The 72,089-nt window shown below is 30.8% G+C and overlaps 5 protein-coding genes across 6 annotated transcripts; 3 read left to right on the forward strand and 2 right to left on the reverse strand.

The window, feature by feature from the left end:
* Positions 1-11,654: 11,654 nt before the first annotated feature.
* LOC126655643 (formin-like protein 6) lies at positions 11,655-18,583 on the forward strand. The gene is made up of 4 exons (XM_050349885.2): positions 11,655-13,417; positions 13,527-13,729; positions 17,096-17,337; positions 17,426-18,583. The coding sequence occupies exons 1-4, from the start codon at positions 11,922-11,924 to the stop codon at positions 18,218-18,220; spliced, it is 2,736 nt and encodes a 911-aa protein (XP_050205842.1). The 5' UTR covers positions 11,655-11,921; the 3' UTR covers positions 18,221-18,583.
* Positions 18,584-24,152: 5,569 nt separating this feature from the next.
* On the reverse strand, positions 24,153-32,846 carry LOC126655648 (BTB/POZ and TAZ domain-containing protein 4). The gene is made up of 7 exons (XM_050349890.2): positions 32,569-32,846; positions 32,035-32,291; positions 29,679-29,809; positions 29,187-29,250; positions 25,452-25,694; positions 24,792-25,105; positions 24,153-24,451 (listed from the first exon to the last, which is right to left on the reverse strand). The coding sequence occupies exons 1-7, from the start codon at positions 32,579-32,581 to the stop codon at positions 24,316-24,318; spliced, it is 1,158 nt and encodes a 385-aa protein (XP_050205847.1). The 5' UTR covers positions 32,582-32,846; the 3' UTR covers positions 24,153-24,315.
* A 16,228-nt stretch (positions 32,847-49,074) lies between these two features.
* Positions 49,075-51,164, forward strand: LOC126655650 (cyclin-D5-1-like). Of its 2 annotated transcripts, none has more exons than XM_050349895.2 (5): positions 49,075-49,608; positions 49,699-49,785; positions 49,912-50,203; positions 50,301-50,434; positions 50,820-51,164. In XM_050349895.2, exons 1-5 carry the CDS (start codon positions 49,342-49,344, stop codon positions 51,012-51,014), a joined length of 975 nt encoding a protein of 324 aa, XP_050205852.1. In that variant the 5' UTR covers positions 49,075-49,341; the 3' UTR covers positions 51,015-51,164. The 2 variants fall into 2 exon arrangements, with proteins under 2 accessions (XP_050205852.1, XP_050205853.1); XM_050349896.2 differs by having other exon boundaries at positions 49,076-49,608; positions 50,823-51,164.
* A 3,745-nt stretch (positions 51,165-54,909) lies between these two features.
* Positions 54,910-60,072, forward strand: LOC126655640 (uncharacterized). The gene is made up of 5 exons (XM_050349883.2): positions 54,910-56,075; positions 56,398-56,862; positions 56,963-58,024; positions 58,414-58,591; positions 58,814-60,072. The coding sequence occupies exons 1-5, from the start codon at positions 55,014-55,016 to the stop codon at positions 59,797-59,799; spliced, it is 3,753 nt and encodes a 1,250-aa protein (XP_050205840.1). The 5' UTR covers positions 54,910-55,013; the 3' UTR covers positions 59,800-60,072.
* Positions 60,073-60,488: 416 nt separating this feature from the next.
* On the reverse strand, positions 60,489-65,577 carry LOC126655641 (calcium-transporting ATPase 2, plasma membrane-type). Its single transcript, XM_050349884.2, has 7 exons — positions 65,033-65,577; positions 64,893-64,947; positions 62,495-64,443; positions 62,230-62,388; positions 61,627-61,798; positions 61,226-61,524; positions 60,489-61,135 (listed from the first exon to the last, which is right to left on the reverse strand). Exons 1-7 carry the CDS (start codon positions 65,204-65,206, stop codon positions 60,896-60,898), a joined length of 3,048 nt encoding a protein of 1,015 aa, XP_050205841.1. The 5' UTR covers positions 65,207-65,577; the 3' UTR covers positions 60,489-60,895.
* Positions 65,578-72,089: the final 6,512 nt, after the last annotated feature.

Consider the following 72,089-nt stretch of genomic DNA (forward strand, 5'->3'; position numbering starts at 1 on the left):
TTAAAATATGATAGATTAGTCTACGGATGACGTGGTAGACTGAGTCTACCTAATAATCTCTCTACCTACACAATGACTATCCCCATTATTTACGAATGATTAATTAATAATATAGCACTATATTTTTTAGATTGGGATTTTTTTAAGTTTATTTGAATTTGAGAGGGTTGTGTTCATGATATATACTGTTTAATATTGAAAAACAGTGGATCAGAAAATTACAATTTTAATCAAATTAATTTATACCGTTAGATAAATGGTGTAAATCGTGAACATGACCCCGAAAATTCCAACCCATTTTTTTATATAAACAAACTCTAACTTCGTATAGTTTTTTTTATTTCTTTTCTGACAGATGTCAATTGTTTGATTTTTCTGTTGACGTTAGCCATCATTTTTATTTATATTATTTTAATTTCATAGAATATAATAAGCATGTAATTCTTTTTTATTTTTTCTTAATGAGTTAAAATTTATCAAACAATTTCAATTAACAAGAAGCGAAGATAGATTGAAGATTTTTCAACAACAAAATTGAATCGTTTATGAGTTACATTAGTTTTATTAATTTTTTATTGATTGAAAATTATTCTTAATTAGCGAAACAATTAATAATTTGTTTTTATTTTCGTAAATAAAATCTGCGAATCAGAAAGCATGGTGTCTGTTCCATGTCAGGTCATCAAATTTAATATTAAAATTATCCTGAATATCTTAAATATATAACTGTTTTATATTCGATTTAACGAGATTTGATAAATCCAACAAAAAAATAGCACCATATTATTAAAATGAAGGTAATAATATGATTTATTTTTTCGATATTTCTTCAATTATTGCTATTTCTATACACGGATAACATAATGAATTAAATTATATAAGATTTTTTCATGCAAATATTAATATCTCTAAAAAAACTTATTGAACTTATAGAACCTGGTACTTTAATTATGGCAAAATAGCTTAAAAATTACCGATCTTTTAAATTTTTTTCAATTTCAATTTGACTTTATAAAATTTTATCCTGTTTAGCATTTTTCACTTTAAATTGTACCTAAAACATTACATATACATCTATCTTATTTAAAAAAATCAAAAAATAAATAATAGTACGAATAGTACAAAAATATTTCTTCTCTAAAATTCAAATAATAATAATAATAATTTTTTATTTAATATAATTTAATGTTACTAGTTTTTTATGAGCAATTCTGACACTAAAGTCGCCTCAGGCCGCGCCGCCGCCATCCTCTGATCTAAAATTAGATCTGATTCCAGATCTGATTCGTCTTCTCCATAGGAAAGCACGGTGGGTCGAACCATAGCAGTTGGTTGTAGGATCGGAGAAGGACTGTTGTTGGTCGAAGGAGGACGGTGTCGTGGTCAGAGGCGGTTTTAACAGGATGAATATGACGGTTTTTAAGTTTTTAATAAAAATTAAAAATTAATTTACATGTAATGAAATTATTTAAATTTAGCTAAATTAATTAAGATATTAAATTAGATTTAAACATAAGAGACTCTTTTGATTTTTTAAATGTTAAAGAATATAATTTCCTATAAAACTAGGAGAAAGGTTGTTTGCTTTTGGTCATCTGCCAGACTTTGGGTTATTGATTCTAGAAGTCATTGTACTTTTTCAAAGTTGTAAAATGGTCACCGAACAATATTTTGTTCCAAATTGGTCACTGTACTTTGTGATTAGTAACTTCCGGCGATCACCAAATGAAATCCGGTGACTTTAGCTTACTCACACCTTCCTCTTTGCCATGTTATTGTTGATATCACTCTTATTTTTTTACATCATCATCTTCTTCCCAAATTTTTTAAACACTTTCCGGCAAAAATAAAGGTGTAAGTCAGATTCCGGCAAGCCACATAGGACAAAAGTCACCGGATTTCATTTAGTGATCGCCGGAAGTTACTAATCACAAAGTACAGTGACAATTTTGGAACAAAAAATTGTTCGGTGACCATTTTGCAACTTTGGGAAAGTATAGTGACTCCCAGAATCAATAACCCGCCAAACTTTAGTTTACTCTCAAATTTTTATTTTTATTTTAAGTGATTTTATCTTTGAATTAAATTAATTGTCCGAATTGATGATTCAGAGTACAATTAAAAGTAAAAAAATACTAAATAGTGTAAAATTTATAAAATCAGAATATAATCAATAATAGATTATAGGTCAAGAGATATTTTACCTTAAATTATTGTTACATCCAAGAATTATACTTCGAGAAATCTATAATCAGTAAAACATTTTTGAATATAATAACTTTTGATTTAGTAATTAATTACATTTTGGAATAAATTACGCCATTCATATTAAAATAATAACAAAAAGGAAAAAAGAGCCAAAAGAAAAAGTTGAATGTAGGACCTCATGAATTTCAACTTGACAACAAAATTTCTTGTTCTTTTTTTTTTTACTTATTTTGGTCCGTTTATATAATAATTTACCACCAAATAATATATTTTTTTATGATACCACCAAATAATTAATTTAATGAAAACATACATTCTCTAGATTATGCTCTAGCGATGACAACAACTGCAATAATTATAATCCTTAATTTTAATCATTGCATGGGATTCCATACATTTTCCAAATAAAAATTATGTATTTTTGGCCATTACTTAATATATCAATATCTATTTGTACATGACAGCAAAGTATAACACATTTTCTTCAAGATTTGGATTTTACCACATTGATTGCCCACCAGAATGTATGTCTTCCATGTAGCTACTTGATTTATCTAATTTTTAATCATTTTCAACACTAAATAGCATTTTGCTTTAAAACTAAATATTAAAATCGTCTAAATTCAATAAATTTGCTTCAATACAAGACCTCTCTTTTTTAAAATAAAAGTTAGTAGTTCACTTACATTTACAGTATTTTAAATAAAAGTTAGTAGTTCACTTACATTTATATTATTCTTACATCCAAGAGTATTTTTTTTTGGAAGACACAATATTTAATGTTACTACAGTAGTATAACATCAAATATAATGTGACAACATAGTTATTTTTATTTTTTCCCCGGCAAATGAGAATTGATTTTTTTTAACAGAAATGAGAATTGGTGGATATAATCTAAAGGTACACATCCTTAAATAAGTGATGCTAATTAACTTTTAATACAATAAATTTTCAGTATCCCGTATAATGGTAAACTAGATTCTAATCCAAATTAAAAAAAAAAACTCAAATTCGAATAATTTGTTTTGAATTATATTGCCGAGAAAAAAAATTATTTGTGAGTTTTAAGGAAATAATTGTCTTTATTATTTATTTGTTCTTTTGAAATTTAATGCATTTGTCCTACATAGGTATAATAGTTTATGACTCATTAAATTATTCCATATGAGGAAGTATACATTTTTTTTATGATTTGAGGAGTATATATATATATATATATTATTTTTATGAATTGAGGAAGTATACATATTAAGTAATACTTTTATATGATTGGAACTGTATCATAAATATTATGGAGCTCAGTCATAAGAAATTTCTTCTTAGACAATATCGAACTCCGAACTCCCGTCCAAAATACTAAATCAGATGAAATTAACAACCGAATCCATGAGATTCGCCTTAACTGGAATAATATTTCAACCCACAGAAAAGATTTTCGCGGATTTGATCGTTTGGTCGAATTCCTAGGTTGACGCGCTTTGTCCGAGTTCTCAGAGAAGAAGATGAACTCCAACTTAAAATATTCCTAAATAGAACTCTTATTTGAATAAGAAACTATACTCCTAATCAGGTTCAAACTCTACTAATTAGGAATCATTTTCATATTCCAAGACTACAAGCTATACATTCAACTACTATATAAAGAGTTTGAGTTATGCCTAAACACACAATTACATTTATATACTCAAAACGCTGTTCAAAACTTAATACTGACTTTAGCATCAGAGAGTTAATCAGACAACCACCGTCCGATTAGCTTCTACCCTGTTTTGCAGGTTAATCCACCGAATCAGAAGGCAGAATCTATCAATTAACGCTGAAAGTGTGATTTTTATCAGTTTAAACGTTTCACATTTGTTATTTAGTTGGGTTTGATTCAGTTTTTCATTGCAATTCTTAGCTAACATCTTTCTAAAATAACATTACTTATATATATGTATATTTGATAAAGGGTCTATAAGTGTTAAAAAATAAATTCACTCCAAAACATTATAATATTTATATTCTCTTTATGTGGTAATAAAAAAATAAAAATATACTATAAAAGTATAAAAAAAATTATTCGGTATGTATAGTCTCTCCTTATAACAGTAGTTGTTAGTTATTTTGAACCTCAAACAACTAATGATATTAAAAGTTTTATTCTATTTTTTTAGAGTTCAAGGTTGTTTCATCTTCTTTTTTTGATGAATAGTTGTTTCATCTTAGTTGCTTATTTAAGAAAAATTGTCCATGCAAAAAATCTATAATTTTTATAATTTATAATGTTACTTTTTTTTAATTATTTATTTAAAATATAAAATTAAATTATATATATTACATATATTGTAAATAATTTTTTTAAATCAATTAAATATTCTCCAATTTTTTACACTAAATAATTTTCAAATTGATTTTCTTTTCTTATAAATAATAAATTAAAAATATTTTTTTTATTAAATATACTTTAAAATAATTTTATTAAAATTATTAAAAAATTAAGTTCATTTTATATATCGACAACAACTAGTCAGATCTCAACAAATTAATATTATCTATCAACAATAGTTAATTAACAACTATAATCATTTTTAAAATTTAATAAAATAAATATAAAATATAAAATATAAAATTTACTAAACTCTTTAATGTTAGAATTATAGTATATTTTGATAAACTTTATGACAACTATGACAAAGAACGAAGTTATATATAGGATTAAATATAAATTAAATTATAAATTTTACTCTAATTTACAATTACAACACAAATTTTAAAACTTGACAATGTCAATAACCAATTTTCATTTTTTGGCAAATTGGCATACCGAATTAAAAAAATACTACTGTTGACATTGTAATATATATAGCCACGTGTTATTGTATAATTGGTCGGTGTACCAATTTGCCAAAAGATGAAATTTGGTTACTGAACTTGTCAAATTTTAAAATTCGCATTTAATTGCAAATTAGAATAAAATTTGTGATTTAATTTACAATTAACTCTTATATATACTTTATCTTTTTTTATACCAATGGTCTCTGGCAAATGGTACGAAGCGAGGTCTAAGTTTTTAAAAAAATTGGATTCAAATTACATGATAAGTAAAATAAATAAATTATGTAAGATAGAAAGCTATATAAATACATATTAAAAACGAAAGACTATAAAAGTGAGAGTTACAGATTGTGTTGCAACACCATGGCGTCAAAATAATAAAAGCTATAAGCGATGTAATTATAAGACAACATAATTTTTAAAATTAATTGAAAATTTATACATGAACGTTATTTTAATTTACAATTACAATACGAACTTTAAAATTTGACAATTACCACACCTATTTTTATTTTTTTGGCAAATTGGTACACCGACCAATCATGCAACAACACGTGGTTGTATATTACAATGTCCACATTAGTGTTTTTCTAGTTCGATGAACCAATTTACTAAAAAGTAAAAAATTGATGTGATAATTGTCAAGTTTTAAAGTTCATGTTGTAATTACAAAATAAGATAAAGTTCGTGTATTAATTTAAATTTAATCCTATATTTTATAGCGTGTTGTAATTATAAATTAGGATAAAATTTATATATTAATTTGCATTTAATCCTATATTTTATAACTTGTAATTCATAACTATTTTAAATGGTATATGTTATATTATTAAATGTATACTTTAACAATAACATGTTTCTAATTATTATAAAAACATATAAAATTTGTCCATTTAATAAAAATTATAAAGTTAAAATCAACACATGTTATATTAGAACTTTAACATTTAATAAAAAATAACATTGAATAAAATATATCTTAATTCATGATTTAGTTGATGTTAAATTCTTCGGTGTATTCTTTTTTTATCTAATTTTTTACTTTTATTAAATTTCTTTTGATGATATAAAAAATTAAATCCTTCATTGCTTTTATTTTAAGCTTCTAACATTGAATTCGACTTTTTTACCAAAAAAAGAGCATATAATACATTGATATTTTTTCCGGGATATTTTTGCTGAATTGGAAGCCGGAATTTCCACGTACAAATACTGATACAATGAATTTCAGTATTTGCTATGTAATTTGACACGTTGCAAATTAAATCACAAACTTTAGCATAATTTGCAACTAGAACACTAACTTTGAAATTTTGACAAAAACATGCATCAACTTTTATTTTTTGGCGAATAAAAACATCGTTTATTTTCTAACGTGACAATACCGATTTCTAACTGAGCAGATATGTATCGGAAAATGAAAGTTGTTTTCATTTGGCAAAAATAAAAATTGGTATCTGATAACGTAGCACATCTAATAGGGGCGAAGCAATCTCGCCAGGAACGAACATCGCTAAGTCAAGCATTTCGCCGACCTGATAACAACGTCCGACCTTCTTAAAATCATAGATCACACGACTTAAGGGGTCACCGGATCGATGGGCATTCGAACATCATCCGAGACATTCATGGCTGATAAGGTCGGACCCAAGATTCTACCCGGGCTCCGGGTTATATTCGCCTCTAACCCGATCCGAGCTCCGAGTTCATAGACCCGAAAGACCGGACCATGTGACCCGAACTTCGAGATATTCTCAAATACCAGAACCATGATAACTTGGTCCCCAAGTTATCCGGGCTTCAAGGTTTGACCGGGCTCCGAGGTCCTGCCCATGAGCACACGCTCGTGTACCAGATCCTGGGACCACAGAAGATCTTCTGACAGGTACGTGAGGAATGTTCCCTCTGACACACCTAACAAACCGCGCCTCCCGCAGGGATATTCTGCCACGTCGGCATAACTGATTTCTGGGACTGCATGGCTTACAGCCTGCCAGCAAGGCAGGTTTGTCCTTAAACCCTAACTATAAATAGAGGGTTTAAGGACAAACCCTAGATAACTTCTTTTCTCTATTCTCAGAATTACTCTTTCTCTTCTTCTTCTTCCCCTACTTGAAATATTTACTTGAGCGTCGGAGTGAACGTCCGGTGATCCCCACCGGAGTTCCTTCTGACCTCTGTTCTGTTTGTGGTGTGCAGGCTGATAGAAGCTCGGATTCCAGTTAGTGATTTATCAGTATCCAACATCACTAAATTATAAAATTTATATTATAATTATAAATTATATTAAAATTCGTGATTTAATTTGTAATTAATTTAAATAAATGCATTTTCTAGAAAAAACTGTAAGGTTTTTAAACGAAGAGTTAGTCCAATAAAGATTGTCTTATCAGGGTTGATAGTCTAACTTAGCGGGGTGGACCATCGCATAATAAATATTATTCCCAGTCGGCAAGATTCAACCACGGCTACGGCCACAATTCATGTGTTAGGTCATAATTAGATGGCTAATCAAATCATAACATTTCATCAAATAGGTTTAGTTAATCAGAAGGTCTCTAATTCTCCATATTAGAGTAATAATTTATCCAATTATTTTAAGTCGCAAACTCCTGTTACTTTTTATTTTATTTTATAAATGCTTGTTTATTATGCTCAATCATAATAAGAGGAAGGTAAAAGAGAATCAAACAAAAATAATCATTTTACAAAGCAATCCAAATAATGAAACACATCGCTACTCGAAAAAGAAAACCGAGGATGAAATGAAGAATAATACGCAACTGCCCTATTAATAGCAAGTAATGCTAAAGCGTCAATATGAGTATCCTCTTCCAAAAAGACTCTTTTATTTATGGCTTTCTAAAACTCCCAAATGCAGAAAAACCAAATCAACCTCCATAAATCCTTATACTTTGATAAACCAAAATCCATATAGAAAAGAAATAGCTGATAAACTGAGAAAGGAGTAATCCAAAAAATCCCTCACTTTGCCAATAAAGAATTCCAGAAAAGCCAAGCAAATCCACAATGCACAAAAATATGGTTGACAGTTTTCACTCCACTACACCAAGAACAAGAGATATGAGATGGATCAAAAATCTTGCGACGAATCAAGGAAGCGTTACATGAAATGCGATTCTTATCCAATAACTAGATGAAAAATTGAATGCGAGGAGGGAGATTTAACTTCCAAACAAATGGAATAAAACCACTCGTCTGCTGGCTCATGAACTGACGCTGCTGCCCAAAAAAAGATTGCAGTCTGCCTGTTACTTAATCCATTCATTTTAATTAGTTCATCATTAAAAAGTTTTTTTATAGTTCAATACAAATAAAATTATATATTTATAATATATTTTAAAGTTTCAAAGTCAATTTTTTATTTTTATAAATTGAATTATAATTTTTATATTTCATAATACGAATCAATGATTAAGTTTATTTGCTTGTGAACGTTAAAATCCTTTACTTTTTAGGGGAAGGTAGATAAAGGATATTTTACTTTTTGAAAAGTATCAAGATTTTCTTATTTAATTCGATTTATATGTTTTACTTTTTGAAAAGTCATAATTACTTAAAAAAACCCCACCTTATAAATTTTTTTCGTTTATATACTCACGTAGGAAAAAGTTCATTTGTATCCTTTTTTTGATTTTTTATTTTCATCTCTACCCTAAAATCTAAATTTTTGACAATTAAATTAATTAAAAGATGAAAACATTATAAATGATTGATAATATTAATATTTAATTAGAATATAAGCTAAATATAAAGGATCATTTTGAATATTTTTCCAAATGAAAAGATGTCAAATTAGCTTTTTAGAGTAGAGACGAAAAAAAAAATCAAAAAAGGGTACAAATGAACTTTTTCCTAAATCAGGGTATAAGCGAATAAATGTTATAAGGTGGTTTTTTTTAAGTAATTAGGCCTTTAAAAATTAGAAATTTGACTTCCCTCCAACTAAAAAAGTGACTTCCCTAACTAAATATAAATAAATAGGACTTCTCTAATTAACTCAATATTATATTCCTATTTTTTATTAGTCTAATTAGTTATTGAGGATAATATAGTCTTTACATTTTAATTAATTAATCAATTTTTGGGAAAGTTGCTAAGTAAATTAAATAAAAAATATTCATTTTTTTTCACACTAATTTTTTCAGCAATTAATTTTTCGAAAATTATACATATAAACCAAGTGAGGCATTAGTGTTTTGATTGTTTGATTAGTTGATTTAAATCTTCAAAAAAGAAATCTCACAATAAAACTATGTAAACTATTCTTGATTTTTTTTTTTATCAATGATGATTAAAATTACTGTATGAAAAAAAGAGAGAATTATTGTTACTACCACAGTGATCCAAAAAAACACTTGTAACCAGACAAATGGCTAAGAGTTTAGAATCAGTGGTCACGGCTGTAGAAGATGGCTCAAAAAGAAATTGTGAAAGCATAAATTATTTTGGGTGGCGATTTTTGCACTCCACTAATCAATATTTGCACTCCAAAATTGTATATATAGACTATAATATCCCTAAATACTATTTCCTTTTTCTCTTTTATCTATTTTTATTGTATCACCTATCAACTTAGACATCTAGTGAGTTTTTTTAGGAATGGAAATATTTGGTCAAATATATATTTGGCCCATATACTATTACCAATCTTAATTTTAAACCTTGTATGTTTGTTTCTAAAATACAATATGTATTTTTATTTTAAAAAAAATTAGTGCTTTTATAGTAGAAAAATAACGTATACACTGCACACAATTTTAACGCAAATGGACTTTATTTTTTATACTCTTGATACTCTTATAATGTAAATTAAGTGTTTGCACTTCTATTTTATCAAAATTAAGTCTATTATTTTATTTTATTAAAATTAAATTCATCAAATAGATTTATAAATTTATAATATCATTTATAAAATTGTTTTATTAAAATAAACACAAATATCACTCATTGAGTAGTCACATTAAAAAATTTGTTTTTTTTTAAATTGAAAAATTTAATTTTAGTATTATTATTTTTATACTTTTGTTTAAAAATAATTTTTAAAAAAATATATGTATATGTATAATGTATATTTTTTTATTTTTTTATTGATATATATATATATATATATATATATATAATAGTTATGAAAATATAATATATTATAGTTTTACAATTATACTTGGAACAATTTTTTGCAATTTAAAAGAAAGTAATAAAAAAATTAAATCTATTTCCTTTAATTATAATTAAAAAAATATAATATAAGTAATGAAAAAATAATAATTTTATCCATAATTTATAAAAAAAAATAAGGTGATTAATGAATTAAATATATTAAAATGTAAATTTGTTAAATCATTTTAATTGTAATATTTTAAAATTTTTGAGATTCTTATCTAATTTATCAAAAGTGAAATTTAAGAATTAAATGTATATAAAATTATATTATTAAGATTAATTTTTTTGGAAAAGAATTACATATTTTTTAATATAACTGACAAACTTAATAGTTTTCATAGTAAAATGTCATCGCTAAAGTAAAAGTATAAGATTGTAATTTTAAAATAGTACATGATTTAACAATCCACACTGAAAGCTTATACAGGATGTCAAATTTATATTTTTGCCAAAATGATACCAATTTCAACAAAAAGAGGAAATTATGAGGTGGAGTGCAATAAGGGTAGTCTGGCCAATTTTAAAAAAATATGGAGCGCAAAAATCAATAGTGGAGTGCGATAATCGGTACCCATTATTTTAACGGCTCTAAGTAAAAGAAAAAGCGAATTAGATTGGGAATGTGCCTCGATCCCAACATAAAGAAGAGGCATTAACTATCCTAATTCTTATTGGACAAAAGAGCTCATTTTAATACTACCACTACGTTGCCATTTATTTATTTCCACGTTTCATTCAATGTGTTTTATTTAGCTTAATGCGATAAATGTTTTTAACTGTATTAATCATATTTTTTAATTATTAGTATTAGTAACATTGATCCAAATGTTGTCCAATTTTTTATATTCACTCCGATCTATAATATTTATCGCATTTAAATTTTTTTTAGTCTATAATTTTACAATTTTAAAAAAGCATTAAATTATATTTACCTTTAATATTCAATAATTTAATAAGATTAAAAAAATTATTCAAATATAAAAACAATGGTAATTAATATAAATAATTTAGTAAAAATATATACAAATTAATATATATTTATTAATTTTTTAATTCATATAAAATGGCCAAATGCGATAAATATTATAAATTCGAAAGGAGTAGTTAATTTTTCAAAACTCGTGTCCATTTATTATAAATAACTAATTTTAAAATTAATTTTTCGATATCACTCTTATTTAAAATTCATTATTGAGATAATAAATGTTATTCTCTATATTTTTTTATTTGATATTTAGTCAAATTTGTACTACATATTAAAAAGTAGATTTTTTGTCTTAAATTATATGAGTAGATAATATAATACTATTAGGATAAATTAATTTTTTTTTATATCACAATTTATTTTATTGAATATAACCCTTCAAATGTAAATCCAAAAAAAGAAGATTATGATAATACTCCAAGAAATCATATGATTAAAGAATTAAATGAAATGTTAAAAGAGAGCGACGGGGGAAGAAAAAACGCAGCTTTAGCCTTTAACGCTAACGTCAGCAGCAGGAGCATCCAGATCTTGCACCCAAAAGAACCTTCCCTTCATACACTCATACACGCACACTCTGCATTCTTTTTCTCTTCACCTTTTCTTTTCTTTTCTCTCCAACCAAACAAAACCCGAGAAAAAAAGAATCACAGAAATGAATTTAGGCCAAGAAAACAAGAAGAAGAACAGCAACAAATTTAGAACCACCATTCCAAATTTATCACCATGAAACCTTGTGGTCACCATCACCCTCATCATTTCATTTTCTTTTTATTAATTCTCTCATCACTGTCACTATCATCATCATTTCAACGAAGAATTCTTCACCAGCCATTGTTCCCCGTCGCTTCAGTTCCACCGCCCGACACTTCTCCTCCGCCTCCGCCGACAATTCTACCACCTCCTGACCAGCCTTTCTTCCCCGAAGTCCCAAATGGACAAAACCCAGATCAAACTCAACAACAACCGTCACCTTCATCACCATCCACGTCATCCTCACCGGCTAATGGAACTAATGCACCTATTCCGACAGCAACACAGCCGGCTAAACCAGCTAAAAAAGTTGCGATTGCAATCTCAGTTGGGATTGTTACTCTCGGCATGTTGTCCGGTCTCGCATTTTTTTTATACCGTCACCGTGTTAAACACTCAACCGACACTCAGAAACTCGTCGTCGCCGGTAATGCTAACGATAACGGTAATTCCGGAAGATTCAATGATGAGTCAGTAGTACCGTCTTCTAGTCTTCTTTATATGGGTACTGTACAACCGGGAAGAACATCCGGTGAAATTCACGTACCAACTGCGACAACAAATGAATCTGCTGCGAATCATTCACCTTATCGGAAACTTAATTCCGTCAAGAGATCCGATCGGTATCGACCTAGTCCTGACTTGCAACCGCTTCCGCCGTTACAAAGGCCGCCGTCATCTCGACACGAGAATGAGAATGTGAATGAGAATGAAAATTCTTCTTCTGATGAAGAGAGCCACGGGACTGCTTTTTATACGCCGCAAGGCTCGTTAATCAGCAACGATGATAACTATTACGCCGCCGCGGTTGTGCCGCTGTCGCGGACTATTAGTAACACCAGTTCCGGTAAGGCTGTTAATGGTAATGGTAATTCTGTTCCTCATTCTAAAAGGACTTCTCCTAAGTCGAGATTGTCTTCAGTTTCTTCGCCGGAAATGAAACATGTTATCATTCCATCAATTAAGCAACCACCGCCGCCGCCTCCTCTACCACCACACGAAAGAGCTTTGAATATTGAGCCAATCAGTTCATATTTGCCGAAACGAACAAAATTCTCAGCTCCTCCACCGCCACCGCCAAATATGGCAATTCTCCGATCAATAAGCAGTCCACAACAACAACCAAGTAAAATTCCAGCTCCACCTCCTCCTCCTCCGCCTCCACCACCACCGATGACAATCCTGTCAACACAGAGCAAAACAGGGTCCTCTGAAACAGCAACAGCTAGTGTATTCTCTCAACCTAGCACCGTGTCGTCCAAGCAACAGTTAACCGGCGCCGTTTCCAAGACTGAAACGACACCGTTGAGTGCAGAGAGTGTAAATAAAAGGGTCAGTTCATCCGAGAAAACTGATACAGAGGAACAAGACGGAGGAAAACCAAAATTAAAACCATTACATTGGGACAAAGTGAGAGCAACTTCAGACAGAGAAACAGTCTGGGACCAGCTTAAATCCAGTTCTTTCCAGTACGTGAACTCATAATTATTGCTGACAATTTCTGAAATCTATTAAATTACCCATTTATATTCATTTTTATAAGTTTTTTTTATTATTGTTTTGATTCATTTTTGGTAGATTAAATGAGGATATGATGGAGAGTCTATTTGGGTGCAATTCAACAAATTCAGTTCAAAAAGAGCCCACAACGAGAAGATCTGGTCTATCTGTTGTTGAGCAAGAAAACAGAGTTTTGGATCCCAAGAAATCACAGAACATAGCCATTCTGTTAAGAGCACTAAATGTTACCAGAGATGAAGTTTCTGAAGCACTTTTAGATGGTAAGTAATTATTTTCTTTTCCTTTTACTATTAATTATTTATATATCTTTAATTTTCTAAAGTATTTAATTTTATCTTATAGCTAGATTTTAAGTATATGTAATGTAGAGGGTGTAAACGGGTCGAGCCGAGCCAAATTATGTCAAGACCGAGTCTGAGTGTGTTATATAAGTTTGAATAAACTTAAAAGATCGAGCTTGAGCTCGGATAATATCCGAGATACTAGAGCTCAAGCTCGACTTAAATTAAATCAAAATAAAATTAAATATTAAAAAATTAGCATATTTAATGTACTTTAAAGTTGTTTTATTATCAAATATACTCCCTCCGTCACACTCTAATTGACAAAATAACTAAATTACAATAATCAATACAAACTAATAAATGACACAGAGAGTTGCTTGTATACTCTTCTATTGATAATAGAGCTAATTAATACTATTAGTATATTAGTCAAATTTTCATTAAATATTCACTATTTTTCCATAAAAGACATGACTTTAAATGAGGGTAAAGATAGAAAATTAAAGGAAAATTATAGTTATTTTAGTTTTGCCAATTAGAATGGGACACCAAAAATTTCATATTTTGTCAATTAGAGTGGGACGGAGGGAGTATAATTTAACCAGTTAATTTGATATACGTCTAAGTTTAAAGGTATAAAAGGCTAATATAATAATAATAAAAAATATTATTTTAAATGTGTAATAGTCTCGTTTTGACTCGCGAGTCTCACAAGGCTCTTTAATTGAAATTTTTGATCTCGGCTCGAGATGAAACTCGAGCTCGACTCTAGTTTTTTCGAGTCGATATCAAGTAACTTGCGAGTGTTCTAACTCGTTTACAATCCTAAATATATGTATATTAAAAATATTGAAGAATTAACTGCCTTTTGAGAGAATAATTAAATTAACAATCAAATGTGCAATTTTTTTATTATTCTTTATTAAAAATTAAAGTCACAGTAAACAAAAGTATGGAGGGGGCCTAGCCTAAACTTCACCAGGAAGAAAAGAGGGTGAATAGAATAAAGAGAGTTTGGAATTAGACAGAAGCAACATAGGACTAACAGCAGATGCTGATTCTTGCCCAAATATAGGGTAATTAATTTGCTTACTCATCAATCTTTTGAGTTTGAGACCAAAAATGATCTCTTATTTATTGTCACCAAGGATTAAATATAAATACTCTTCATATTTTTATAGAAATATATAGTTCTATGTCCTTTTCAGGCAATTCATGCCAAAAGTTCGGGTTAAAAACATCGAGATTACTCAACTTTGGCCTAATTTTAAAAAGGTATTCAAAATTGATTTTTTTCTTTAAACTTACTGAACTTCAATTTGATGATCACAAAATGGTACTCCCTCCGTCCCGTTTAAGAAGTCCCATATTCCATTTTGGGATGTCCCATTTAAAAAGTCTCATTACTATTTTTAGAATATTTTTCCATTGAATACCCTATTTTACCCTTATTTTAGTCATTTTAAAAGAGTTCTATGGAAAATTCCACTATCATTAATAGGGCAAAACATGAAAAAACATGAAAAACAAGAATAATTAATATTTTCTTAATTTGTGTGTAAAGTCAAATGAGACTTCTAAAGTGGGACGGAAGGAGTATTTCAAAAAAAAGTTGACCAAAAAAGTTGATGTGGAACCGGAATACGGACTGCATCACCTCTTAATAAACAAAATGTCCACGTCACTCTTGGCATGTCACTCATGTATTCCAGTTCCACATCAGTTTTTGGTTAAATTTTATTAAATTACCAACCGGTGATTAACAGATTAAAGTTCAATAACCTTAAAGAAAAAAATCAATCTCGAGTACTCCTTTTGATATTAGCCTAGAGTTTAGTAACTCCTAATTTTTTTTACCCTTCATGATGCAATTAGGTATTTTGTAGTACAATGTGATAAATTGTTTCTTAAATTATGCCTAGAAATTGAAAACGAAGAACAAAGTTTGGAAACATAAATTATAGTTAAGGACCTTAATTTTGAAGTCATCATCATTCCTCATGGAAGATGTAAATTAAAGATTTAAGCAGTATTATACCATATGCATCATTGTGTTAAGTTTTCCCTAAAGATGACTGCTAAAATAAGATAGTTCTAGTGAAAAATATGTAAACTGTAAAGGAATCATCATCATCATAGTAATTTTCTCCTAGAAACCTGTCTTCCCTTAAATTCAGTAAGACATTTTTAAAGTCATTATGCTTGTACGTCGAATTAAACAGTTGGAGTTTCTTGTTGATCACTCTAATTTATTTCCAATCAAATCAGAATGTCATTGAGTTAATTTTTTCAAACACTTAAATTCATAACTTCCACATGTCAAAATTTGTCATCAATTTCACAAAACACAAAACTAGATAAGATCATATGCTCTTGGTTTGCAGTTTTTCCATATTTCTAGATTTAACATTGAGTTAAATAACAATTTGCCCCTTAACTCGTACGCGATGGGTATTTAACACCAAAATTAACCTTTTATTTTGTTAATAGCCCCAGAACTTGTTAATTTCTATCCATCAGTCTAATTTTTTATCAATTAATTCAAATTTGTGATCAATTAGCTCTTAAAATTATCTTTTGTAGCTCTATTCAATTCTTTTCCGAGACAACTCACCTTCATATTTCTGAAATGATGCCATAGACAAACGTCAGAAGCTACATATGTTGTTTGTTCATTAATCTAATCGAAGTAGTACTGTAAATTGCCTCTATCAACATTTAGAAGAAAAGGACATCTTTGTTTCAAGATTTGCTGACACATGCTGCTGCTAAATGCTGCATATCACTATATTATTTAAGTGTATGCATTATCATTAAATTATCATATAAGAGGACATGCAATATCTAATCATAGCAGCAGTAAGTACCAAGCTTTAGTTATCATAGAAGAAGTATACAGGGTGAGTTTGTTTACTACCCTAGATTTCACAAAAGTAGACCATGCATAGTTACATATACGGCGTAACACGATATCAAACTATGTATTATAATTTCGTAACAAGTAGGAATGCATCTTAGGATAGCTGAAACTACAAGAGATCGACAAAATTTAGAGAATTCTCTTGATTCAATACAATCATAATACAAGGAATCAAGGACCTTGATCTTATTTTGACTTTTTCTTCATAAATCTTAACTAAATCCTGTATTCACTGGACCTGAAACTGAAAGACAAATAGCCCAGGCAACAATAATAGTCATGCAGTTGCACTTCGGTTCATGTATCACATAGCTTTTTCTCTTTTACTTCTATAGCTTGCATGCGGAAATTGGAAAGCTGCCGAAAGAATCCTAACTTTCAGTTTGCTAATATCCCATGTGTTCTGCTTTTGGTTTCTACAGGTAATCCAGAAAGCTTGGGTGCTGAGCTTTTGGAAACTCTTGTCAAGATGGCTCCAACCAAAGAGGAAGAAATAAAACTTCGAGAGTATAGTGGTGACACCTCCAAACTAGGGTCTGCAGAGCGATTTCTCAAGGCAGTACTTGATATTCCGTTCGCCTTTAGAAGAGTTGAAGCCATGCTGTACAGAGCCAATTTTGAAACAGAACTAAAATATTTGAGGAAATCATTTCAAACCCTTGAGGTAAGTTGACTCAAGTTTACTGCTGATGAGCCAACTCTTTTAATAATTAGAATCCTTAAAAAATTTCTTCGCATCATGTATTTGTCAGGAAGCAAGTGAGGAACTGAAGAACAGTCGGCTGTTTCTAAAACTCCTCGAGGCTGTTCTGAGAACAGGAAACCGGATGAATGTTGGCACCAACCGCGGAGATGCTAAAGCATTTAAACTCGAGACACTCTTAAAACTTGTGGATATAAAGGGAACAGATGGGAAGACAACATTGCTCCACTTTGTCGTTCAGGAAATCATCAGATCCGAGGGCTCAAATACTGATGTCGGAAATGGGATTCCTCAGGGTGGTAGAGACTTCAAGTTTCGGGAGGAAGATTTCAAAAAGCAAGGATTGCAGGTTGTGTCTGGTCTGAGTAGAGACCTCAGCAATGTGAAGAAGGCAGCAGGAATGGACTCTGATGTCTTAAGTAGCTACGTGTTGAAGCTCGAAATGGGACTTGAAAAGGTAAGATCAGTTTTGCAGTATGAGAAGCCGGAAATGCAAGGGAATTTTTTTAACTCAATGAAGCTGTTTCTAAGAGAGGCTGAAGAGGAAATTACTAGAATCAAAGGTGATGAACGAAAGGCTTTATCGCTTGTGAAAGAGGCCACAGAATATTTTCATGGGGATGCAGCGAAGGAGGGAGCCCATCCGTTCAGGATTTTCATGATTGTAAGAGATTTCCTGAATATATTGGACCATGTATGCAAAGAAGTAAGAAATATGCAGGATACAACAATGGTGGGCTCTGCTCGATCTTTCCGGATATCTGCAACCGCATCACTGCCGGTTCTCAACAGATACAACGTGAGACAAGATACGAGTTCCGACGAGGAAAGCTCTTCGCCGTAAAACCCTGTCTATACAGAATTTAATGCTGTAGGAAATTAGCCAAACTACCATATACTTGAAAGAGTTATTAGAAGCCTCATATTGGATTGAATCAGCAGCATGGCGCACGGTGCATCTATTTTTCGATCAATGACGAGAATGACGGAGAAAAAAAAGCAGATGAGCAACGGGGTTTCTCATTATCAAGAAAGTCCAAGCTCACAGAAGCAGTTTCAGGTTTGCCATTGTAGGACATGCACATTTTGTACTGAGAACTATTAAATTGAAGATATTCACAGGCACAGAGTTTATATATGATAATAACAAGAAAACACTATTATTCTTTTCAGAATATATCTAAAAGCAAAATAAAATAGTATTCAATTTTTTTGTAGAGCAGAAAAGTGATGCATTATTTTGTCCAGCAAATAAATTAAAAAGAAAGGAATTGATAATTAAACATTCTATGAACAAAATGCGAAAAAATCTTGACCGAACAAGATAACACGATCAAGAGTAACCCGAGCAAGATAACCCGAATAGAAGCAACCTGGTCAGGAGTAATACGAGCTAAGTAACCCAAACTATAAATATATCTCTAGTCTATCTTCTCCCACGTACATTGACTTCTGTCAGAGCGAACACCGGAGAACTCCTCCGGTGTTCTTTGACGTTTGTTATTCTTTACAGACGACTAATAGATCTTATCATCCAACTCCATGTCAAACCAAAAGAGCTTGTCGCTGTAGCCGTAATCGGGGATAGGATTATTCCGGCGAGTGAAGAAGTGTCGAACATCAGTGTCCTTCTGAATCGGCTTATAAATATCCGAAACAAATAAAACATTTTCATCACTAAAGTAGATGCGCGGTTTCCCTTTAGCCAAACACGACGAGAAATATCCTACGCACCATGACGTATCTTTGATATCACTTTCAGACAATATCTCCCACGCCATCTTGTCCTCATTTAATCTATAAAATCTCAAGTCTAATTTCTTCTTTCGTTTTTGTGTTTTCTTCTGCAAATATGTAAAGCAGTAGTCCACTCGACGAATATCTTTATCGCCCTCCGCGATTCCCGTTACCATGGTTTCGTCATTTGATGGTATTTCCATAGGCTTATTTTTCCAACTCCTCGTTTTCATGTCATATATTTTTACCCATCTTTTTTCATCAACGCAGTAGATATTCTCTCCGACTACACACAAAGACTTCAAGTCCTTGAAGTGGAGATTAGAGCTAAAACCGCCAACTTTTTTCCAAGAATTATCTCCCGGACGACATATTTGTAGAATAATTGTATTATTTTCACCGTTCTGATATAGATCAGCAAGTACTACAAATTTAGGCTTGCCGTCGACAACTGAAATAGCAAATCCGTAGATTTTTGAGTCGGTTTCGGGCATCAAAATTTTCTCATTATTGATTGGATTAAGTAAAAACAGAGATTTGAAGCCATAAAATTTACTAGTTTTGTCATTATAGTTAGAGTCGTGCGCCGCAAGTAACCATCCCTTTTTGGAGCGTAAAGGAACATCGGATATATGATTAAATTTCTTATCGATCTTGATCTGGAGCTTCGTCTGAGTCGAAATTCGAATAAAATCAAAATAATCGTCGCTTGAATTCGTTTTGTTTATCATCAAAATCCAGGGTACCGGATCATTACAGTGCTTGAGCTTGGTAGGTAGACTCGTGAAAGCATATCTAAAATCCTTGCAAACCGCCGCTAATCGAATATTATCTATCAAGTGTAGTTTTTCCATAATCAACCAAATTGTTTCCACTGGCAGTTCTTTCCACCCGTGAAAACTATTATTATCCATTCTTATCCTGTGAATTTGTGAACCTAGCTAGCAGTATGTTGATGATTATATATATGCATAAGAAAACATCTTTTTATAGTAATCCGTATAGGGTTTGTAAAAGTAATCCTAATCAATTAAGGATTGCGAGTTGTCAAATTTTTTCCTGAAGATTAATTACCTCCGAATAAGGGTGCCACGGTTCATAATCGGACAGTTTTGGTTTAGAACCGCTGGTTAACGATTCAAGGGAAATTGAAACAAGCCAGTTTCTGTCCGATTCTAGTTTCTGGTGATTTTTTTTAATTTAAAATAAAATAAAATAAAAATATTGTAATATGATATTGACCCACTGCAATCATCTAAAATTTGTTCAAAGAGTATTTTACTTTGTAATTGATTTTAGCTAACTAATGTTCAAATATTACAACTCTTATTCTGCTCATACTTTAAAATTGCAGATTCTTATTTGTATTCGATTGAATCAACGGCATGGCATCCGTTGGTGCATCAATTTTTCGATCAACGACTTCTCGTCGGATAAAAAAGAGCAAATGAGCAACGGGGTTTCTCGTTATCAAGAAAATCACAGAATTGTGTCATGTGCTTCGATCTCTTTATTTATTTTGATTCCGGTTGTATCTATAGAATATAGAATTTCATTTTCAAACAGGAGAAGTACGCCATGCTAATATGCCTTGTGTGATCCACATCTCAGGATCAGGCGTCGCAGTTTCAGGTTTGCCATTGTAGGACATGTACATTTTGTAGGAGAACTATTAGATAATTTAGATTGAAGCTACTCACAGGCAAAGAGTTTATATATGATATTAACAAGAAATTACTATAATTTTTTTTCAGATTAGATTTTTAAAAGCAAAATGGAATAGTGTTCATTTTTTTGTATAGCAGAAAAAAAAGTGCTCCATTATTTTCTCGGGCAAAGAAATTAGAAAAAAAGAAATTGATAATGAAACATTCCATGAACAAAGGCAAAAAAGTATTCACCCGAATAAGATAACACGATCAAGAGTAACCCCAGCAAGATATCACGATTAAGAGAAACCCGATCAAGAGTAATACGAGCAAGGTAACCAAACACTAAAATATCTCTCTCCTCTCTTTTGCCTCTATCTTCTCCTATCCTCTTATACTGACTTGACTTGATTGTCAGAGCGAACACCCAAAAACTCCCCGAGTGTTTCTTTGAGTTTGTCATTCTTAAAAGAATGGAATAGATCTTATCATCCAACTACATGTCAAACCAAAAGAGCTCGGTCCCTATGGCATAATCGGGGATAAGATTGTTCTCGCGAGTGACGAAGTGTCGAATATGAACCTCCTTTGGAATCGGCTTATAAATATCGGAAACAAGAAAATGATCTTCTTTACTGATAAAGTAGATTATTGGTTTCCCTTTAGCCAAACACGAATAATGGTAATGTCCAATGCTCCATGATGTATCCTTAATATCACTTTTAGACAGTATCTCCCAATCCATCTTGTCCTCATTTAATCTGTAGAATGTTAAGTCCAATTTGTCCTCCGGTTTTCGTGTCATTTTATGCGAATATTTGTAGCAATAGTCCACTCGACGAATCTCTTTATCATCGCACTCTGTGACTTTTGTTCCAATGTTTTCGTCAATCGATGGTAATGGTATTTCCATATGCTCACTTTTCCAATTCCGGGTTTTCATATCAAATATATAAACCCAGTTTCTTTCATCAACGCAGTAAATTTTCTCTCCGTTTAGACATAGAGACGAGATACATTTCTTGAAGTGGAGATTAGTTGTAAAACGACAAACTTTTGTCCAAGAATCATCTCCAACGCGACATATTCGTACAATAAGTATACTAACTTCACCTCCACAAAACAGATTAGCAAGCGCCACATATTTGGGCTTTCCGTCGACGACTGAAATAGCGAATTTGTCAAGTTTTACGTGCATTTTAGGCATCAAGATTTTCTCCTTGGTGATTGGATTAAGTAAAAACAGAGAATTTGAGTCATAAACATTACTTGATCTGTAATTATAGTTAGAGTCGTGAGCCACAAGTAACCATCCCTTTTTGGAGCACAAAGGAAGATCGAATTGATGTTCAAATTTTTTATCAATCTTGATCTTGAGCCTTCTTTGAGTTGAAATTCGAACGAAATTCAAATAATCATTGGATGAATCGCGTCGATTGGTCATCAAAACCCACGGTACCGGATCATTACAGTGCTTGAACTTGGTGCGTAGATTCATGAAAGCATATCTGAAATTCTTGCAAACCGCCGCCAATTGAATATTGTCTATCAAGAGTAATTTTTCCATAATCAACCAAATTGTTTCGGTTGGTAATTCATTCCACCCTTCAAAACTATTACTATTCATTCTCAGAGTGTGATCTGCCCAAATTATTTTGTGAACCGTACCACTCTAGCAATGTGTTGATGATTTTATATAAGAAAACATCTTTTTATATTAATCGGCCGTATAGGGTTTTGAAATGTAACCCTAATTAATTAGGGACTTTGAGTTGTCAAAAAATTAAAAGGTAAGTGGGTATTCAGTAATTAGGCCTTGTAAAAATGCCCAAGTGAAGTATTCCTATCTTTCGATAAAAAAAAACGGATTGGGATTCCCTCAAGTTCAAATGAATTTGAGAGGGTCATGTTTACGATCTACACCGTACATTGTAAAACGAACGGTGTAGATTAATTTGATTAAAATTCTACCTTTTGATATCCCGTTCATTTTACACAATGAACGGTGTAGATTATAAACATGATACCCTAAATTCATTTTGAACTTGAGGGAATCCCAATCCAAAAAAACAAGTGTTTCTATCCGTGAAGATTTTCTAGAGCTAGAAGATCAATAGTGCAGGATATGCACTCAATTAGTAATGCCAATAGCAAACATTTAGAAACTGCAGAAGATTATGATAAATAATTTAGTTTACTAATTAAATTTAAAGTAAATTTTAATTTATTTATATATGAGAATGAGCAATCTGATCATAAAATTACTTTTAAAAATAATAATATACTAAAATTTTGAAATAGTAAATTAAAAAATTGAGCATCATTAACTAAGTAAAATCCTATTAACTAGATGATGGAACAAAGAAAAATTAATTCAATGCAACTACAACAAATTAATTGTACATTAGCTATATAAATTTTGGCCTAATGGTAAAAAAAACTCAAACCTTTACGACTTGTTTCAATTATATTTAAACCTTTTAATTTTTACAATAATATTCAAATTGCATTTTTTGTTGTAATAATATCCAAATTGCATTTTTATAGCAATAATAGTCAAATTGATGGCTAAACTTGTTGTTTTCAATTAAGATATTAGGCTATTATTATGTTTTGATGTATAATAATATAGTAAAACTCCCAAAAAATGGCAAAAAACTCAAAAAAAAAATCACATAAAAAGTACAATTTGAATATTATTGCAATAAAATAATGCAATTTGAATATTATTGTAAAAATTAAAAGGTTTGAATATAATTGCAACAAGTCGTAAAGGTTTGGATTTTTTTTGCCGTTAAGCCTAAATAATTTTTAATAATTAAAAAAATAAATATAATTAATTTTTTTATCACAACTACTTATAATTTATTGTAAATATGACATGGCATAATTGCATGTTATAAATACTCTGGAACAAAATACCTCTTGAATGTTTGGTCCAATCTTTAATCGCCAGATACAAAGGAGGTTTAGTTCTTTTATGTAAATTTACTTGATTGGTTCGACCATTAAATGAATTGATTGGACTAAAATTTGTTGGCTGCACCAATTTAATCTTTATAATAGTGTTTTTTATTTTTTATTTTCAAAAAAATCGAGATTGCCACCGAATCTATTTATAATCTTCACTTATGGCGGAGGAAAGCTGTGAATTTTAGGTCAAGAGAGATTATAAATAGAGGCCAAAAATTCCTCTCAAGGCATGAGAAAAATATTGTTTCATATTATTTATATTTAGAGTTTGTATATTTAGTTCAAATCAAACAAATAAATATGCTAATAATTTTAATTTTTCTAAACCAAACTATCAAGTTCCGTGAATTTTCTGGTTCTATTTGTATTAAAATTAAAGTAAAAAAGTTTTAACGCCAAGATCAAACCGAATTAAAATTGTGAAAATGTCTATACTTTCAAATATAACCAAATTATGTTTATCAATCGGATTGATTTGTTTTTGAAAAACCTAACAATGTTTCAATTAATATTGTTCCTAACTTGTACATAGAGAGAGAGATACAACAAATTTACACTCTGAAATTAATATTGACTTTGATCAAGAATATGAGGAAATTGGTGATGAAAAGAATGGCGACCCTCCAATTCTTTTTGTTTTGCTTATCTTTTTCACAAGTATTTTCCACTTAATCTCATCTTTCTTGCTTTGCTTTCTTATCCTCACCTTGAAATTCCTGACAAACACAAATTAATATTTCTATGATTACAATTGTTCATGCCATTTTATATGACTAAAAAATATCTATATTTAGAAGATGAAAATATATTGTTTGATATTTTTTTAAAGCTTATATAGTATGCTGACAAAATATTCTATTTCTATCGTCCATGTAAGTATAAATGCATCTGAAATTTTTCTAAATGAGAAAAAATGAAAAATTAGTTTTTACTATTATGTAAATAATTTAATTAATAACTGTAAAAAACTAATATGATATTTAAGTATTATATAGCTAAATCTCTGTATAAGGGATTCAGTTATATTTAATGAAGATGAGATAAATTAGTATTTACTTGCACAAAGGTACTCTGCATGCATCAGAATCGGCGCAAAGACGAGAATGAAGCTCAAAAAGCTGCCACATTCTCTTGCAATGGACGCAACCGCCGGGGATCCGTAACTTGCAGGTGGAGAAATGGCGGACGAGCTGCTCGAGTCCCTTACATGCGGCGTAATTGCAAGGCGACTGGCTATTTCTCAGGTCTTTATCGTACGGTCCGATTGTTCTGCAACCGTCCCTGCAAATATGAACAAGAGCCTCCATTGCTTCGTATAGTTGTAGGTAGATTTTTCTTTCTTTTGATTTTCTGTTCCTCTCTTTTTGCCTCTGCAAAATAAACTTGAATGTTATTTAGTTTTTATATAGCAACTTTTTTAAGTCGTGATTAAAATGAAATTTTGTGTAAATGTCGTGATTTTTTTATGGACTTAATCCAATAAAATATTATATATTTTTATATCAATATAAGTTAATGTAGTGATCGGTAAGATTGTACTCTATAATATGTTACGCGGATGAAATAACAACTAATATGGTTAGAAGGGTGCAAAAACTAATCGAATTTTGATACCATTTTGATACGAATTAAAATTCTGTTACCGAAGTTAAACATTAGAAAAACATTTGGCACACTAAAAATTATCAATCCATTTATATGATATGAAAATCTTACATTGGTTTCATCAACCATGGAGTTAACAAGTTCTTCTTCAAGCACAGGGTGGCTCTGTCTCATGGCCCTCCATCCCTCAGTCGTCGAGATTTCCCGGAAGTCGGCCAGAATCATGCGATGACATACGAGGCTAAGCCGAGGAGCATCGCATAATAATGCGAGTTGAAGAATGTCTACAACGTTTTCAGTTGTAAGAAAACCTCGGATTAAGTTGTGAATGCATATATTTTTCAAATCAGGAACAACAAATGTTATGAAATCACCGACTTACTCCCTTGTTCTCTATTTTTCTAGTCTTTTCTATGTCTAGGATTAATCAAAGAAACACCTAGAAAATAGGGAAAGTCCAGAAAATTCTCACCGCCATACATGGCTATATATATGTAAAGGTGCTTCTATTTTATGTATGAGAGCATAAGAGAAAAAGCAAGTGGTGTGTGTGCAATAGTGAGTGCTGTACGTGAGAGTGTGCAAGTTTGAGTAAAAAGTGCTAAGTGTATACTAATTACACTTTTATATAAATAAAAGAAGTGTGTTCATTTAAGTCCTCCTTCAAGACTAACAAGTGGTATCAGAGCGGGACGATTAGGGACCCGTTGGAGCAAAGGTCGAGCAAGCGATCCGGGATCGTATTACGTTGGAACATCGCTAGCACGCAGTCAGGGACCGTGCAGAGTATTGGTCAGGGATCAAGCGATTTGGTTAATTAGAGAAATAACCAAATAAATGGCGGATTTTTCAACATCGGTGAGTACCCTTGAAAAACTCAATGCTAATAATTATAGCACATGGAGTACTCGTATGCAATTTTATTTGCTCGGTCAAGATCTCTGGGAGATCGTCGGAGGGAGTGAAACTACACCCCCGACAAGTCAGGATGACCTTAAAAAGTGGAAGGTCAGGGCTGGTAAAGCTTTATATGCTTTATCGATATCAGTGGAGGATGACTTGCTGCAACATGTCAAGGACGCAAAAACGCCCAAAGAGGCGTGGGACACTCTTGCTGGAGTATACACTCGGAAGAATGATGCCAAGCTCCAACAACTCGAGAATGAGTTATTATCGATATCACAAAAAGATTTAACGGTGAGTCAATACTTCTCTAAAGTTAAATCGTTATGCCAAGAAATTTCAAAGTTGGATCCTGAAAATAAAATCACGGAGACACGAATGAGAAGAATAATCACTCACGGGCTACGTCCAGAGTTTAATGCTCTTGTGACGGCAACCCGTGGATGGTCAAAAGAACCAACTTTGAATGAGTTAGAAAATGTCTTGGCAAATCAAGAGGAATTAGACAAGCAAATGTCTAAAACCTCAATTAAAGAAGAGGAGAGAGCCCTCTTCAGTAGTAAAAATAGTAAGGATCCACAAAGTGTGAGATCCAACAACGGAGGGAGGCCAATGCAAGAAAATTGGCGTAGACAACAAGAAAGAAGGAGCTGGAAACAAGGGGGAGCTCAACGAGAAACCAACAATGATCGACGAGAGGAGACGAGACGACGTACAAATAATCAATGTTTCGTTTGTGGCAAACGAGGTCACTATGCTCGCGACTGTTGGTATAGAAAAGTTGAAGGAAATGTGGCATCCACACACCCACAGGTGGAGACCGAGGAGGAGTTAGATTTTCAAGCATCTGCTGTGGTGAGTGATAACATTATTAATTATGATAATGATTGGATTTTAGACTCCGGATGCTCAAATCATATGAGTGGAGATAAAAAGAAATTTCTAAGCATGTCGGAGTATAAGGGAGAACGAGTCGTAGTTACTGCAAATGATTCGAAGCTACCTATCACTCACGTCGGTAAGACAATGGTAGTGCCTCGATACAACTCCAAAGAAGTACCATTGAAAAATGTGCTTCATGTACCAGGGATGAAGAAGAATCTAATATCAGTGTCGCAACTCACATCTTCGGGAAATTACGTAGTGTTCGGACCCAAAGATGTGAAGGTTTATCAAAATTTGAGATTACCAAACAAGCCGTTGATGGAGGGACGAAGGCTAAATTCTGTCTACGTGATGTCTGCTCAAACGGCATACGCAGACAAGATGAGGAAAAATGAGACGGTTGACTTGTGGCATGCACGTCTAGGTCACGTTAATTATCACAAGCTAAAGGTGATGATGCAAAAGTCTATACTTAGGGGACTTCCTCAACTGAATGTTCGAGAAGATACTATATGTGCTGGCTGCCAGTTCGGAAAAGCGCACCAGTTACCATATGAGGATTCCGAGTATAGAGCGAAGGAGCCGCTCGAGTTAATTCATTCAGACGTGTTTGGACCGGTGAAGCATCCATCAATTAGTGGCTTTCGGTACATGATTACTTTCATTGATGATTTATCGAGGTACGTTTGGGTCTATTTTATGAAAGAAAAATCGGAGGCATTACGAAAATTTATTGAGTTTAAAGAGACGGTAGAAAAAGAAATTGGTAAAAAAATTCGGTGTCTGCGTACCGATAATGGGGGAGAATATACATCACGTGAGTTCTCAAAATATTTGCAAGACTGCAAAATAAGACGTCAGTTGACCTGTCCAAACACTCCACAACAAAATGGAGTGGCGGAAAGAAAGAATAGACATCTAGCGGAAACATGTAGAAGCATGTTACACGCGAAGAATGTTCCACCTCGGTTTTGGGCAGAGTGTATGAAGACAGCTGCTCACGTGATCAACAGACTACCACAAGTGCCGATTGGATCTGTTTCACCCTACGAGAAGCTGAAGAATATAAAACCCACTGTAAGTCACTTTCGAGTTTTCGGATGTGTGTGTTATGTTTTTGTGCCTGATCATTTGCGGAGCAAATTTGATAAGAAGGCGTTGAAGTGCATATTTGTGGGGTATGACAACGAAAGAAAAGGGTGGAGGTGTTGTGATCCAAATACAGGAAAATGTTACACTTCGAGAAATGTAATATTCGATGAAACTTCCTCGTGGTGGTCTTCTCAAGGAATTGTTCTTCCTGACTCCAAAGAGAGAGAAGAGAGGTTACAAGAAAAGTCTCAAGAAGACATAGTGATCGAGCAGAGTACTCGAGAAGTGGAGTCAAGTGAAGAAAATAGAAGAAGTCAATCCCCAAGAAGGGCTAAGTCTCCGTGGCGCACAGGAGTATATAAACGGACACCGGAAGAAGAACGACCAAGCCAACTTGAAGATGATATTCAAGAAGAAATCTCAGTGGAGCGTGAGATACAACTTAGAAGAAGTGAAAGGCAAAGAAAGCCGAATCCTAAATATGCTAATATAGCACTTGTCGATCACGACAGTGCGAAAGAGTCTGCAACATTTAAAGAGACGGCTTCACATGAAGAATTAAAGATGGAATACATGGACATTGGAATTCAAAAGGCGAAAGCGACTTGGTTAGGTAAGCAGGAAATATTTCACGGGAGTAGTCGTTGAGGGGGAGTGTTATGAAATCACCGACTTACTCCCTTGTTCTCTATTTTTCTAGTCTTTTCTATGTCTAGGATTAATCAAAGAAACACCTAGAAAATAGGGAAAGTCCAGAAAATTCTCACCGCCATACATGGCTATATATATGTAAAGGTGCTTCTATTTTATGTATGAGAGCATAAGAGAAAAGGCAAGTGGTGTGTGTGCAATAGTGAGTGCTGTACGTGAGAGTGTGCAAGTTTGAGTAAAAAGTGCTAAGTGTATACTAATTACACTTTTATATAAATAAAAGAAGTGTGTTCATTTAAGTCCTCCTTCAAGACTAACAAACACATGCGATAGTACCAATAAATGCAACACAAATTCCTCCATGTCTTCCTTCTCATAGCTGCAAAAACACCATAAAATCATCGCTTAAGCTCTAAAGGGGCGAACTAAACGGGTTGTTCGGTCAAAACACGATACATTTAACCAAAACAGAATTAACTAAATTACTTATTTATTTAGGCGAAAAGATCGAATTAACTGAATTAAGTAAAATCGTAAAAATATAAAACTGACATGACCAAGTTGGCCGGTTAGTTTAGTTAAATTTATAAAAATATAAAATGTAATTATCAAAAATAGATAGATATTGATACGGTTAATTTAATTTATTCAGTTGATCAAATTTTGAGAATTCTAACCCGAACTGAACCAAAATAAAATAAAATTGAACCAATTAAATAATTAAATTAACCGAAATAGATCGATTAATTTGATTTAACTAATGGAGAACTAGATATGAGCTATGACTAGATGGAGTAGTAGTTATACCAGGAAGAGTATAAGAATCGAAGAAAAACTCGAACTGCGTCGTGAGGAACGCCCCGAATTGAGATTGATCGTTGTCGACCTCTACCTTTTGCTTGTTTTAACATGCCTTTCATCACCGGAGAAGCAATTCCCTTAACAAGACCAGATTTTTAGTCAAGAAAAAAATGGGTAATTTGCCTCGAAAACTTTATTCTTTCTCTCTTAACTCAGTAATTTTTCTTTGATTGTAACAATTTAATTCCTCAACTTAATTTACCGCACCCAAAAAAACTCAATTTTGACTCTGTTTGCGTAATTTTAGGTAATGTGACAATGAGTTGGATGCCAATATTAATAATAAAACTATAACGCATATTAAGACTATACGGAGCCACATCAACACCTTATCAACTATGATGTGTGCATAAGTGATATAACGTCGTATAAGTGTCGGCTGGTGTGACGCCACATAAGCGCCATATCATCTATGATATCAGCGTCATTGATTTTAATAGATGAAATGGATTAAAGAAAAAATGTATTTTTCATATAGTCCGACAAAGGCGTTAAACTCATTGTCTCATCATTTAAATTGATGGAATAGAGAGAAACTAGTACCATAGATTTTTAGTGCAAGAAAATCAAATTTGAAAGTTTGTAGTGTTATGAATCAAAAAAAAATGATAAAAGAGAGAAGAAAGTTAAGGGACTATTAACATCAATTAGCCATAAGCAAAATATTCTTTCTATTTAAGTTAATTATTTCAACTCGAACTCATTTGATTATTACCAGAGGTCAAGCTACTCTCATTATTAAAGGTGGAGCCTTAATACTCACTTTTATTTTAAATTTCTTACTTAATATATTATATAAATTATAGCATAAAATTAATTATTTAACTCTTTTTATTAATGTATTGTTCATTTTATTCTTATAATTACATCTAAAGATATTTTAAAATTTAAATTAGAATATCTTTAACATACTTAAAGTAATTTTCCACTCCGCTCCGTGATAAATCACTGGATTGCTAAACACCGCCCGTTTTTATTTAACACCGCACAGGCACATTACCCTTTTACCCTTTTCAATTTTTGAATAGAAAACCAAATCATAAAAAAAAAACTAAATCCTCTCAACTCATTCAACCATATTCAACCTCATATTCTACGACAATGTCGGATTCTGAACGAGATAAAAATCGACAACCCCGATAAATATTTTTTTTAAATTTCAAAATAAATATATTTTTTTTTCAGTTTTTTTGGGAGGGACGTCCCCTTTTCACGTCCCCTCCAGAGGAGAGGACGCCGGAAAACGGCGTCCCCTCCAGAGGAGGGGGACGTGGATCTCCCACGTCCTCTCCTGAAGAGGGGACGTCGTTCGTCCCTTCTTCAGGAGGGGACGTGGGACTTTACTGTCCCCTCCTCAGGAGGGGACGTGGATCTCCCACGTCCCCTCCTGAAGAGGGGACGCCGTTCGTCCCCTCTTCAGGAGGGGACGTGGGAGATCCACGTCCCTTCCTGAGGAGGGGACAGTGAAGTCCCACGTCGCCTCCACAGGAGGGGACGGTCGAGACGGTCAAGTCCGGCGTCCTCTCCTCAGGCGGAGGGGACGCCGGAAAAATAGAAAAAAAAAATTAAAAATTATTTTTTATCTCGAAAAAGTCGGAACAAATTGTTTTCGAACGTCGATACTCGTTACCCGACGAATTGTACTCGTTGTTCGTCATTTTAATTGACTTTTTATGTATTTGTTCGAATGTATTCGAATAAGTTGAGAGAATTTTTTTTTCAAAATTTTACTAGAAGGGCAGAAATATCTTTTGCATGGGCTGTGTTAAGTAAAACGGGGCGGCGAATAGTAACACCCATCATCAATATCCAAATTCGTCTCTGTGGCTATCTTATTTTAAATAAATTCAAATGCTTATGGAAAATGAATGTATTAATTTCAGGATACTAAAAATCATGGGTAATTAAAGAAGGCTAAACCCTCAAAAAATACCAAACCTTTGCGATTTTTGTCAGTTATGACCAAACTTTTTAAAATTCGCAAATATAGCCCGTTTTGCCAAATTATGTTCCTTTTATAGCCAAATTCAAATCAAAACCGATTTTTTTGCCAACATAACAACCATGTATATAAGATTAAAAAATATTCAATCACAATAAAATACCAAATCTTTACGTATTATGTCATAATAAAAGGTTTAATCACAATAAAAAATCAAACCGATTTAAAAATGGCTATAAAAGGAACATAATTTGCCAAAACGGGTTATATTTGGAAATTTTAAAAGGTTTGGTCATAACTGGCAAAAATCACAAAGGTTTGGTATTTTTTTGAAGATTTCGCCATTAAAGAATGTCTTACAAGAATATTGGCATGTGCATAGATGGAGCCACCATTTTCTGTAATAATGGTAACATCCGCTCTATATCCTTCATCAAACAACCGTTCCAACGTATTCTTTGCTTTGTCATACATACAGAAACGTCCTCTTTTCCGGTATTCTCCCGGTAACGTTCTTCCGTGATGACTGGTACTCGCCGGACAAGGTAATGCAGGCGGCGATGGTGGCTCTTTCTTGTCAACTAGGGCAGGTTTTTCATATGGATCCAATATGAACCCTAATTGTTACAACATTTAATGTATTAGCTTTCTTTAAAATACATATACAATTCAATATCTATATAATATTGCATATAAACTTATCGAATTTTACATAATTCAGCGTCTCGTTTCCATTTTTGAAAATATTTATAAATTACTAAGACTTTATATTTGTAATTTATTTCTAAAGAATACATCATTTTAGCGTTTTCTTTTCCGTGCAAAATGATTCTATATATAAACAAAAATGCTACGAGAATCCGAAAGAAAAGGTGAAATCGAGAAATGACATGCCTGCATTTTCCATAAGCAAAGAAAAGAAAAGATCAAGAAAGATGAGTCTTTATCCTCAAGAAACAAGAATTTGGATAATTTAATTTTCTTGATTTTATTTTAGAAAATAACACAAACAAGAAAAAGATCAATTGAAAAACAAAAAGAAAATAATAGAGATCTCTCTCCACACCTACACCCAAAATTCAGAAGAAAAAAAAAAACAGAAGAATAAGAAAGGGTGATGAGGTTACAAAGATGAGAGATCTCTTTCCTTCTTTTATCTCTCTCTCCTAAATCAAAATGGAGAAATTAAACTGAATATATATATACAAAATCTGTTACATAAAATGAATTAATTTTATTTAAGAAAAAATAGTTTATCTACTCATAATTATCGCCAAATTGAAAAAGATATTTTTGTTAAAAATAAATTCCACAACCAACGAGTTATAACTCAAATGGTATAAGCGTTGGACATCAAACTGTCAAGGTCGTGGATTCATTTCTTTCCACAAGCGCTTCTCCCTCTCCAATTATTAAAAAAGAAAATCCACAGTCTGATTCGTCAACTTTATAAATTTTGATAATTAGATCTAAGAAATAAATAATAAAAAAATTATTTTAATTAATAAAAAAATATGGTTTAATGTTTTAAGTATTTTTATAATAAAATTTGTCCATATTCAAAACAATAATAGATTTAAAAATTATAATAATAAAAATATTTTACCAATAACACACAAGTTTTTATAAAATAATTAGATAGAGTTTTTTTTGTTTATTTATTAAGGACTAATTTATGCGTAAAAAGGCTAAAAATTATAATTTATTTTAAAGATTTTTTATGTTAATTATGGACAAATAAAACTCTTTTTCTTTCTATCATTAAACTAAATTTTGAATTTAAAAAATCAAATATTTGAAGTGTTCAGATAATAGAATATTTATAAAATCTTTTTCCTCATATTTTTTTTTTGTTTTTTTTGTTGAGAAAATCAAATTAAACAATCTTTCTTACCTGTCATCTTAGTGGCGATCTAATCGGAAAGTTAGAAATTGATGAGTAAGAGCTTAGCTGAAGCTGACTCACCTGAATGTACAATTACCGTTGATGTCTTCATCATTAACTGTAACGCGCTTTTTTTCTTAACCGTTAATTTCATATTTGACAATTCATAAACAAAAAATGTCAAATTAACGGTGATTATTCCTTTGGATATCAATTATAATGGCCAAACTCATTTTTAGGCTCCTATATTTCTAAAATTGTATTTATTTGATCCTTCTTCAAATTTTTATTTTTATCTAGTTCATATACTTAAATTATTTTGACATTTTAGGTTCTTTTTTGTACGGAAAAAGAATGCATCACACTTGTCGTGAAACACGCATGAAACCAAATTTAAATGTTAACCTAACTCAACACATGGACGAAATGACTACATCACTAAGGACCGGATAAATAAAAAATTGTAAATATATGACCTATTGAATAAAAAAACTTTTAAAAAGCAAATAAATAAAAACTTGAAAGCATAAGGACCTTTTAATCTGGCAAATCGAATTATTTGATAGTACACATTTAGTATATCAGTAATAATATATTAATCTTCGTTGCCCAAATAACTTTTGAAATAATTTTTTAGATAGTGTTTAAAATCTTTTTGAAAAATAGTAAAAAAAAATGGCTGTAAATACGAAACTACAACAAATCAGGAATACTCTTTTTTTATATATAATTGGGGAGGAGAAAAGCTTGTGAGAGGATTTGAACTCACGATCTAATAGTTTATTGCCCAACATCATTTGAGCTACAACTCATTGGTAGAATACTCTTATCACTTAGACAGAAAAATAAATAAAAATTATCACATGATACAATCATAATGGTTGTAAAAGAAGGAGAAAAACACAATAAGTTCGTAGAAGGCCAAACCACTAGAGCTACCTCTCGGGGATCTTTAATCAGTTAATGGAACAACTACTCATTATTGGAAACTTTTTAAGAAAAATGTTGGAAAATATGCTAAAAAAACTGTTTTCACTAACTTTTGAAATAATTTTTTAGATAGCGTTTAAAATCTTTTTGAAAAATAGTTTAAAAATGATTGTAACTTATATTACTAAAAACAGTTTAAAATTGTTTGAAATTATATTAAAAGTTGTTTTAGTAGATATTTTAAAAACAATTAAAAACTGTGTTTCTAAAAATTAATTAAACCTATTTTATAATAAAACACGTCGCAACGAAGTTTAAAGTTAAAGTAAAAGCGTGAAAATAAATTTTTAAAATTAAATGCTTGGTGGAATAGAATTTTCCAGTTTTAGGATGGAAGATAGTTTTTATAAATACTATCAAGCATCTACTTATTTTCATATATACCTTTTGATAAATATTAGTTGAAATTTAGAGTTTGACCAATTGTTTTTTACAATTTTTTTTCATGTGCAAAAATACAATTTCAGTTTACTAATGGTTTACTAACGGTTTATTAAACATATGTTTACTAGTTCACTAACAGTTTACTAATGGTCTACTGGCGGTTTACTTAAAAACCAAATTACTATTTTTATTTTTAAATTATAAAATATTAAAATGAATTATTACTTAATTTACTATCAGTTTACCAACCGTATTATAAAAAATGTATTAAATTAATTTTAACTTTATTACTTTTATTTTACAGTAAGAAATAAGTTTACCAATCGATTTACTTAAAAACAAATTTATTAATAGTTTACTAAAAATGTTAAGTTACTTTACTAACAGTTTACTAACTATCAGTTTGCAAAAAAAAAAAACGTTCACTTTGATTTGAATTTTTTCTTGTTAAAAAGCTGCAAAATTAAACTAAATTAGAAAAAAATACATACTACATCAAAAATAGATTTATTTTTAAAATTTATCACATGCAAATATGTTAAAGAACGAGCATTATAGCAAATATAATTCAAAAAGAGATAAACAACGCTTTTGTTCAATATGTACCCTTAGCTGTTGATATACCTTATCAAATTGCTTTCACTTGGATAAAATCATCAATCACTTGGTGGATATCCATATCTAGTGAGGAGATGAAAGGAATTCAATTACTTGCCACCAACAATCGCAAGAAAAAAAAGATATTCCGTATGACGCCGTTGATCGCCAAGAAACCGCTCCGACCAAGAAGAAGAAGTTGTCTCATACGACGCCGTTGATCGTCAAAAAAACATCACACATAAGCACATCTTCAATAGCATTTGATGAAATTGACAGTAAACTCAAATTCCTTAAACTTAAATATCCATCACCCGCTTCCCTTCTTACTAACTGTATATTTCAATGAATCGAATGGTAAAAACGTTAAGTAAAAGCGTGAAAAAAAGAAGAAGAAGATTGCTGTATTTTTGTAGCGAGACATGAAGATTCCTATTAGTGAGATTATTTTTCTATTTAACCGTGTGCTGTCTAATTACCTCTAAATATTTTTATTTATTTCAACATTTAATAAAAAGCCCTTAAATACAACCCCAATACTTTGCTAAATAAGCCTCAGCATTAAAGTGGGTAGACTACTAGACTATGCTTTATGGGCTTATGAGTGGCTTAACTCAATAAATCAACAACATAACCTCAACTAAAATGGGCTTTTAAGTGTCTAGCATAACCTCAACTAAAATGGGCTAATTTGGCTCATTTTATCATTTAACTTGATTATGGTAAAATTCCCGAAAAATTTGATTAACTTTGTTTTATTCGGTTTTTTAATTATTTTTTTTTGAATAAATCAAATTGATTCAATCAACCGTCTTATATATACAATGTTATTTTATAAATATTTAGAATTTTAAGGTATTATTATACATGTCTATAGTATAGGACTTAAAAGATCAAATTTGCCCCCTTAAAATAATTTATGTTAATGTTCGAATATTTGATTACCTAAATAATGAACCAACCAAAATAATTTTGATTGAATTGTAATTTAATCTATAAGCATTTTGATTGTAGTTTAATAAAAAGACTTAACAAAATCTAATTTTAATTTACGTGGTTTAGTTACCAAACCGACTAATGCACATTCCTAAAGGAAGGTGCATATAGGAGGCAGCACAAGCAAGCAATAGACATTAATTATAACCTAAGAGAAAAGTTTTAAAGTTAGGGCACTTACAAAAAGAGCTCCATCCATTATACTTAGTCCATGGTAATGGACCTACAAAATAATTAGCCTATAAGTTTTACTGATAAATTTTCAAATATCGTATCAATTTCTAATTAATAAAACAACAATTTATATATAAAAAGCCTATCACTTTTAAATCTTAGAGGATAGTTATTTATGCCTGTAGTTTATGTTTATAATGTCCAATAGAGTCTATGCAAACGCAAAAAGATTTGGCAATATTATTGTCTTTACTATTAAGTATTCATTTCATAATTCTTGTAGGATTTGGCTAGAAATTGTTTTAACCAACCAAAGACGAGGATAAAAAGTCCTCATCTCTTGGAATGTTAAATTCAATTTATTTATCCATTTAGCTTGCCTAGTTTATTTTTACTTTTATTTATTTTTTTAATGCAAAATACAAACACAGACCGCGTCAAATGATGCTTCTGGTGATGTGTTGGTCTTTTCGACATTCTTGATTCGACCTGTAAAATAAAACAGGTCAGAATGATTCAGACTGGTGGTGCGTCGAACACATTCTGATGCCTAAGTCAGATTTCGGTGTATGAATAATGCTGATTTTATATAGAATTAATAAATTGTGTTTATATCTGATAGGCACCTATATTTATATAGGTATTTTACTGTTATAGTTGGATTCAATCACTTGGGATGAGTGTTTTATTCGAACTTTACATTCTTGTGGAGATAAGATAATCTTATCTCTATACACTCATGGAATTTGATATGATTTGGTACTACGTCTGTAACTGTGTTTAGTATATTGAGTCTAGTACATTGCGTCTGATACAATGTGTATATCTCTATTTGAGTAGGATTCTATTTGGTCTCAAATACTTTTAGAACATGAACTCCTTATATCTTTATACGGTTTGGTTTGATTTTTGGTTACTTATGTTATTGTTAACCCATATCCATCAATCATTGTTACTAAACAAAGTTTTGCTAGAGAAATTACTAATGCATATATTAAAAAGAAAAGAAAGTTTTGAGAAAAGAAAAAGAAAAGGAAGTAAATAAGGGTCATTCTCAAAATTTAGGAACCATGATTTAGCCCAACAATGTGACTAATTATTTAACACATTCAAACTAATTGACCATCTCGGTAAGGTTGCATAAGAGTCAAAGTTTGCAAGTCCAATTGCACCAAGACCTAAGTAAGCATTAAAAAAACATGTCTGCATTTGATACAAATCATACAAAATAAAAATTCAAGAAGGAATCATTTCGCTCTTGGATTAGAAAAAAAAAACAAATAAGATTAAATTTATAATTTTGAACACAAATACCTTTAAAATAGGTATTTTAGAACAAACACACTTTTGAGCAAGGTTAGTTGAAGGTTAATATAGACGCAACCCTTCATATTGGGCAGCCTTGGCACCGGCGTTGGTATTGAGGTTCGGGACTGAAAAGGACGTTTGGTTCAAGTTCGAAGTGTCAAGTTTCCTGACAATTTGCCCGAGATTGGCAGAAGCAATGAGTATTATGGAAACTTTGAATTGGTTTAATTAAAGATTGTCAAAACTTGATTGTCAAGCTTGATGCAATAAATATTGTGTTGGACATTAGAAACCTGAACCTTTCTGAATCTGATGTTCTAATTGGTGATAATGTATTTGGCTAAACAGTTCATAATGTCATTTTTATTTTCATGAGGCAATTTACGAATCAGCCATCACATGTTTTTGCACAGTATGCCTATTTTATTTCATGTCATCAGAAATGATTTTATCTCTTCTATGAATTTCTCACATTGTAACTGCTTTGAAACATTAATATATTCTATTGATTCTCAAAAAAGAGAGTAGGCATTTGACTCATTTTATCCTTCAACTCCAAATGTTTCAATAATTTATTGTCATGTCAGTTTCAATTGCTCTAATCATTTTGTGACAGATCATTTAAAAATGATAAAATGAGCCAAATTAGCCAAACTGTGATTGTTTTTACCTAAAACCATTAACTCGTCCTTAACTGATATTTCGTGCCAAGTTCAGAGGACAAATTTTTTAATTGAATCAAATTAGTTGGTTTTTTGTACTTACTTTTTAATATTAATTTTAAACCAAATTAATAAATTAATTTTTTTGCAGTAATAACTAGAATTAAATGAATTTGATCGGTTTGATTTTATTGTTGCATACTCTTATCAACAACTTTCATATTTATTTAAAAAATACTCTTAAAGATATAATAAGTTGTACTTTTGCAACAATTCAAACATTTGTTAATTGTAACTAATTTATTATAATATTTTTAAAATTATGTCAAATATTTTAAAGTGAGAATTAATAGATTAATAATTTAACAATTTAAAGCCATTATATTTAATTTTAAAGGATAATTATTATTATCCCTATTAGTTTACATTCAAATTATTATGCCCCCCTCAAGTTTGAAAAAAATACTATTTCCTTCTTAATTTTTATATTTTATATAACTAAAACTCTTTTATAAAAGGATTTGTTGTTCAAAATGTGTGTGGAGGTAATAGTTATATTTCATGGAGAAAATAGAGATTTGGTGGTAACTAAACTTATAATGATAATAGTAATTAATCTCAATTTTTATATAATAAGATTATAAAATACTTTGATAATTTTATTTCTAATTTAACCTTAAAAATAATTTTTTTTGTTTTGTGAAGCATCTAAAGTAGTGGTATTATTTATTTTTTTTAGTAAAAAAGTAGTATTTCTATTTTTATTTTTAAAAACTGAGGGAATAATATACAATAATCAAAGAACATTTTCTTGAGCAATCGAGTCATTTATAAATTCGATAGTGTAATAAACTATAGAGTGGTATGAGGTCCTAGAGTTTCTTTGATTATTTCATTTGTTTGTTCAGTGATTAAATTTCATTGAAAATTAATATAAAATGTCATAATTTTATATTAATAGACATTAGTACTTAATATTAACTTTTGTTTTGTACAAATAAAGACAAATTATATTAAATAAGATTAAAGCGCATCCTTCATAATTTTACATTAGTAGACATTAGTACTTAATATTAACTTTTGTTTTGTAAATAAAAATATATTATATTAATATAAAATTAAAGCACATCCTAAATCAAATACTATAAAAGATCTGAAAACCACAATAGAATTTAACATATGAACAACTAAAATAAATAAAACAACATAAGTAGTGAAATTTTATTTTATTTTTCGGTATAATAATAATCAAAATCACAAACTCACATATTATGTACATTCAAAACTATTTCCATAACTTGCTTTATTTCGAATCATATTTCAATTAATCAAAAAAAAGTTCAGGATAATTCAAGAGTCGGCACATGCATATTGTATTAGAACTTAAAAAAGCACATCAATACAAGATAAATTTCAGATCAGAATAGAATTATTTAACTAAAAAAATTATATAAATAAACATTAATAAATGTGTAGAGAAGATGATTTATCGGTTGAAACTGAAAATCATCCTCTCATACTCATAAAATTAAGATAAAGTTTTTACAGAGAGAGACGAGAGGGAAATATTCAGAAAAAGAGTCGTATCACATTCATTAAAGACAAATAATTTAGGACCAATGAGCTGTAGTTCAAATGGTATAAGCGCTGGACAGCAAAATGTCAAGGTCGTGGGTTCAATTCTTCCACAAGCGCTCCCCTCTCCCAATTATCAAAAAAAAAAAGACGAATAATTTAGGTATCGATATTAATTTTATTAAAATATATCACACACGGACCATCTTAATATAATTTGTGAGTGAGTGGGAAACACTAGATAGAGGAGGTCCGGAGGAGCGTCTGTTGTTTGATTAAACTTCGTCTTGTGCTTCACTTCTCCATATATATATAGAGAGAGATTAAAGATACAGAGTGGCCGGAGTGGAGTGGTCCAGCCTTTCACACGTGAACACGCTCCTGCCTGCAATTATAGTCACGTGCGATATCACCACCATCATCAATTTCTTTGCCTTCTATCATTTTTGGACCTTCATTTCCAACTATTTTCATATATTTTTGCTGCCTTTAGTTACATTTAACCACTTTAACTCTAATTTCCCATATTTTTTCTGGGTCTATCCTTATACCATGTGGTCCATGGGTCATCGGTCTATCCTTATACCATATGGTCCATGGGTCATCGGTCTATCCTTTTTAATCAAGAAAAATTACAAAAAATACTCCGTTTTTTCAAAAATTATTTGTTTACCTTTTTTTTGAAAATTTATTTTTTTACTCCATTTTTTTACTCTGGAAAAATTTGTAAAAATACTCCGTTTTTTTTTAAACTGTTTTAAACTGATTATAAACGGTTTCAAAGATGTCAATTTTTTTAAAAAATTGAAACCTTTTGAAACTGTATTTGAAACCGTTTGAAACTCTATTTTTATGAAACTGTTATAAACCATTTGAAACTCTATTAGAAACTGTATTTGAAACCGTTTGAAACTGCGGAGTAATAAAATAAATTGCGGAGTAAAAAAATAAATATTTATTTTTTTTAGGTATGCTTATAAACTTTCAGTTTTTGATGTAAATTTACAAATATTTTAATTTTTAGGTATTCTCCTAAACTTCCTTTTAATCAATTCATTCATAAGTTCAAGTTGTTAGATGAGATTCCAACGCTGATATTATCTTAATTCAACTTATGAGCATTAACTAATTTCTCATAATAACAAAATCAATCTAGTTGAATTACTAAACTGAATTATAAGCATCCATTGTTTAAAATGGACATAAATAATAAAATATTCATAAGATTTAAATTTAGTCGAATTCAATGCTCATAATTCAATTTATGTTCAATCTTTAGCACAAATCTGAAATTACTCTCAATCGTATGTATCGACCGAAAAAGTGATAATGTTGCTTTAGATATTACACGTTTCGATTAATGATAAGAGGTGATATGTATCTTAATTATTCCGTTAATGTTTTTTTATCATATGCTCATTAAAGTGAATCGCAAAATAAAAGGAAATGGCCTAATGCTAACATTCTGAAGAGCCACTATAAATAATCCAAGAAAAGATTGAATATGTGCCTTAAATGACTAATGACAATTTTTTTATTTGATTTTCTGTTTAAGATGGTTAGCTCGTTTAGCTATAACAACTCATCAAAGTGACCCCTAATCAGTATGGATTTAGCTGGAGTTTCAGCTAAATTCATCGAGCTACAATTGCACCATTTTGTTTTTTGGTCGATGTCCCATCTAATCTTGATTCAAAATATTTTATTTTCATTATTTTTTTTATTAAATCGTGGGAGCGCCACGCAATTTATTAATAGCCTTTGAATTGTATGCTAAGAAATGCTTTTAAAGGTTTGATATGTGATCTCACTTAACTATTATTTTTGTTTTGATGTTCTTCTGCCTTAAGGGAGGGTTATTAATAAATAAATATTTAGTTCAAAAACATAATATGCGAACACAATTATTTTATATTGTTAGGTATCGATAGCAGGCATAGAGCTCTAGATGAATCAAGGCAAATTTTGAGGTGTTAATATTCGGTTCGTAACATGAACAAAGTGTTTGTATTCAGTTCATGTTCATCTAAAATTTATAGTGTTCATGTCTTGTTTGTATTTAGTTCTAAACAAACGAGCTCATTTGCTTAAAAAATATACGAATGAACATGAGCTTGGTTTTTAACACAAACGCAAAGCAAACGAACACAAGTTTTTTTTATCAAAACTATATAGTTTTGTTTTAAACTATGCAATTTTAATAAATTAAAAGAATATTTTATATTTAATTTAATTACGAGTTAGTTCACGAACTCCTAATCGTGCTTCTATACGAGCCGGTTCGCAAACTCTTTATCGAACCCATATACGAACCAATTCACAAACTTTAATCGAACTTATATACGATCTCGTTTACAAACAATTGAACGAGCTCATATACGAGCCGTTTATAAACATAAATGAGCCGAACAACTCTATATTTATGTTTGGTTCGTTTAGATAAATAAACATATAATTAAATTTGAGTTCGGTTCATTTAGAATACAAACTATTGGAATATATCTCCTTTTCCTATTATGATTAAAGGTTCATATCCTTACTATTTTAGGGAGGTGATTTTGGTTATTTTTAACCAAAATCACCTCACACCTCTTTTAAATTTTCGTTTTTTATTATATATTACTGTTTTGTATTCTTCTTCTTTTAATTTTTCTACTCTATATGGGCAAGAAAGATGTCGCCGCCGCCATACTCGCTGCCGCCACACTTCAAGTCTCCAATGATATTTTTTTTATATGTTACTAGTTTATTATTGTTTTCTATTTTTTTTCTTTTTTTCTACTTTATATGGAAAAGAAAGATGTTGCCGCCGCCGCCATACTCGCCGCCGCCGCCGCACTTCAAGTCTCCATGTTATCTTCACCCTTCGAATCACTCGGGTCTTAAAATTAGCCCGGTGGCTCAGAAAGGCAAAAACTACGAAGAATGTTCTTCGTCCAATTATTGATTGGGACCGACGCAAGTCCTTAAACTGCAAATATTGAAGGAGACCATCAAGTCTTAAAACTGAAAATTATTAATTGGGACCGACGCAAGTCCTTAAACTGCAAATATTAAAGAAGATCATCAAGTCTTAAAACTGAAAATTATCGATTGGCCTAAACACAAGTTTAGTCTTATTGATGGTCGAATTGTTACTATGTTATTGTCCAAGTTGGGCATGATCGATCCTCATGCTCCAACTTGAGGGGGAGTATTGGAATATATCTCCTTCTCCTATTATGATTAAAGGTTCATATCCTTAAAAGTTCTTATTCGATTAGAACTATTCTAGTTATATATATATATATATATATATATATATATATGCTTGTAATCAATCTATCATCATTCGATTCAATAATATATTTTCTCTTCTCTAATTATTCACACAAACAAATACGAACCAAGTTCTTATCGAGCCGAACATGGAGCTGCTCGTGTTCAGCTCAGTTCGTCTACATCCCTAAAAAGGCGAGACGATGTTGGCGTTATTATAAAAAATATATTGATGAATCAAATATAAATAAAAAAAATAAGTTATACTTTTATTAGTAATAACAGGGTGTATATATATATATATATATATATATATATATATATATATATATATATATATATATATATATATATGTATTAAATTTTGAAAAATATAAATATAATTATTTTCAAATCGGAAAGGCATGAAATTAACTATTTTTCAACTATTTTGATATGATTATTAATGGATTTGAATGTATAAAAGATGCCATGATTGCCATCCAACCAAAATACAGAGTTTGGATCTTGTGTCCCTATTTATTAATTTTGCTCATAACTTTTCTGTTAGCCCTTTATTTAAATTCTGAAGATCATGTCTCTCATTCTAATTGTTATCATTAGCACTTAAATCTTATACAAATTGGTTTTATATAAAAACTTATCAACTCGATTATTTTTATTTTATTTAATACACTTTATATTAGTTTATTAAAAAAGTAAATGGTTAGCATGAGAATTTAACTGCTTCAGTAATTTACAAAAAAAATCTAACTACATCGGTGATTGGCCATTTTATATGAGAAAACGGTCAATCCGATCTTCGAACTTATATTTCGAAGTCAAATAATTTAGTTTTAACTTTTCTAGTCAATTGGATTTTAAAAACTGCTTCTTACGGTCAAATAAGTTGCTTTTAATTTATTTATTTTGTCAATTAGGTTTCGAAATGTATGTATCGGAATCAAATAAGTTACGCGTTTGAGGTATACAAATCAGGAGTTACTTGACTTAAATTAGAGAGATTGGTACCTAATTGATTAAAAAAAATTAAACATAACTTATTTAATCCTGAAACATAAATTTTGGGATCTACTTAACTAAATAAATTAAAAATTAATTATCTAATTTCGAGACACGAATTCGAAGGCCGAATAGATTGTTTGCTCCATTGTACCATTAATTAGAAATATCTTATTGAGATCTGGCTCGTATAATTAATAAAAATTTAATATTTTAAAATGAAAAAAATAGATAATTTAACTTTTAGTTGTCTAAATTCATAATGTTTAATTAAGATTTTTTTGGTTAATCAAGCAAATAAATACTATAGATGGGTAGTTGTAATGGTAATGGAGAACGTGGGCACAGGGATTGAGCGTGCTATGATATTCATTACGATCTTAACATAGGGAGGCTGGTTGAACTTTGAAGCATAAATAATTTTTATTTCATTTACTTTTATATCTAATATAAATTATTATTTTTATCATCATATAAAATTAATTTTTCAAAGTAGGATCTAATAAAGAATGTGAACTAGAACGACAATGTGCGTTAATATTTTTAAAAATAATAAATTAGGTTAACAGTTTAATTTTAATATAATTTTCTATAACTCCAATCAAAACATTTAACATTGAGAGATTTATTTAATTTTAAAACAACTAATAATTTAAATTTAAACTTTACTAATTATTTAGTTTGATTTGTAATTTTTTAGTATTGAAGAAAATTATACATTTATTTATTGATTCTTCTTTTTTACATATTTAAACTTTTTAATTTAATTTAATTTTTAATGCATAATTTATACAATATTTCAGAGTTTTTTAAAATATGATTACAAGTTAACTTTTAACATTGAACTACGATAAGGAGTATTGGCAAAATAAATCTCAATATTTAACTTTTATTGCAATTTAAATTTAATGTTCAAAACGTTACGAAACAAATCATAACTAGTCCAATTTTTATATTTTGTAGTCTGATTTCGAATTCCGGTCACTTTGCCATCTTTTTAAGGCTACATAATGCAAAAACGCAAAAGGTTAGAGTTTTATTTGTAATATTTTTAAAATGTTATATTTTAGGGATAATGTCAAAAAAAATCGTTAACTTTACATGTTTTTTCATTTTAATCACAAAGTTTAAATTTTATCATTTTCATGCATGAACTACCACTTTTTTCCGAATTTATACATGGTGCTGAGTTGTCACGGCTCCATTGGTGTAATTCGCTGAGGTGGAGGTCATTTTACACCAATAAATTAGTGTCACCTAAGCGTCGTGTATGAATTTGGAAAAAAGTGGTAGTTCGTGCATGAAAATGACAAAATTTAAACTTCGTGATTAAAATGAAAAAACATGTAAAGTTCGTAATTTTTTTTCACATTAACCCTATATTTAATATGCCAATAATACATGTATTTAAAATAGCTGTTGCATATGCAAATAATTTGCAAAGAACAGCATGAGCTACAAAATGCAAAAAATAGAAAGTTTGAGATTCGTTTTGCCACGTTTTGAACATTAAGCTTAGATCGCTATAAAAGTGAAACGTTGGAATTTGTTTTGCCAGTAACCCTTAAATTAACGGTATATTTTATAAAAATTATATATAATTTATATAAAATCTAAAATTAATGTATAATTATAGTAGTAAAATATTCAAAAACAAATAATTACATTGTTCAATTTTTTTTATTTTTAATGTTGCATATTTTTGTTGTTTTATAGAATTTTACGATGATCCGGGTTTTTTTGTTATGTTGATTTCTTGAAGAATCAAAGGATTTATTTAGCTCCAACATATTTATTTATTATTCTGATGATATGTAAGACGATTTGTGTTATAGCATACACGTCTTCTTTTATGTCAAGTCATATTCGAATCTTACGATTGTAACTCTTATGGTTTTGAGCTAATATAACTTTACATGTTGATTTTAAAAAAATGCACAACACCGCGATTAGATTTTTTAACCACTAAAATTTTAATAAAACAATGAAATTTATTTTGTTGAATATAAAATAAATAAAACTTTATCTTTTTAATGCAAATTCTATTATTTTTTTAGGCACCGTTTAGATTGAGAAATTTTGGAGGAGCACAATCCATTAATTTTGCACAATTCATGGACTTCATGGGAATCCATCGTTTGGTGAAAAAAAGATAGCATGAGAATCCATGGATTGTAACAATCCCTCATCCTCCAAAATCCATCCGTTTAACTTCCCACCTTCTAGGTGGAAAAGTTAAAATCCACCATTTTTAATGAATGGCGAATTGTATTAGTAAAATTTAAATATTCCAAATTTCTCCTTATAAATCCATAAATTTTATAATTAATTCAAATAGTGGAATTCATAAATCCATTAATTTTATATTTCATGCATTTAAAATCCATTGATTTAATAAAATCCATGGATTTCAAAACCTCTCAATCCAAACGGTGTTTTAGTTATCGTTTTCAGTTACTCACTAATATTGATAGAATAAATTTAATATATGTTATTATTATTTTATTTTATTTGATAATTTATTAGATGTTATTATTTTCACTAATAATTAAAAAGCATAATTAAATCAGTAGGTGCATCAGAGGGTCTGATAGGATCAGTATCAGAGTGCTTAAAAAAGTATCCTTATTACCAAAAATCAGAAGAAGAAAAAAGTAAGTAAGCAGTACCCATAATTCCAATTGGATTATTTGAGCTATAAGTTCAATACCAATACTCTTCTTTATTGAATGTCAATTAATTATACAACACCCACTCTCTCAATTATTTCTTTGATGATATATTTATTTTTATATATAGAAAAAAATCATTAGACCAAGTGCTCCAAGAAGTATCCAAAGTTTGAATTTAATTTGAAATATTATAACAAAAACAAATTTAATTTATATCAACCATAGGGAGTGATTGATGACATGTGAACTTACTTCTGACTTTGTCATTCAACTTTTTTAATTTTTGTTTCAGTAATTAATCAGAAATTAATTCTTGGATATATTAGGGGAGTATGACTATTATCATGACTCGTTATTTTATTTTTTATATAAAAGTTACAAATAATTTGATCAAAGCTTGAGAAAATAATTACATAATAATCCGATCAATAAGTCTATTTAACTCTAATTAAATTTTAATTTTATGTTCAAATTAAAAAATGTGTATGCCTCACATAAAAAATCATAAAAGCACACTTGATTGAATATTTATTATTCATTAAAAGTTGTTGTTTAGGCGATAAATTTAACAATTATTTTCAAATTAATATGATTTTCTCAATTATTTTCATAATAAAAGAGAATTCTTACAATAATATTGAGCAGAAATTAGTTGAGGTATTTGCAAAAAAAAAAATCACATCTTTCACATTTGTAACAGTTTAAGCATTTTTTATAAAATTTGACACAAAAAGCCTAACATTTCATTTATGGGCATTTCTAGCATAAAATTACTATTTCTTCATCAAATGATGCTATTTTTATTTTTTTCTTTTAAGAAACGAAATGACTACGAAAAACGTCATTGAGTCATAAAATGTCAAATAAAAATAAAAATTGAGTCTTTTTGTACTAAATTTGTAAATGTGCGCTTAAATCACTGCAAAATGTGATTTGTTTCTAACAAATAACCCAACTTAATTTGTTTTCAGAATAAATATTACTTGTATTTTTTAAGAGAAAAAAAGTAAATTGAAGTAATAACTCAGAGGATCCTTGCAATAAACTTTTACATGACAAAGGAAAAGTCCTTACAAAATAAGTAGATTAGAATAAACTTTTAAATGGGCACCTTGTCCATAAAAGAAGAAAATAAATTGGAGAAAACAATAGATTTTGTGAGACCCTAAAATTGAGTGTAATAATACATAAATTCTTTTATTACAAAAAAGGAAGAGGTTGGAAGTTGGAACTTGGAACCCTCACAAGGCTGAATATAGTCTCCTTTATCATTAGTATTACAAGTGTTAAAATTTGATTAAAAATATCCATGAATTATGTGGTGGAATGAATTTACATGTATAAACAATATCTTCATTTAGTATTAAATTAAATAATAGCATGCATATATTGATGGTACATTTAAACAAATACAGTCATCCAAAATAAGAGCATGCACTCGGTTCGAATCAAATTGAATCAAGTTCTATTTTTATAAAAAATTTAAACCGAATTCAAATTGCAAGATACGATAGAAATTTTAACAAAATCAAATTAGTGGTTTTAACTATTTTTAAAATTCTAACTGCACTAAAAGTTAACTAAAAACTTTGTATGCCAAAAATTAAGCTGAACTAAAAAGTAATATTTTTTTATATTATCAAACTAAATCAATCAAATTGATTATTCGATTTGATTCATTCTTCGTATATACAAAAATTCAATTTTTATCCAGGCACGACGTAAATTCAACCACTCTCACATTATTAAATTTAATAAATTAAAATTAATAACAAATTTAAGAAAGAATTTACAGAGAATCCAATTTAAATGAGCAATCTCCTATGTTATGGAGAGATTTTTTGTAGTATTGCAATTTTTGTATTAACTATGAAATATAGTTGACAAAAGCTAAAAAAACTAAAATGGGCTTAAAAAGTGTACGTAACCGCTAAATAACGCCCCGCTCTATATCTCATCCGCTAATTTTGGCGGCAGAAAAACCGCTACCCTCCACTCTTTCCCTCCATTCTTTTACTAACTCAACTCACTCACTCACTCACTAACCCACTCACCACATTCCACTTCTTTTGCTCTCACTGATTTAAATTCAATTCTCATCCTTCAATTTTAATTTAAATACCCATGTTCTCTTTTCAATTCAGTCCAAGAAATTTTCAAAACCATGTCTGATTTTGACCATGCTAGTCTTCTTTGTCAAGAAGATGAAGTTTCTTGTTTCAACGAAACTTTTCAAGATTTGAATTCTTCTTATTCTAGTTTTGTTTTGGAGAGTGAAGAGATTGAATATATTGAGAAAATGGTTGAATTAGAGACCAGAAATTATTCTATTCATTCTTCTGAAGATGATGATGGGTATAATTGCACGGAAACTGCTGATTTTAGCTGGGTTAAATGTGCCCGATTGGATGCAATTGAATGGATTTTCAATGTGTGTAAATTTGTTCCAAGATTCTCACTTTTTTTATGTTTATATATGTGGGTTAAGTTCTTGAAACAGTTTGTTCTGTTTTTTGTTTAGACAAGAGCAATCTTGGGATTTCATTTTCACACTGCTTATCTATCAGTGACTTACTTTGACCGCTTTCTTTCAAAGAGATCCATTGATGTAAGCAAATTAAACCCAATTAAATCAATTTTTCTTATTGGGTTTTTGATTAATTAAATTGGGTTATGGTTTAATTGAATTGGGTATTTGATTAATTGATGATTAATGGTTGTTTTTTGAATTTAGGATGGGAAATTATGGGCAATTAGATTATTATCAGTGGCATGTTTATCACTAGCAGCAAAAATGGAAGAATGTAGAGTTCCATCATTATCAGAGTTTCCAATTGAAGATTATTGCTTTGAAAATAAGGTAATTCAAAGAATGGAGTTGCTGATTTTGAATACTTTAGACTGGAAAATGGGTTCAATTACTCCTTTTTCTTATCTACATTACTTCATCAATAAACTTTATGGTCAATCTAGTCCAAAGGAAACCATTTCAAGAGCTGTGGAGCTTGTTCTTGCAGTGATTAAAGGTAAATTCAAAAAAGTTCTGAGCTTTTTTAGTTCAATTTGGTCCTTCATTTGCTAATTTGATGATGAACTAAACTATTGTTTTTACTTTGGTAACAGAGATTAGTTTAGTGGATTATCGACCATCGATTATTGCTGTTGCTGCAGTGTTAGCTGCATCTGATCATCCATTAACAAGACCAGAATTGGAGATCAAGATGAAAGTAATTTCATCATGGGGTTCTCTTGATAATGTGAGGTTTCTTCTTTTATTTTAGGTTTATTCATAAAATAAATCACGAATTTTAGCGATTTTGCAATTTAACGATTTTTCAGCTTTGACAATTTAAAACTAAACAATTATTTCTTTTAATTCGAAACACTAAATAATTTTTTGCTAAACAAATACTGACGTGGACACCATAATGTACATTGTTCTAGCGTCCACATCAGCATTTTTTCAACAAAGAATTATTAAGTGTTTCGAATCATAAAAAATATTGATTATTCGTGTTTTAAATTGTTAAAATTGAAAATTTATATTAAAATCGCAATCCATACTTGAGTTTTAAATTTCTTTTTGTTGCAATTATCGTTTTTTATAAATAACAGAGTAAATAATGATATATTTCAATGTAGCAGGAAAATATATATTCCTGTTATATTATAATGCAGGAAATTTCAATGGGAAAAATTAAGACACCAAAGGAATTGATATCTTCATCAATTCAATCTAATTCAGTTTCACTTGGTGGAGGTGGCATTAAAAGAAGACTCACATACAATGACAATGATCAAAATTGTCCATTAAAGAAAATTTCTCATCAGCCATAATTAGTACATTTATTTCTATTAAATTATTTGAAAAAAAGGGAAAATTCAATTGGATTTCATTTGTTCAATTATAGAATTATTTATTTGTTTCTTAATGAAAAACTGATTAATGTGTTTATATGCTAATTAATGGCATAAATTTTTGGAGTTTGATGATTGGATTTCCATTTTCTAACACCAGACAAAAATTAGAAAAGGACAAGTAAATAAATGGGGATTATATTTTTTTTAACCAATATTAAAAAATTTAAAAGAAGAAGCTGATGACTAAAAGTCCAAAAGCCATTAAGATGTGAAGAGAATGGCAGAAAAAATCACTGAAGATTGTTTGTTGTCAATATCCCCCATTTTTCTTTTTTCAATTTTGTGACTACAAATTATGGGCTAGAATTGAAGAATTGTTTTTTCTTGATGTTATACAATATATTTATTGTACTTTTTGGGCCATTTTGAAGGGAAAAAAGTGAGTATATAAATTTGAATGTGATTAGATTCTCTCTTTTATAATGGGATGTTTTTTTTTTTTTGCATTTCATGTTAAATGCAATGTGTTTAGGGTCATGGTACCTCAACAACTTTTAAATTTAGGAATTATTAATAAAATCGCCCACAAGTTAAGACTGAATTACTGTTTTCTTCTTCAATTTCAAAATATCACTAAAAAAATTATGTCTTATTAAACTAAAACCCTTCTACAAAAGGGGAATTCAGTCAAATAAAACCAAAATATTAAAGAGGAAATACTATTTTAAAATAAATTATGAGAAGATAATAATATATTATTTAAAATCATGAGGATAATTATAATTAATCCTTATATACACGATTATGCACTCTTAAATGTTATAATCGGACCTGTATTATCTTAACATATTAAATTTGAAAACTGTACGGAAATTAAATGATAGTTAAAATAGAGACTTAAACTCGAGACCTCTTTAAATTTTTCGTCAAACGAGAACATCAATCTGCTCGGTACCTGATTAAGAGAATTGTTAGAGCTTGATTTAGAAAGGGAATATCAATCAAAGCAAAGCTAATTTAAAAAGCCCCTCCAATTTTAATAGTTATGTAATAAAGTCCATTCTTTTTCAAAGTTGCCACCTAACCCACCCAAAAGGCCATAGTTTTCACCAGTAACATGTGAAAGCTGATATAGCCCCTTTGATGGAATTTGGTAGGTCCCAAATGATGATGGAGATGAAGAAGAAGAAGGTACAAGAGCCTTTGTTTTGGGGTGGATATGGGGGCAAATTGAGGGTCATCTCAATTCTGAATACATGTATAAAAAATCTCAAGATCCATATCAAAAAAATTTAGTGTCAGAGGCTCCACAACTCCACATGATACCCTTTTGGGTCCTAGGATATGTATCTATTTATATACATATCCAGCCTAGCATTTTGTACAATTTATATGTATGTATTATAGTGTACATGTAATTTCAATTGGTGCCTATTATAGGAGACATTGATAAATTTGTTTGTTGAAGTATGGTTCTTGTTATTATCTTGTGTCACTTTGTTTTGTTTATTGGTTCACCTTTTTGGCTAAGTTTTCCCCATCAAATTCATCAAGAATAATATACCTTTGCGGATTATTAGCTAAATAATACCAAATCTTTATGCGTTATTTCAAATTGGTACTTCAGTTATAATTTGCATCTTTTTCAGACCATAACTTTAAGTTTGATTTCATTTCAGGATATCCAACCACTTCAGATAACTTAAAGCTGATTGAATCTGATACTTTGATCTATAAGTCGTATCGTTTCAATTTTTTAATTGTTTCCTCCTCACTTTCAGGTCATATGAAATGGTTGGGTATCTTGATCTAAAACAACAATAAAATTCGTGGTTTTGATGAGATGTAAATGTGATTGTATGAAAACTCCCATAAAGTAGAAATACTAATATGATGGATAAATCACAAATTTAGTTAAATGGGATGTTTTTTTTTATCTTTATTTCTAAATGTGGATTAAGATCATTATTGTTTTTGAAGTTTTTGGTTTAAGGATTTTCATATCCATTAGCAATTAAATATTTGCTTTTTCAAGTGATGATTTGAAAATGCTTGTTTAGATGCAATGTTAAAGAAAAATTATGATTATGCTAAAGAGCTACTAATTCTTTTTCCCACAAAAAGATCAAATCTTTACTTCTCTTAACTTCAATAAAAAGTTAAAGCAATTTTAGACAATGTAAAGCATCATTAGATCAATTGAAATCAAGCCATGCCTCTAGCATGAAAAAAGGAATCGCCAACAATAATCCATCCATAAGTGCTTAATTACATTAGGATGAGAGAGTGTGGTGTGGTGTGCATTTGGTCCAATCTTGCAAGAAATTTAGATTCATGCTTCACATTACACCATGAAAAAAAGAACACTCTTTTAATCATATGGTGTGACTAAAAATTAATCAATCGAAAAAATCACGAGTGATATTTATATAAACTATAATCATTACGTCACCCGTAAATAGAGTCAGCCATACTATAATATATTACTATTAAAATGATATCAATAAAATATAATTAATTGAAAAAAATTATGATTATTTATTTATGTGTTATAATATTGTTGGTTCTATGCACGGAGGATGACTTCTAAAATGCATGTAAAAATTTCTCAAAATATGACTTAATAACTAAGCTGAAAATGTGGCTTTTATATTGTATTCCATTTTAAACATTGTGATGCTCAAATTTGTGAATGGGCCACATCAACATCCACATCAAATGGTGAGTACTACTGAGTATAGTTGTGTTGTTATGTTGGAAAAAATAATCATTTCTCTTGTTTTGCAAAAAAATAAATAAATAATAATAAAGGACATTTTGCCAAGTTGGAAAATGTAAGAGTGTGTCCAAAAAAAAGTTAAGATTTGACCATGAGTGACATAACCAATTTTTCTCATTGGAAATCAAGCTCTTGTTGGAATAATGCACTTCTTGATGATTATTATAATTTTTAATTTGATTTTTATATAGTTTACTTATAGCATAAGCTTTTACATGCTACATTAGTTTTTACCTTTTTTGTCCCTTAAAAACCATGAATACCCCCAAACTCATTGTCCCTTCAAAAGCAAGAAAATATTATCAAGGTTGTTGATATCATTAGGTACATTGTGGGGTAAACATGTATGCCTCCTCAATTTGATCTTACCACATGTCATATTTGAGTGACAAAACATCAAATTATTTCCCCACAAATAATTCTTTCACTCAATTGCATTGATGCATAATTTCCTAGTTTATAGTGATGATTTTTTCCTCCCTTTTTTCAATTTTTTTTATGATTTTGGTGATAAATTAAGGTGCTTTCAATGTAGCCCATTCCTTAACTTAGTAACCAAGTAACAAGATATCAATCGATAGTTAATTTAGAGAATAATCATTAAGATTCAAAAAATAAAAAAAAATATTTGTAAATGAATAATTTTATTATATAGAACAATTACATTTTTGAGCTAAAGATTGTGATAAATATTTTTAATTTTTTTCACTTTAGAAAAATAAAATTGTAGCAATTCAATTTGGTTAATATATTATATTGATCATTAATTCGATAGTAGTATGTATTTTATACATCAAGTAGATAAATATTATTTATTGTAAAGTATATGTAATATGCTAAAAAGGGAAAAAAGGGAAATACAAGAATGGATCCAAGCGATGGGCCAAATCCCTTATTCATTAGATGGGCTTTTGTTAAGCTTATGAACTTGAAAGTCCAGCCCATGAGAAAGCGCCGAAACTCCATTTGAATTTCAAAGACTTAAAGCTACAGAACAAACCAACATTCTGAAACACAAGCCAATCTAACTCGCACAACAAGACAGAGATAAACAATTTCAACGATTTTTACGTGTCCGTCATTTTATCATTCGTCACAGTCACATAGTTTATTGCTGTCTCTTTTTTCTATTTCCCTCTTCTTCCATACATTTCAAAGAGGAAATTAATTCCAGAATTCAAATTCACTCTTTAAAAATGCAGAAAAGATTACGCACTTCTCTTAAATCCTCCTCGGCGGAGGAATTCATTTCCTCGGCGACGAAGCTCAATTTCAAATCGTCAAAATCGTCACTCAAAACCCTAATTCACAGCATTTCAAACTCTTCATTACTCTCAACTTCTCTCCCTTCTTCACTCCATAATTCTATTTCTAATTCAATCGTTTCTTTCCAGAATCTTCTAGAACATCCCTCTTCTCCCTCTCCGAACCCTGAAAAATCCCCTCCGCTAAAACGCCGTAGATCGTCGCGAATTAGCGAACCTTCTCCACCTAAAAATGAATCCAATGAGAAACAAGAACTCATTCACAAGCTTCAAATTCTTGCACACGTTGCTTATTTATGCGTTTCGCATCCGAAAAAGGCGTTTTCTCAGTCTGAATTATTGCCTGGTGTTCAGTTATTTCATGATAATTTAGTACTTTTCGAGTTGGATTCAAACTTGTCGTTAGAAATAGCTAATTTATGTGAGTTTTATTGGAAAGAAAATATAGAAGGTAGGGAGATGTTAATTTCGCAGTTTATTCCTTTTATTGTTTCGAGATCACTGACTTCGAAAAGGAAGGTTGATGTGCATAGGGTTTATGCATTGCGTGATGCTTTAAATTTATTTGATTTTGAAGATGAGAGTATAGAGGATTTAAAATTATTGTTAATAAGGTGTGTGATTGCTCCTCTGTTTCTTAAAACAGAGGATGGGAGGCGGTTTATAGCGTTTTATTTCGGATTGAGTATGCAATTATTGAAGGAGGCTTTAGCTATGATTAAGTCACAGATTCCGTTTGGAAGGAAGTCGATTTTGGAGGCGTATGGGGAGATTTTAGTTAGGGTTTGGAAAGGGGTTAATGGGGAGTTAAAGGATGAGATTGAGAATGGGTTTTTACTAGGTTTAATTGAGGCTGCAATTTACTCGAATTCGGGTGTTCTAGCTGCTTCGATTAGGAGGGTTTTGGGTGGTTTTGTTAGTCAAAGGATTACTGATGGTGTTGAGAAATTACTTTTCCGGCTTGCTGAGCCAATTATATTTCGTTCGCTGCAGGTAAGTCGATTTCTCTTGTGTATTATTCATATTGAATTTTGCTGTGCTAGTAAGAATGACATGTACAATTGAATTGGATGAAGCTTGATTCAATTGTTCAAAGGTTTGATTGTGTTTGTAGTTTTAGGTCAGTGATTGCTTAACATATGGCTTTGATTGATATAAAGAAGCTCTAAGTTAATGATCTTGCTTAATGGAGGCTTAAATTGTGTAGTTAAGAGTCTGGAACTATTTTTGTTGCAACTTTTATAGCAACTAAAATGCATTTAATGTATTTTCATTCAAGGAGAATTATCAAGTATTGAGTGTGCTTTCCTGACAGGTTGCAAATTCAAATGTTCGCCTCAATTCATTGCATTTACTTTTAGATTTCTTTCCTCTTGAAGATCCTGATGTGACGAAAGAAGTTAAGGACACATTACTTGAGAAACAATTCTTTTTGTTAGAGAGATTGCTCATGGATGATTGTCCAGATGTGAGAGTTGTTGCAGTGGAAGGTTGTTGCCGTATTCTTCATTTATTTTGGGAAATTATCCCTTCACCAACCATTACAAAGATACTTACAAAGGTTTTCAATGACATGTCACATGATATATGCAATGAGGTCAGAATATCCACATTGAATGGCATTGTTTATTTGCTTGGAAATCCACAATCTCATGAAATCTTGAAAGTGCTTCTAAAAAGATTGGCGCATATGATTTCTGATAATAATATGTCCATTCGTGTTGCTCTCATGGATCTCCTCCTTCTTATAAGAGATATTCCAACATTCCAGTTTAATAAGGTACTGAGAATAAGAGATCTCCTCTACCATCATTTTCTCATTGTATTTTATTTTTTAATCTGTCTCTTTTGGCTGACCTTTTCTGATCCTGCATTTTTAGGTTGTAGATATAGATGTATTGTTATCAACTCTGGCAAATGATCAACCAAAGGTTGCTCAGAAGATAACAAATTTGCTTATGCCATCGTACTTCCCCTCCAAAGTAACCATTGAAGAGGCATGCAATCGCTGTGTTACTCTTATAAAAAGGTCTCCCATGGCTGGTGCAAGATTCTGTGAATTTGCTGTATCGGATGGGGCATCTCTTAAGCCGTTCATGGAACTTGCCAGAGCGTTGATAAGTTTGGTATTATCAGATGATAAGTTGAATGCAGATCAAAATGAAGGTTTACTTGCTGCTGCTTCCCATCTTTGCAGCATTCTAGCGGGTGAGCCATGTTACAAGAATGCCCTTAAAGAGTTATTTTCTGGTGGAAAAGTAAAGAGCCTATTTTCTGCTGTATCAACTAGGTGTGCTCAATCTTCTTTACTCAAGATATTTTCAGTCATTTCTCCTGAGGATATTTCTGTGCTTGTTGAAGAATGTATGAATGTCATAACTAATTGTAGTGGAATATCTGAGAATATGGAATTGCAAGATGAAGTGAGGTCTGCCCACAAATTGATGCTATCTTGTGATACTTTTGATGACATGATACATACTCTAACAAAGCTTTTACAAAAAACTGCCTATCGGTGTCATATTAAATTCGGTGTTGAAATCCCCAATCAGAGAATTTCGCCTCTAAAAAGGAAGAAATGTAAGTCTGCAGTCAAAATTTCAGCAAAGTGGAAACACACAACTGGAAATTCTGCAGCCAGCTTTGAGGATGATTATTTAGTTTCTCTCGGAATAGCCTGGCAAATAAAAGACTTGCTTGCTTTTGAGGACGCCAGGAAAGCTATACTTGAATCTCCAGCTCTAGAGCCTTCCTTCCTTGCTTTAAAAGTTATTTCAGAAGTTACCATTAGCCAGTGTATTCGCTGCGAATTCGTGGACTCGTCTCCTGTATCAGCATATACAGCTCTTGCCATGCATATGACTCTCCAAAATGTAAAGGTTAATGCTGATGAATGTGGTAAGAAGAAGAACGGTAGAAATGAGTCTTCATCAATTACAGAGGTAAGTTCTTGTTTTTCCAACTTTCTCCTTTTCATATTAAAGCCCTTGCTTTCTTTAATACAATCTCTCTACAGAAAAGCTACTCTGACATATAAATTGTGCGAGATTTTTCCGTGATTGAGATTTGACAAAGAATTTTCTCAAAAGAACTTTGTTTTTTTGTCAATGTATTTCAGTTTTTGACAACTGCTGTTTAAGGGAAAAAAAAGGTAAAATATTTGCTACAATGATTTGGAAAAAGAAGTTTTGAATTCAAAAACAATTAAAATGTAATATTTATAACTTCTAACCAAGCCAATCCTGAACAGGCTTTCATTATATCCTTATACTTTTTTTAAAGCAAGAATATTGTTACTGATGCGCTCTTATCCTTCAAATTTTATTTTCAGCCAACAGTACTTGATGAGACAGCAGATCACCTGCTTAATTGTATTGAGAAGCTGCTAGCAGCAGATGATATCGTTAGTAGTTCACCTACAGACTCCACACAAAAAAGCAAGAGGGTCCTTCGTAACAAAGACAAGCAAAAGGATCCTCAAAATGATCCCTCTGCGACGAAAGATGAAGGTGAGCAATTACTTAGATGCTAGTAATTTATTGCTTAATGAACTGCAGTTTAGTGTTTTTATTTAGCTGTTTACTTAATGGCCGGAATGCATTCTCAAAAAGAATATCATTACCATAATCTTTAACCACCAATCTTAAACATTTCTGTCATTTTGATACAGAAAAAGAATTCTCATTTTACTGTATTAACAAAGCAGTTGGCTGCCTTTGTCGTTTCTGCAGGATCACTTCTTGATAAAGAGAAAATATTGATAAATAAGGTGAAGATGCTTACTTGTGTGCTCAAGTTCATTGTCGATTCCACAGATGTGGGATTTCTTTCAAACAGTCACGGAAGGTGCTTGGGCTTTACATCTTCATACATCAAACATGTCATCTTTGCCTTGGGGAAGCTATCTGGTGAAAGAGTGCAATTTAAGGAGGATCATTTGAAAGAACTTGTTCTGTGTTTGAAAAGCTCTTTCACTTATGCAGCCAAGTTACTCAGTCTCATCCTTAAAGCCGCGAATGAAGATACACAACCTCCACCTGAAACTTCTGATCTTGCCAATGATATGCTTGACTTAATCACCTCAGCTGAATTCTACTTGGGTTCTGCTTTTGCTGCTCGTCTTGCCGCAGCAGCAAAAGTTTGGCTTCCTGATTTGATTCTTGGGTTGGGATCCGGATGCATACTTAAACAAACTCCATCTGAAACCACGTTCCTCTCCGCATTATCTCGCGTAAAGCTTCATTTTCCATCATGGCCTTTAATTTTATCAAAGACGGAGCTCATCGAGATTAGCAAAGGTGGCCTCGAAGAGGAGGATGACAAAGTTTCAGAACCCGGTGAATTTCCGGTATTTAAGAATTTCATTGAAACGGTAATTACAGTATCGAAGGGAAATATGAAGGTACTCGATGCAGTTGGGGCGATTTTCTTGACTTACTCTATCGTTGGCCTTGAAAGGAAGGATTCCGGATTGGTATTAGGACTGCTACACTTTGTATGCGTGAAGTTAGTTGGCGAAGAAGACAGAGAATGGAATGAACTCGATATGATGTTGAATTCTCTACCGGAACTCTTCCCTCAGATCGAGAAGGAAATTGAAGAACAAAGTGATGAAGATGAAAGGCAGAAATTAAACAGTGCCCGTGCATTGCTTCAACCTGTTTGGTTGTACCATGTCTATGAAACTGGGAGGTTTACTGTGATGGAAGAAGAATAGATAGACTTTTTAGAGTTTACTGAACAAGTTCAAGAACAGAATCCCGTGAACATATGTTTCTATGTATAGCAAAAGCAGAAAATCAGAGAGAATTAAACCTGAGACCGTCTTAGAGCAAGTGAAGGCCATTTTCAGAAGATTTAACTCATATTACGCATTGATTCGACAGACGTAATTTCAGAAGGATTTTGTAGGCGCCAAACAACATTGGTTGCTCCTGTCATGTAGTAAATATCTCATATTTATGAATAGAAGTATCGGCTTTTACTGGCATGCCTAAATTCCATCGAGAGGTGAAGTTGATAAAAATTATTTCAAAAACTAAGCTCTCAAGAATGCATCTAAAGACATTTATTTCCTCCATCTTCAACGAATTTATCAGATTAAAATCCTACAGGTAAAAGTCTACTGTTTATCAGATCTTGCTAGCTGCAAATAGATACAAAAAGTATCAGAATCTTCTTTTTTTAATTGAAGAAGCCATATTACTGAATCTTCTTTTCATGGTTTCTGATGAAAAAGCCGATTTGATTTTTGAAAACGTTTCTGAAACTTTCAAGCTTTATATTTATAATACATTTTTGCAAAAAACATATTGTTTTCCCCTTTCTCATTTAGGGTCCGCATTTCAGCATTTCCAATTAGAAAGAGGCTCATTCAAGACCAAACTAATCAAAATACTACAAAAATGAAGGAATTTGTAACTACATTAAGTTAAAATAAAGAGTCAATAAATATGATTCTTTACATGACTGCAGAATATAAACAGTCTTACATAAAGCCTAAAAACTTTAATTTCATCTACAAAATGCATGAGAAATTTGCAGCATTTTCTTAGACTGCTAAGAAAATGTTAATGTCAAACCCCAAAAACAAAAAACAAAATTGGGAATCCTACAAACCCTTGTTTTGGATAATTGTACTTTCTGATGTTACTAATTTCTCTATTCTTTGGTCCGAAAGACGAGCCAAAAGAAGTCATAAGATTGCCATTACTTCATGTATCCTCCATCACAAGAAGATGCAACCTTAAAGCCAGTTAACAAAACTTACATTTCCGGATGCGATTTGATAGAGGGCATCCCTTGAAGATACTTTAAACTGGGATCATTTTTAAGCCAGCAGCAATTGGCATGCCTAGAAAGCCGATGAATACACTGACAAACCACTGAGTGCAAGTGAGAGGCGTCGTATTTGCAAATGTACCCAAGAATTCTACAATTATGATTTGGAAAAAGACGGTGCAAGCAAGAACAACAGCAAATACATAATTGTCTAGTATGCCTTTGAAGACATTGATTTCCTCCATCTCTCGCGAGCTTATCTCATTGAAAGCCTGCAGAAACAAATAACAGGCATACTAAAATGACCTGTAAATCTTGCGGAATTTATATACAAAACGGATCAGAATCTTAGAAATTCTTACCTGACAGAAGACGAATGAGTTGAATATAAGAGTATTCAGGACTAGATCAGAATTTGCGCCTTCAAGATTAAACATTGCCTTCCCATTTGCTTGGAGATGCCATATCACCATAAACTGATACAAAGATTGGCCTAGGATATTCCTCCACATGACATTACTGATAAAATTCCCTTTCCTTCCAACTGGTGTACGCTTCATGAGTTCATCATTTGGAGGCTCTGTTGCAAGTGCAAGAGCTCCCAGGGTATCCATAATCATGTTCACCCATAAAAGCTGAACAGCAGTCAGCGGAGCAGTCCCTAATGTATAGTTCGGCCACAAGCATCAGTATTATAGTAGGAAGACGTAGAGATCTAGAATAATCATGCGTAACAATGTAGAAAATTTAAGAACTTTCTTACCTGTCAAACAGGCTGAAGAAAAGTTTACAATCAATGCAACAATATTAACAGTCAGCTGGAACTGAACAAATTTTTGAATATTTATGTAAACTGAGCGTCCCCATTTGGCCACTGTTACGATAGTAGAGAAGTTATCATCTAAAATTATGACATCAGCACTCTCTTTAGCCACCTGAAATTTTCAAATCAACTAGTCAGAATATGCATTTATGATTTAGAGTTATGTCATTTACGAATATTAAGAGGTAGAAAAGCTGTCTATTCTGTAGAGACAGTCCTTTCTACTCATGTTTTGATCATGAGTCATGATGACTACAGCCCCACCGGCCTAATTTCTTTTAGATTCTGTGATGCCATCAAATTTTCGAAGAAGATGCATTGAGTTCTAATGTTCTCTCGTCATGACATTAACCAATGGCTTAAACTCAGAACATAAGTTCCAGTGGTATAATAAAACTGAAGAAGAATTCTCAACATTGTAAATCAGGTCAAAAATGAAATTTAAACTAAATTAAAAGGTTGGGGAGCTGGTCATTATTGTTAATGCACATAATTTGTCGAATACAGTAAGATGCATACTGCAATATGACAGGATAAACTCACCTCAGTTCCAGCAATGCCCATTGCTAGACCAATATCTGCTTCATGAAGAGCTGGGGCATCATTGGTTCCATCTCCAGTCACTGCAACCACTTCACCTAATGTAGTTCGCAAATGTTTCACCAGTGTATGCTTGTCTAGAGGTGAAGATCGAGCCATCACCTATAAATGAATTAAATTTTTGAGTTATAGCACAAAATATTCTTCTGCAAACTGATAAACCTAATTACTGTCATTAAATCTGATGTATAAGAAAATAGAAAATAACCTGAATTTTGGGAATTAGTTCAAGTAACTCATCAAGTTTCTTCTCTCTAAATTCTGGACCTTCAATGGCTATACCATCATCAGTGAGAATGCCACATTCTCTAGCAATAGCCTTTGCAGTATTTATATTATCTCCTGTGACCATTCTTACTGTGATGCCTGCTGAACGGCAGAGTGCAACAGACTCCTTGACACCAGGACGAACTGGATCTTTAATACCCACAATTCCTATGCAAGTAAACCCGGAAAGTGGTATAGGATCATTTGCGGAAAATCCACTTTCCATATCCATATAGGCAAGGCATAGAGTTCTAAGTGCCTCACTAGCAAACTGATCTATAGTAACCTTGAGATGGTTTATTAATGTTTCATCTAGGGCAATAACTTCACCATCGGAATTGATCACCTTGTCACAGGCAGCTAAAACTATTTCGGAAGCACCTTTAGTGTGTGCTCGTAAACCTCCTTCAGGGAGCTCAACTAATATTCCCATTCGCTTCTTCGTTGAGTTAAAAGGCTCAACTTTAACAAGCTTGACTGCTTCCCGTTCCTTTTGGAAATCTCCACCTAGAGACAAGCCAAACTCCAATATAGCACTATCAGTTGGTGTTCCCAATATCTCAAGTTTGCCGTTTTTACTAACCACAACTTCACCTCCAGTGTTGTTAAAGATTGATTGTAGCAGAAGCTTGAGAGTAGAATTAGGAATTTCAGAACACAAGCTTGCAACTTTATCAGCCTGGCCTAATTCCCTGGCATTCATGCAAATACATGATTTCACAACAGTCATGCGATTAGTAGTGAGGGTCCCGGTTTTATCACTGCAGATAGTGGTTGCTGATCCCATAGTCTCACAAGCTGCTAGATGCCGAACAAGGGCTTTATCATTCATCATCTTTTTCATAGCAAAGGCAAGGCTCAATGTCACAGCCAGAGGCAGACCCTCTGGAACTGCAACGACAACAATCGTGACTGCAATTGCAAAATATTCAAGCATCTCCAATGCTTCATCTCCAGACCAACTCCAGTGAGACCCATCGTTCCACTTACGGCTAAATAGTCCTTGGACCAATACTGCAAAAGTCACTACAGCAAAGGCAAGACCGACTTTGCCAATTATGGTTGCAACTCCATTCAATTTTACCTGCAATGGAGTTTCATCATCTCCTCCTTCACTAAGAGTTGCCATCAGTTTACCCCATTGGGTTCTCATCCCAACAGTAGTAATCAACATTTTGCACGATCCGTCTTGCACCTTCGTTCCAGAAAGCATATAAGGATTTTCTGAGCTCACCATTACTGGTTCACTTTCCCCAGTCAAACTCGACTCATCGATTAATACAGAAAATCCTGACACAAAAAGGCCGTCCGCCGGGACTTGGTCTCCAATGGCAAGATGTACAATATCACCAGGAAGCAAATCATATATGGACAATTTCTGCCTAAATCCACTTCTGGTGACATGAACAGTAATCTTTTTCTTCTCCTTGTCCAGATCCTTGAATTGTAAAGATTGACGATAATCACTTGTTGCGGTGACAAACACAACCAACAAGATACTAGCAACAATTCCAAGACCGTCATGAGCCCCTTTTGGCCATCCTTCTGTTGCAATGCCAACTAGTAAAGACACAAATGCACAAACACCAAGTATCATAAGAGTCATGTCTTGAAGGGCTTCCCATACAAATATCCAGAAACTTTTAACTTCACTCTCAGCAAATTTATTGATTCCAAAAAGCTCTTGTCGACCAGTCAAAAGATCAGTATCTGCAGTAAGCCCTTTTTCAGTTGAAGCGCAGAGCTTTTCTGCAATACCATTAACCCCACCATGAAAGTTTAGCTTCTTCACATCATGGCCTTCGACAATGGATCCTAACTCATCAGCACAAATGTCGTAACCAGCAGCCTTTACATCTGCAGGTACAACATAGTCACTTGGAGAGACACCTGCAAACACATCATTATTAGTGGTCAGCAGTGGCGGAGCCACATGTATGGTAAGGGGGCGAAATATTTTTTAAAAATAGTATATTTTGCACCTCCTAATTTTAATTCCCAGCTACTCCCCTGATGGTCAGACGAAAAAAAACTACATTGCATCACCCAAAACTCAAGTTGATAAGTGAGACTACAACAACAATAGTATTATCTCTAATACACTTCCGCACGTGAACGCGCATTAAGTTTGAAGAATGAACAAGCACAAGCCTACTTTACACTTAACTTTATGCATTGAATAAATCAAATGAGAATCCGAAGGATCAAACTCTAGACCTTTCAATTATTGAAGTTGATACTATACAAATAACTAACTCATCCGGATGAGAATCCAAAAATAGAATTATCTCTACACAATGACAATCTATAAGATTTTATAACAATATCAATAAGCTAACCTTGAATAAATTGAAATGCGGCTTTCGAAACCAGAACTGCAATTCTTAATTTCTCCTGCAAATTCAACACACAACAAAAATTAGATCGCTACTCAAATAAAACACATCAAATTCGCTTGTTTAACAGAAATTATACGAACCTGGTTAGTTTTTCTCATCTCAGCAGCCTCAAATCTCTTGGAAAGATTCGCAGTAAATCGAAACCTTCGTTTCGGATTCTTGACAAATCCACACACATCTCTCCATTTCTGTAACACCTCCTCCGATGAATGTTTGGCTTTCACATCAAAATTCTCGTTCAAAAAACTCTCCATTTTTTTGTCACAAAATTGACCACTTCGAAAACTGTTGAATTAAAACAAGATTTATAGCACCGGAACCAGACGCCTTACTAGAAAACTTTTCAAGAAAATTAATAAAAAAAAAACGCGCCCTCGGCTAGCTTAAGGAAGCTTCCATGTTCATTTCTTGGAAATACTGCAAGAAAAAATAAAATTGAGAATTTTAAACTTTTAAACTTTTGTTTTAAGATTTAAGAGTGAGGAGCAGAAAAATAGCAAATTAGAGGAAGGAGAAATGGCAATGGCGCGATCTTTAATGCAATTCATTCCTACTTTTTTGGTGCTGCATTTGGCAGAGTCAATACTCTAAAAAAAATTCATTGATTTAGTTTAACTGTTTAATTACCAATTTAATTTTTTTTAATTTGTGCAGATCTTCTTACAAGTACGCCATTAAACTTTTACTTATTTTTATATGGTCGAGGTTAGTGGCTGAGACTAAAATTTTGTAGTTAATTAATTTTAAGCGGGCAGAAAGTGACCTTCAGGGCAGGGCAGGGTCGTTACGCGGTAACAACGCGTGAAGACCGGTACGGTTTAAAGTGTATATTCAAAAGGGATAAATGTTTTTCCACCACCTGATTGTGTTTATGAAAAATTTGACAAAAAAAAAATTGCGGTTATGAATTAATTGTGAACTTTTTGTTTTAATAATTTTAATATTATTTTGATTACTCCCTCCGTTCTTTTTTAGTTGTCCATTTAATCAAAATTACACATATTAAAATAGTGGGATTTTTGTCTTAAATATAGAAGCAAATACTAATATACCCCTACTATGTAATGAATGCTTTGTAAATTAAGTTATAGAGTCATTTATTAAGTAGGGTTAAATTTGAAAGATAATAGCTAATGTTATCTTAAAATTCTAAATGGACAACTAAATATAGATAAATTCATTTGGCTAAATGGACAGCTAAAAATGAATGGAGGAAGTATTAAATTGATATTTTACCCCACCTAATAATATTTTAGTGTTTGTTTTATCACTTAATTATATATAAATATTTCTAAACAAAAGAATTATTTAAAAATTAAAATATACTTTTTTTTTTGGTTTTTTGCATCTCGACTTCTGTTTATAACTTTATAGCAATATTAAATGTGTTTTGAAATAAATAAATTAGCTCATATAATAAGAGCGTTCAACTCAGTACATGTAATCATTGCAGGAACATGAAGATTATTTATTCAATAATCAACAATATAACATACGTAGAAACCTAATCAAATGTAATATCAAAAACAATTTGTGTCTTTTGAAAAGAAAATAAATATGATGATTATAAAAAACCTTCAAACGCTAATGTAGAACTCAACTTTTTTTTTCTCTTTTCTCTGTTAAATAAAAAACCTTAGCCGTCAAGATTTTGTTTACTTCGACTGTTGTTAATAGTTTATTTTTGTCTAATCATTTATTACTTTAGCCGACTTTTTCATCTTTTTTGTTTTTATTGATAAATCTATCGACGAGCGCATCAATTTTAATATATATACAAATCAAGAATCGGAGATAGATCAAGATCTTTTAATACTGAAGATGAAATCGTTTATAGGTTATATTAGTTTTTTTTTTGATAATTTATTACAATGATTATATTTTTTTGGCTTAATTCCTTAAAAAAACCCCACCTTACACTTTTTCTTCGTTTATACCCTGACCTTGTAAAAACACTATTTGTACCCAATTTTAAGTTTTTATGTTTCATCCCTACCCAAAAGCATTAAATTGTACTCTTTTCATTTGGAAAAGAGTTTAAAACATACTTTTTTTTATTTTAAAATATACAAATAAATCCTTAAACTTAAAAAATAATCAAATACATCCAAATAATTAATTAATTTTTTTAATTTTATAAAAAAAAAATTATTATTTTTAATTTTATCGGAATTTTTTTTAAAAAAATTAAAAAAAATTATTATTATTTTTAATTTTTTTGAAGAAGATGGTATTTTTGTACTATTAATAATATTAATATCTAATTAGTATATAAGTTAAAAATGAAGGATTGTTTTAAACTCTTTTTCAAATGAAAAAAGTACTATTTAATGCTTTTGGGTAGAGATAAAACATAAAAACTCAAAATTGGGTACAAATGGTGTTTTTACAAGGTCAGGGTATAAACGAAAAAAAATACAAGGTGAGAGTTTTTTTAAGGAATTAAGCTTTTTTTTTTATGAAAATTTTGTTATCTTCTATATGAAAAGTTTGTTTGTCTTTTTTGTGAAGTATATGTAAGTTTTCTATTAGACGAAGAAGAATTGGAGTTTATTATGATAAAACAGTTATGTAATTATTATTAGAGAAAATTACAAAAATATTAGCTTTACGCTGGTTTTTTTCTCAATTAGTCATCTCTGTTTTTTATTACATTTCCTAACCACTGCCTATTTATTCTTGGTGACTCAACATTTGAAATTATTACTTTTCCTAGCCAACCTTAATCACTGTACACGTGTACAACTTGTTTAATTCAAGCATATAAAAGATTGCATGTTCTAAACCCCTGCTACTTCTCTTTTCCGATTTTGATGCCTTATTTTTCCATTTCATTATGAAATTTCTTCGTCGTTACTCTCGTCTTCTTCTCAAATCAATCGCAAGACCGAATAGTTACTCCTATTTTCTTCTCAAATCTAACTTTGTTCTCTGAAAACTGTTCTTTTAACCTAAAATTTATTCTATAAATAGCTCGCAATGCTAGATTTCGCAAAATTAATGAAATTAATTAGCAGCGATTGAGACCCATTTGATATAATCAATCAAAATTGATAATTTTGCTATGGTTTTTTGGTTTTCCCTTGTTTCAGATGTGTCACTTGCATCATTGGCTTCAGTTCAGATGATGATGCCCCTCTGTTTGCTATTTTTGTTGTAGCCATAACCGGTATAGAGATGGTTGTGGTCGGAATTGCTGCATTTTCTTGTAGAGAATTGGGTAAAGACGGAATTTGACATGGATCTGTTTCTTGTCAACTGGCTATAAAGATTAGGAACTCTATGAACTTCTCCAAAAGAAAATGTTTCACGAGCAATGGACCAATTTATTCATTCTTGGTATTGTAACTTTGAGTGTACCATTCATTGAGTTTTCGTCTATTGTTTGTTGTTGTTTGATATATGAATATATGCCACTTCAGGCAATTCATCATTAGTATAGATTTAAATCTCTCTTATTATATCTTCTCTACTTGTAAATGCTTTTCCTTTTTTTATTTTTCTTCTTTGGTTGTAGTGTATCTCAAAATTTGTGATTCAGTTTCATTTTTGTTACATTAATAATACGTCATATATACACCACTGAAACATTGTAGATAAATCGATACAAATCGCTGATACACAACTGATACATTATAGATACATATTTTTATCTTTTTTGATTATTTTAAAGAAATACATTTTGTCAATACATCATAAATTATAAATTTAAAATCATTTTCTCTTATTAACAACATATTGCTTGATATGTCTTAAACTTTTAGTTATCTCTAACTACAATTTAACTTGATTCAATTTTTATGTATATGTTATTATGTATGCATATTAGATACATTAACGATATATCTAAAATGTTTTTTTAGATATGTGTAAGATTAACTTCAACTAATGACAAATTTAATGAAGACATTATATAGTTATTTGTTCAGTTTATTATGTATATACATATTGGATACATCATATATACACCACTGATACATTTTAAATAAACCGCTGATGCATCATATGTTATTATGTTAAATACTAAAAACACGCGAAAGTTGGTGATTTTTTGTGCATTTAAGCCTTTTTACAATCATATGCTCTTATTAACAACATATTATTTGATTTGTCTCTAACTAAAACTTAAGTTGGTTCAGTTTTTATGTACATGTTATTATGTATACATATTAGATACAGAAACGATACATTATACATACAACATTCGTACATCGTGGATACATCATAGATACATAATTTATTATATCTTCTAAAATCAGTCTCCAATTCATAATAATTATTTTCAACGAATAAATTTTGGAGAAAATGATACATTGTAGATACATCGCCGATGCATTATTTTCTACAAACAAAAGTAATTCAAATATCCCTATTTAAAGAACCCATTATGACAAAACCACATCCTTAACTAATTCAAGTTTTTGGGTTCTTAGAAACCTGAAACAAATTCATCCAATAATAAATAATTTAGTAAAATTGTTTAATTAGTGAAATTGGTTGATTCATTAACCAAATAAAACTATAAGAACTGAAATTGAGTTACATATATATTTTGATACATTAAAGATACATAAACGATACATTGTAGATAAATTGCCGATACATTATAGATACACAACTGATACATCGTAGATCCACATTTTTATTTTTTTGCATTATTTTAACGAAATAAATTTTATAGATACACCATAGATTATAAAATTTAAAATCATATGCTCTTATTAATAACATATTGCTTGATCTGCCATAAATTTTTAGCTATCTCTAACAAAAATTTAAGTAGGTTCAGTTTTTAAGTATATGTTATTATGTATATATATTAGATACATCAACGATACATTATATATACAACATTGATATATCGCTAATACTTTATAGATATATCATTTATTATAACTTCTAGACAGTCTACAACTCGTTATAATTAATTTCAACGAATAAATTTTGGAGAGACTGATACATTGTAGATACGTCGTCAATACATTATTTTCAATGAACAAAATTAATTCGAATATCCCTATTTAAAGAACTCATTATGACAAAATTACATCCTTAACTAATCCAAGTTTCTGGGTTCTTGAAGACTTGAAACAGATTCATCCAATAATAAAAATTTAGTACAATTGCCTAATTAGTGAAATTGATTGATTAATTAACCAAATAAAATCATAAAAACTGAAATTGAGTTGCAAATATATTTTGATACATTAATAATACATAAAAGATACATAAATGATACATGTTTAAATAATTCTAACATGCTGACACGCGTTGATGCGTGACTGGCACGCTTTTCTGACACGCGTGCCAGACGTGTTACTGTCATGTTGTCACGCGTTTTTACAGCTGTTAACACGTTTTTTTGACTTTTGTTTGACTTTAAGTGTGACATGTGTTTATTATATAGTGGTTGGCTAGTAAATGTAAACTTTTAGCTTATTTGGTTATGAATGTAAAAATTTTGAATTTGGGCTATTTGAGTAATATTTGGTCTATTTTGGAATATTTTTGTTTTTTTCTCTTATTATTATTATTTTATAAGACGATCTGCAAATTAAAGTTTTACATCCTGTTCCATATTAAGTCAGTAGAAACGGTTATCCTCTTTTTAAATTTTTACACTTACAATTGCTCGATATTAATAGAAAATTGTTTGATTTGTCTAAAAAAAACCTTCAAATTTCTCTGTCATTATGTGATAGGTTTAGTCCACAGATGATATGGTGGACTGAGTTTACCTAAGAATTTCTCTATTACTATAATTATATTAAATTTATATATATATATATATATATATATATATATATATATATATATATATATATATATATATATATATATATATATATATATATATATATATATATATATGTGTGTGTGTGTGTGTGTGTGTGTGTGTGTGTGTGTGTGTGAATCAACTTTTTAATATTTACAGATTATTTTCCAAATACATGTTTCCAGCAAAGTATTTACGTCATCTTTTTCTATTTTCCAACGCTACCTAATTCGCTAACTTATTTACCAAAAATACCCATTATATAAAAAAAGTCTTATTTCATTTTAAATTAAACTTTTACATAACCGCTTTTTTTTTCTCTTCTCTCCCAAATTTATCTCTTCTTTTCTTCCTCTTTTTCGTTTGATTTTCAGTTTGTCTCCTACGGTTACTTTTTCGTTCGTCTTTCGATTTTTCGTTCGCGCTTTCGTCCGTCTACTTCCGATGGATTTTTCGTCGTTTCAGGTCGCTTTTTTGTTCGTCTTTTCCGTTCGCGCTAGTCCGTTCGCCTCTTCCGTTCGCGCTATGAATTTCTCGACTCGTTTTTATATTTGTGTAATCTATTAGGTTTATTGTAATGATTTTAATATTTTTTAAATAAATTATTATAAATCTATAAGTTTTTGTTTATAAAATTGTTCTATTATTCATATAATTATTTATTTTGTCTTTCTCTTATTCATAGATTTGTTTATTGCTACTGATTTTATAAAGAACAAATTGATTTATGGTGCATTTGTAGTAATTTTATAATATATTTACGTTTTAGTGTATTTTTTGTGTATTTATAGTGTATTTCTACTGTTTTTAGTATATATATGGTGCATTTACAGTGTTTATGGTGTATTTGCAGTGTTTTATGGTATAGAGCACAAAAAACACTGCAAAATGTCATAAATACACTATAAATACACTATATATACACTATATATATCCTATATATACTATATATACACTAATCTTACACTATTAAAACACCATAAAAACACTATACATATATACTATTGTTACACTATAAAAAAAAATTACAGGAAAAAAATCTGTAAAAAAAATAAATTATTAAAAACTGAAAAATAGGGTTGTGCAATCGAAAAAGGTATTTGTGAAATTTAAAAAAAAGGTGTTTTTCGTATATAAAGAAAATCAAAACTTGACAGGTAAAAGTATAAATAATTTATCAAAACATGTATTTCAAAAAATTACCACTTATTAATATCTATAAAATATTTTATAATATAAAAGTTTATAGTAAAAATATGGATAGAAAATTAATATAGTTGATAATTTAAAAATAATGATTGTTTTATTTAAAAAAATAGATCAAATGATATATTTACAATCTAATAATTGAACGATGTATC

Source organism: Mercurialis annua, linkage group LG7, assembly GCF_937616625.2.
Source record: "Mercurialis annua linkage group LG7, ddMerAnnu1.2, whole genome shotgun sequence".
Lineage (NCBI taxonomy): Eukaryota > Viridiplantae > Streptophyta > Magnoliopsida > Malpighiales > Euphorbiaceae > Mercurialis > Mercurialis annua.

Excerpts from the sequence above, each read along its gene's own strand:
- LOC126655643 (XM_050349885.2), top strand. The coding sequence starts at position 11,922 with ATGAAACCTTGTGGTCACCATCACCCTCATCATTTCATTTTCTTTTTA. Across the intron at positions 13,730-17,095 it reads TTCTGAAGCACTTTTAGATG|GTAATCCAGAAAGCTTGGGT; the intron begins GTAAGTAATTAT and ends TGGTTTCTACAG. Across the intron at positions 17,338-17,425 it reads AATCATTTCAAACCCTTGAG|GAAGCAAGTGAGGAACTGAA; the intron begins GTAAGTTGACTC and ends TGTATTTGTCAG.
- LOC126655648 (XM_050349890.2), bottom strand. Across the intron at positions 29,810-32,034 it reads ATGCACATGCCAATATTCTT|GGAATTGCTTCTCCGGTGAT; the intron begins GTAAGACATTCT and ends GGTCTTGTTAAG. Across the intron at positions 29,251-29,678 it reads CGATTCTTATACTCTTCCTG|CTATGAGAAGGAAGACATGG; the intron begins GTATAACTACTA and ends GTGTTTTTGCAG.
- LOC126655650 (XM_050349895.2), top strand. The coding sequence starts at position 49,342 with ATGTCTGATTTTGACCATGCTAGTCTTCTTTGTCAAGAAGATGAAGTT. Across the intron at positions 49,609-49,698 it reads CAATTGAATGGATTTTCAAT|ACAAGAGCAATCTTGGGATT; the intron begins GTGTGTAAATTT and ends TTTTTTGTTTAG. Across the intron at positions 50,204-50,300 it reads TGTTCTTGCAGTGATTAAAG|AGATTAGTTTAGTGGATTAT; the intron begins GTAAATTCAAAA and ends CTTTGGTAACAG.
- LOC126655640 (XM_050349883.2), top strand. The coding sequence starts at position 55,014 with ATGCAGAAAAGATTACGCACTTCTCTTAAATCCTCCTCGGCGGAGGAA. Across the intron at positions 58,025-58,413 it reads AGTCTTCATCAATTACAGAG|CCAACAGTACTTGATGAGAC; the intron begins GTAAGTTCTTGT and ends TTTTATTTTCAG. Across the intron at positions 58,592-58,813 it reads CTCTGCGACGAAAGATGAAG|GATCACTTCTTGATAAAGAG; the intron begins GTGAGCAATTAC and ends TCGTTTCTGCAG.
- LOC126655641 (XM_050349884.2), bottom strand. The coding sequence starts at position 65,206 with ATGGAGAGTTTTTTGAACGAGAATTTTGATGTGAAAGCCAAACATTCA. Across the intron at positions 64,444-64,892 it reads CGCATTTCAATTTATTCAAG|GTGTCTCTCCAAGTGACTAT; the intron begins GTTAGCTTATTG and ends ATGTGTTTGCAG. Across the intron at positions 61,525-61,626 it reads TTCTTCAGCCTGTTTGACAG|GGACTGCTCCGCTGACTGCT; the intron begins GTAAGAAAGTTC and ends ACTATACATTAG.